This window comes from Falco biarmicus, chromosome 3, assembly GCF_023638135.1.
Source record: "Falco biarmicus isolate bFalBia1 chromosome 3, bFalBia1.pri, whole genome shotgun sequence".
Classification (NCBI taxonomy): Eukaryota; Metazoa; Chordata; class Aves; order Falconiformes; family Falconidae; genus Falco; species Falco biarmicus.
Genome location: NC_079290.1, coordinates 48,607,166 through 48,679,254, shown reverse-complemented (window position 1 = coordinate 48,679,254; position 72,089 = coordinate 48,607,166). Strand labels below are relative to the sequence as shown.

The 72,089-nt window shown below is 39.0% G+C and overlaps 1 protein-coding gene across 1 annotated transcript; it reads left to right on the top strand.

Moving 5' to 3' along the window:
• The first annotated feature begins 49,967 nt into the window (after window positions 1-49,967).
• Window positions 49,968-50,921, top strand: NPBWR1 (neuropeptides B and W receptor 1). The gene is given in 3 exon segments (XM_056331490.1): window positions 49,968-50,663; window positions 50,666-50,818; window positions 50,820-50,921. Coding segments are annotated over 3 exon segments (951 nt in total).
• Window positions 50,922-72,089: the final 21,168 nt, after the last annotated feature.

Genomic DNA, 72,089 nt, shown 5'->3' with positions numbered 1-72,089 from the left:
AGTACAAGATCTGTTTCAGCTCCACTAGGCCAGAGCATCTCCCCTTTTCCCCAGAAGTATCTTACAACTTGTATTGAGTAGTTATCCACATGCTTTAATGTTTGCTGAGAACACAGGATAAATAAATACTAGTAATTAATTTTCACAGTCCAGAAGGAGACAATAGAGTTAGAAAGGTTTTATGAATAGGTTCACAGAAATAAAAAATTCACAAGCTTTCATCAGCCTGTGTTACACCAGTCCCTTCTTGTCATCTAACTGCGAGTTCAGCTGTGTGTCTGCTCTTACATAAACCTTAGGTCTGATACACTAGAAGGGTGCTGCAGTCAGAGGAGACAGGTAAATTCTAGGCCTAAATCTATCCCTGGGTTTTTTTCAGGTTTTTCCCTTTTTCCAGCCTGTACTTCAAGATTTCTGAGAACAGGAACCAGTCAGGACTCTAAACTTAGCTTTCTCCTGAGAATAACTTTCTCACATATCCATAACTTTAGAAAACATTGTGACCTAAGCCATCTATAACCAGATACATGCGCTTCATCGACCTTCTGAGCCAAAATGTTCTTTCACTCCTGGCAAAGAGATTGAGAACTCAGGGCAAAGGCAGATTATACAATGTATTTATAAATAGTAAATCTATGCTACATACAAATAGCAGTATCACAGGATGGTCAGGGTTGGAAGATGCCTCTGGACATCATCCAGTCCAGCCCCTGCTAAAGCAGGTTCGCCTACAGCAGGTCACACAGGAGCGTGTCCAAGCAGGTTTTGAACGTCTCCAGAGAAGGAGACTCCACAGCCTCTCTGGGAAGCCTGTGCCAGGGCTCTGTCACCCTCAAAGTGAAGAAGTTCTTCCTTATATTCAGATGAAATATTCTGTGCTTCAGTTTGTGCCCGTTGCCCCTTGTTTTGTCATTGGGCACCACTGGAAAGAGCCTGGCTCTGTCCTCTTGACACCCGCCCTTAAAATATTTGTATGCATTGATAAGGTCCCCTCTCTGTCTTCTCCAGGCTACACAGACCCAGGTCTCTCAGCCTTTTTTCACAAGGGAGATGCTCCAGCCCCCTCATCATCTTTGTAGCCCTCTGCTGGGCCCTCTCCAGTAGTTCCCTGTCTCTCCTGAACTGGGGAGCCCAGAACTGAACATAGCACTCCAGATGTGGCCTTACCAGGATGGAGTGTGGGGGGGGGGGGAACCTTCCTTGACCTTCTGGCCACACTCTACTGATGCACACCAGGATCCTACTGGCCTCCTCGGTCACCAGGGCACACTGCTGGCTCATGGCCAGATTGCTGTCCACCAGGACTCCCAGGTCCTTCTCTGCAGAGCTGCCTTCCAGCAGGTCACCCCTAGCCTGTACTGGTGTGTGAGATTGTTCCTCCCCAGGTGCAGGACCTCACATTTGCCTTTGTTGAATTTCATGACGTTCCTCTCTGCCCAGCTCTTCAGCCTGTCCAGGTCTCGCTGAATGGCAGCACAGCCTGCTGGTATGTCAGCCTTCATCCAGGGAATTGATGAATAAATTGGACAGGACTGGACCCAGCACTGACCCCCTGGGACACACCGCCAGCTACAGGCCTCCAGCAAGGCTCTGTGCTGCTGATCACAGCCCTCTGAGCTCCGCCATCAGCCAGTTCTCAACCCACCTCACTGTCCACCCATCTAACCCACACTGCCTGAGTTCACCTATGAGGGTGTTATGGGAGACCATGTCAAAGGCCTTGCTGAGGTCAAGGCAGACAACATCCACCACTCTTGCCTCATCTGTCCAGCCAGTCATTCCATCATACGGAATAGTTTGCGTTTGCCTTGGGTTTTTATGAGTGCTTTTGCAGAAGATTCAGAAGCAGCAGTTCAGTATCTGCAATAGATGTCTTGTGTCTGGTGGGAGAAGCTTTATGTACATACTTTACCATAATTGTCAAGAGAAAAATTAAGCACCAGAGAAATATCTTGAGTTTAATTAAGCAATAATTCCATAGTAATAGTTTTATATATAATGTATAGATATTTATTTGTGAATAGATATGCATAAATAGTTCCACATATAAGCTCTGATTTATTATTCATAAAAAATAAAAAAACTTGACAATAAGTCAAATACAGAATAGTTTTTTTCAATATCCGTAACAGATGATTTTTAGCTTATGTGATATAAAATATTGAAACATGACTTTGATTTCTTGTACCTAACATACAGTTGCAGAGATTTAATGTTGCCAAACAGCTTGCTTGGATGCCTTTCCAATGATTTGCAAAGCCTTAAGGATTTCACAGTGATTAACTCTACCATATGCTTTTTTCAGAGGCCAGTTTTGCCAGGCCATCAGTTTATATGCAGATTGAACTGTCAGGTGAGAGCAAACTTTCAGAATCAAGTAAAGTAAATGTTAATTATTTGTTACTACTTTTGGTTATCTTCTTGTAAAAGGAAAGTTACTAAATAAGGAGGATAGACAGGTAATAAATGAAATTCCCATTTGAAATGACAGCTGGAGAAGCAGACAATTCTGTTGTCATGGGTTGTTGCTCACAGTTATTTTACATATAAATTGTTTCACTTGTCTCTGGTTGGCAAGTTTTTTTGGCACCACCAATATTTACAGTGGCTAATTCTTTAAGTGAATGCTGAGAAATATTTTCCTCTCTAACTTCTTATGAATGACGCACATTTGGCACCAGAAAGAAGGAAAATTTGTAAATACACATTAGAGGTTTTGGACCCTGGAAATGGACAGAACAAGCAGGAATGAATAAATACACAAATACTTAGGTAGTAAGGACGATGGTTAGAGAAACCCTCCTTCTGTGGCAGCTGATTATCCGACAAGATGGTAATAAAAGTCTTGCTGTACTGATCACAGTCAATGGAGTGAAGCAGAATAGACACTGGTTGTAGGAAAATGTGAAGTGTCTCTCATAGCAGACTTCAAACCAGGGTCACGAAGTTGTTAATCCAAAAATGTGTTTCATTCCTGTTGTGCACAGCCGAATTAAAACTAGCACACATAATCTCTTATATGTATTTGCTGGCCTGACAGGGAGTCACATGAGGTATGCTGCTTTCCAGGACCTAAGGTCCAAGAGGTAGCCAAGGCAAACTGTTGTCAGGTCTATAGTAATAATATTTTCAAGTTTGAAGTTTCTTCTAGGTTCCTTTTGCTGAGGATAATAGCAGATTCTTTACCCAACCCCTTGTTCTTTTTACTACTATCTAAGAAAGGGACAGTGAATGCTCTCAATTTAAGTAGTAATCATAAAAGCAGAAGGTACAGATATTACCAGTCTATTTTTTAAGGTGGGATAAATAGTTTTTGCAACTTCTTAAAGGACTGAGTTGCACATGATTGAACAACTCAGACTTCAGACCTACACATTCAGCTTTTTCAGTCATTCTTCTCAAGCTTCACTCCATCAGCTCACAACGACGGGATATGAAATCCATGTGCCATCTATATTTTTTCACCTTCTCACAAATCAAATGATCAGAGTGTGAAAACACAGCTACGAAGTTAACTTCCTCTGCGTAAGGAATTCTGTCCTGGCAACCGAAGTTGGAATTAAGTAAAAAAAAAAAAAAAATCTTAAACAGCATCCAAACCCCCAAAACTCATGTGGCAATAAGATAATCACTCTAAAATTTTTCAATTAGTTTTAGATTCTCTCTAGTGAAGGGAAACAGATATACTGAATTTGACCAGCTGTCTGACACAAATATATATATATATATATCCTTTTGCCCTCTAAGATAGCAAAAGTATTTCCATTTCCAGACTTCCAATGATCCTAATTTAATATTTTTTCTCTGACTAGTGAAAGTGAGGCCAGCACCCTGAGCACCAAAGGATTTTATGACCTTCTGATGCACAGGTAGGACATGCCTAGAGGTTCCCCCAAACTTTCCAGACAGGTCAAATAGTTACTTGCTAATTACTGCATAATGTTTAATTACTGCATAATGTTAATGACAGTTGTTGTTTCAGAGCCTGTTCCTAGCCTCCCCATTCCATGAGTAGATCAGCATGCCTAAAGAGACAGGCAGATTATCACAGTGCTCCCGCTGCAGGTCACATGGCAACAGCACACCACCACATTCTTCTCATCAGGTGCCTCTCTTTGTCCCTTCTCCATCGCTCAAGCGTTATTTGGGGATTGGTATTGAAACAAAAGAACATGTTCTGAATTAAAGACGCTGTGAAGAAAGTGAAATGAATCCACCCCATTCAGCTCCCTGCCAACAGAAACCCACTCCTGTCTTTCTGATGCTTGCTTCCAACCCTGCAGAGAATTTTGTATTCATTTTATCACAGAATGGGATTCAGAGAAGAGTTTTACTTCACCACACGAGGAGCTGTCCTCAGTCACATGCTGTACACTTTTAATAAGCTCAAGGGCTTTCACTTCACTAACAAGGAAAGATTATTCTTGTATTCGCAACATTCCTTTTACTTACTGTGAAGGAGAGTAGATCATGAATTAATATAATTTAAGCCACTGGAATTAAGACATGGTATGTTTCTCAGTGCACCATTGGCTATTTTCTCTGACACATGTACCATAATAGATCAGTTTCAATTTATGACTGTTTATATGTAGGAATCTGTGTTACAATTCTTTTATCCACTATGTCACTTTTGCAAGTTATTATTGTGTAGATTTTGGAGTCTCCAGAGTATAACCATTAATAATGATCTTGTACTATGGTAACAGCCAAAATCACATTCAGATCCAATGTTTCAAATGTAATTTCCAAACCTGTCGAGTCTCACACAACCATTGCAAAACAGCTGGTTCCTGCTCATCTGTGAGTTCTTCATTGACTTGCAGTGTGGTGCCATGGTTCTTCTCCTGGCTCACGATGCTGTGTGCCCTAGGAGGCTGCTGGGGCTGACCTCATCCATCTCTGGTCAGGTTACATGTGACCTGCACTGGGACATCTCGTGCAGCCGACGCTTTTACCATCACATAAGCTGCCATCAAGCTGTGTCTTATAGTAGAGGTACAGTACCTGAAAGAATAGTGCCTAATAAATTTTACAAAGAGGACTCATTAACAACATATGCATACACAGAACAGTACACAGCTAACTAATATTAATGCTTCCTAGGCCTCAGCCCAAGAGCAGCAGAATGCAGAAATCACTTCCTGATTTCTTTGCCTTCTTTTTGTTCTTGTTTTCAGAGAAACAGCGGTCTTATGGGCACCTAAAACCTAGGGCAACCTGTGAGGAAAGGCTGATAGAGTTGGCACTGTTTAGTCAGGAGAAGAGAAGGCCTGAGGGGGATCTTATTAATGTATAGAAATACCTGAAGTAAGGGTTCATAGAGGATAGAGCCAGGGTTTTTACAGTGGTGCCTAGTGACAGAACAAGATGCACAAACTGAAACACAAGAGGTTTCCTCTGAACATCAGGAAAGACTTTTTGACTGTGAGGATGACCAAGCACTGGCACAGGTTGCTGAGAGAGATTGAGGAGTCTCCACCCCTGGAGACAATCAAAAGCCGACTGGACACAATCCAGGGCAACTAGCTCTAGGTGACCCTGCTTGAGTTGGGGATTGGACAAGATGCCCCCAGAGGTCCCTTCCAGCCTCAGCCATTCTGTGATTCTGTGAATCGTTAGGGAATTAAGTACAACTTCGTTTAGCCTGTTTCAATTCTCCCACTTCCCACTTTAACATTTTCCTTGCTGTGAGTTGCAGCTTTCTCAACTCTGCGTGAAAGGTTTTAATTTAGATTTCTTCTGAAACGTCTGGACTCCCCTTTCTAAAGGGAACTGGAAAATGTTTACCTGTCACATATGCAGATTTATATTTTCCAGGTTACATATGTTTCCTTACACCTGCAACTCTGAATACAAAATATTGAGGCAGAAGGGAAGTTACTGCCCTAACCCGCAGCCTGGTTAACAAGATTTAAAAAGAAAAAAGAAAAATTATTCACATATTCTGAAAAGTCACTATCCAGCTTGCTATTTCAGAACAAGCTCCTAAAACATATTTCATTTTTTTTGTCCAGTCCAGTGTAATAACTGAAAGCTGCTTCCATTAATCAGTGAGCTATTATAGAGTTTGATAGATCTTACTATTAAGATTTTTTTCTAGCATTCAGCTTTGATTGTCTTTTGCTGCATTTATTTCCATCAGTTTTAATTATAAGCCTTTATAGCCACCAACTGTTTTTCTTCCTTACTGGTACACACAGTCAGTTAATAACTCTATACTGATTCTGGCTCATTTACATAATGTTCAGTAACTCTTTGCTCTACCAGAAATCCCACTGACTTCAACAGACTGTGGCTACTGAACAAAATCTTCCATCATGACATTCACTCTCAATGCCAAAAAATTAGGGAACTGCATTTAAATCATGGGTATTAACTCTGAATGGCTCATTTCGGGAGTAAATCTACAGAAATTTTACCTTATTGTAGTTGAATACAGATCTACCAAGCCGGGAAGAAGAGGAAAAGAAGGTGGAGACCTGCAGAATAGAACTGTGGTGCCCCATTTACCAACTCCTAAGTAGGGCGCTTGATGTTCAGAAGTCCCTGATAAACAGGCACCACATAAAAGACCTGGCTGGTCATGGATAGGCAAATTCTGCTGCAACATGCACTGTGTTTCTGTGACTTTCATCATATGATGTTTTTGCACTCTCTGGAGGGAGATTTCCAAACTCATCTCAACAATTTAGATCAAGGATACCTTACCCTCCTCATAGCTGCAATATACAGAAGTTTGTCAGAAGTTTCCTTGCAGCTCCATCGGGGCATTGCTGTACTGATGTGAGCCAGGCTCAATGACGTATTTAGGTAGGCGGTGCCACGACCTGCACCACCTAAGCTCCTTCAGCAAGTTCTAGAAGAGTCCATGCAGCCCTGAGTTACCTGTCAGAGTCCATACGATCTGTATGTGAGAAGGCACTAGCAAAAGGCTCAAGTTTCAGTTCAACTGTGTTTTAGAAATCTTTTTCCATGATACCATAAAAAAAAATTTCAAATGATAATATTGTAATTGTGACAGTAGACTAGGAATTTTTAACATGACCTTGGTTTTTATCTCAAAACTTACAAAATTCACTGCACCTTTGCCTTCATTTCTGTACTAATTTTCTGTTGCTTTCATTTATTTGTGTCACAAATTGGTGCATGTTGAGGGCTGCCACCTTATGTGTGCATGTGCACAGGCCTTACCACCATGTAGGCCCCAATCTTCAGCTGACACTGGTATTTAGTGAAGCATATATCGTCTATATTCTATACAACATTTTGACTATTAAACAGTTTTGTCTCAACACTTTCATTAGGTAGGAACACCATTCCCATTAAGAAGAAGTGACAGCATTGCAGGGAATAGGGTTTTTCTTCAGTAGATGTAAGATGTGTAAATAAGAGTGTAACTAAACACACATGAAAAAACCCTTGTATAAACCTGTAAGTTACCTGTGTAATTCAGCAGGAGAGCTAGTCAGGCCCATACAGACATTTCTTTCACTCTTTTGTTTCTTTTTAATTTTAAAAATTGTATTTAAAAAAAAATGTTTGAGCTTCAAGATGTTTTTCCTGATCAGAGTTAAACAGACTTCCACACACTTGTGGCTTTGCCTTTTATTCTTTTGCCTGATATTACACAAAGTGATACTCAAGTATCTTTTCTGTTAAGATGAATATACCTGGCCCATTCACTGTTGCAGCCCAATATTCCCATTAGGTTGATATTTTTTTTCTTATGACACAGAATCTCTGCTTCATGAGAATCACAGTAGCTTGCAAAATTGTACAAATAGCTACATATTTTCTTAGTTTAGTTCTCTGGTTATACTTAATCTAAAACCTGACCAGCTAAATAACTATAATTCTTTTTTCTGTCTGCTCTATTGATCTCTTTTGTAATCCTAATTTAAAGCCTGGTTTATTCTACTTATTTGATTTATCCTAATGAATTTTTACTGACATTCACTTGTAAACAGATCCTTATGTTTTCCTCTAATCACATTTCCACAGTTATGTACAAGTTAAGTCTCTCCTTCTCAAAAACAGTATGTAAAAATGAATGAAAAATACAACTTCACTACCAAAGACTGGACTGTTACATTTTTAGATGGTGTGTATTCACTTAACATCATGGAAGGTTATTTATTTTGCTTATGAATGAAGATAGAGCCTAGGGCACATTGAAACTACATAATTCATAGAAGAGCAATATAGAGGCTTGTTTACACATTTGTGGAAAGAAGACAAATGAAATAGTGCACCACAGTTAATATAAAATGGTGTTTAAAACAAAAAAATGCACAAACCTGAGTTCAAAGTTTGAGCTTTGAAAAAACATTTTCTGTGAATGAAGTCTTATTAGCAAGTCTACCTTCTAAAGCCAAATAGAAAACAAAAAGCACAAAACACTCTAAAATGATATATAATGTTGATCTAGTGGTACATTCCATTCATGGACTGTCATAGCTATGAGTTAACATGTCACTGGCCAAACCACAGAAGATTTGGTTGTCTTTTTTAATATAAAGGGTTTAAAAATCTCCACCTGTTGCTGCTTTTAAAGGTACAAATATGCTATGAGCAAAAATACCATCTACCTGCTTTGGATGAACAGCATTAGGAGTGGAAGGGTAGACACCCCATTGTGCTTGTTTCTGTTTTACAGTGACATTACTAAAGTCCAAACAGCAAAACCAGAAGTAACAGCAGCAGACACACACAGCTGAATTAATGTTACAGACCACCTGAATTTGTCACATTTGGAGGACTTTGGGGCAGCCCTTCCCTTTTCTAAGGTCTAGGGAATTGAGACTCATTTACAAGATGCATCGCCAGACCTGTGCATTGTGTTACTGCTTGTTTAGGGATATAAAAAAGCTGAGGTCACATAAAATCACACATTACAGGTAAAGCTGAGGATACACATCTCCCACTCAACTCCTAGCTATATTTCTCATAATATGGATGCTCATAAAGTATACTTTTGAACACATACTTCTGACATTTCAGGGAATGAAATCCTGCAGGAGCAGAAAAGTTAGATGCCCAGATCAGAATAGCAGCATTTTTTTCAACTCCTACAAATACCTTCAAAGTCAGAGCACCATACTAACGTTTCATTTGCAGAAATATCTCAGAAATACTGAAATGTCATTTTTGTCCAATATTCAGTTAAATGTTTTTTTATTTGTATACTGCCCTTGTACTCTTACTTTACTGAGACCATTAATATCCAGGCTTAAAATTCTGTTGGACTGAAAATCTGTTTGCCTTTTCTGAGGCAGTGTCATAAAATATATACAGGCTCTGCCTTGTTTTCTGTGTTTGGAGTTTTATTAGTAAAAACATTGTTTTCAGTCATGACTTTTTCTACTCCTGGTTTTCTGTGAGAGTTTTGCTGCTGCAAGGGGGAGAAGTATGGACTCCATTGTCCAATGATTCTCTCTTAGGCACACACTCACCTTTCCACCCTTGCTAGTTCCAGCTGATAAAGCTAAAAGGAAAAAGAAAATGCTTTGTTCCACTTCCATGTACAAATGCCACTTGAATATAGAATTCAGGTTTAATGCAGTCAGTGGACATCACAGTTGCAGCTTGCAGCAGTTTCACAATCAGACACTTGGTTCTGGCAATCTTAGAGCCAGTGTGCTTGTTCCTGAACCAAAAGCACACAGCCCAATTTAGGACCTCAAGGATCACAGACAGCATTAAGATTTTATTCCAGTCTTGTGCCCCCTGAGCCAGGACTTCAGAGTACCAAGAGTATTGTCAGTTACAGCCAGAAATTGGCATATGAGAAGAGACCCTGACAACAGGGGTCTGAAGAAATCATCAGTTCATCACCTTGGATGCCAAACTGAAGAGGTAAAAAATATTTTAAACAAAATTGCAAAATTAAAATTTCTTGTCTATGTTGTTTTGTAGAAAATTAAACACTTTACCTCCTCCATAACAAATTTGTCCTGGCAAAGACATTGGTTCCAGACACTCTCTGAACTGAAGGTTGAGATAGAGAACTAGAGTTTGAGCGGGGAGGGTCTCAAATCCCCCTCAGGCCAAGTCAGAGTAGGGGAACACAGATTTTCCACCAGGCAATAATCTAAAATAAAGAAGAGGGAGAAACCTGGGTTCTAATCTATGCTCTGAAATCAGGCAGAGAAGGTATTAACCTGCAGGAGAATAGGAAAGGGTAGTAGGGAACAGCTTCTGTCTGCAGTTCCATAAATCATATCCAAATTCCTTGCAAATCTTGCCCAAGAAGTCCATACTGCTTGCTTGGATTTCATTGCAAAGTAATTTTACTTTTCAAGTAAAACTAGAAATCATCTGTCTGACTGAAATTGTTTCTTCCAGTAAACTGACCTCTTCTAATCACATTGTAATGTGGATAAGCAGGCTGATAGTACCACCAGCAGCATTCTTGCTGCTCCAACAGCTCAACAAACGAGAACTTCACAGCCTAGCATCCAGCACTCTGGTACTTGGTGGCACACTGGAAAGCTGCCACATAGCAAGAAAGAAGCACATGATAGAAGGGAAATACAACTCAGAATCTCTCCCCAGGCAGAGGAGGGTTTTGGCTCAAAACAGTGTTGATAAAGCATCTGCTAAAATGAATCACTGTGACTTTTTCAAGGCTTCTAGTCTTTTTCTTATGACACATGTTGCAGTCAGTCAGGCCTGAAACTTGTAAACTTTTTGCTTTTCCAAGTATAGGCTACTCTGGGAGCAAACAACTTTTTTGCCTGTTAGGTTGAAATTGTTAATTTCTTTTCTTTTACTACAAATTACAGTACAGGAAAATAAAATCCACCAAGAAAGAAAAACAACTGTTCCACTGCTTGGTTTCATGAGCCTATGAAAATAGTTTTCAGACTCTCAACCACCTCAAACAAGATGAAAATTAGCTGCAGGGCTGTCTCGCTGGCAAGACCCCTACCTCAACTGTCAAAAGTGTTGCTGGCTAAACTTGAAACTGTAAAGCACTGTAATGGTTATTTTTCCAAAAGCAAAAAACCTCAGAAAGCAAAACAGAACAGTAACCAGCAACACATACATAAATAAATAACAAAGTAGTTTCCGTGTTCAGAAAATCTCTTCAGAAGTGTTGGAATGGGATATTCTGGAGGGCACTGTTTTGGAGGATCACTGTTCTGATGCTTCAGAATATTAATCCTGTACCTATAGCTGTAACAGTGCAGGAGGAACACCTGGCTCAGAATACAAACCCCAGCACATTTAAAATACAAGGAGATATAATATGAAAGTACAGGTGGAGCTGGAAAAAGAAAAAAGAACATGCTGAAAGATAAAACCTTTCCTTATGCAATATCGTCAGCATTCATCCACTCATTTCTAGACCATCCCATACCTGTGCCATCTTTTTCTTTGTTTTAGTCTGCAGAATTACTGATGAAGGAGCCAATGTGACACCCTTAAACCCGTGACCTTGTTGCAGGTTGTCCTGGTTTCACCTGGGATAGAGTTAATTTTCCTCCCAGTAGCTGGTGCAGTGCTGTTTTGAATTTGGTGTGAGAACAATGTTGATAATCACTGTGTTTTGGTTGTTACTACTTAATGTTTATACTAAGTCAAAGACTTTACAGTTTCTCGGGCCCTGCCAGAGGCAAGGCTGGAGAGGCTCAGCAAATTGAGAGGGGACACAGACAGGACAGGTGACCCAAACTGGCCAAAGGGATATTCCGTACCACGGGACATCATTCTGAAACAGCCCATGTGAAACAGCAGCAGTGGATAATAAGTAGTCAGTGCACTGTACAAGACCTGGTAGTTTCTTGGTGACATCCCTGATAGGAGCACCTGGTAAGCAGCGTTCTGTTCTGTTCTATTCTAATATTTCATGAACCCCAAATCTCACTTAAAAAGTGGAATGGTCAAGCTTATACCCCACATTTTTGTAAACAAAGCTAGGATTATTTTGCCCTCTGCATTTAACTTCATATTCATATATGTATAAATACAGGTAGTGTATAGAATAGATACTGAATAGAATAGATAGTATTTATATCATATAGTTCAAACTCATGACATATTTGTGCTTTTGAGTTCATATGCCCAATTGAAGTTAAAAACTATTACATGAAGTGTTATAAAAGACAACATATGATTTGTTGAAGTATTCACATTAAAAGCAATAAAGGAAAGCCATGAAATATCACAAGATTTTTGATCGCTTACGAAGAAAAAAATAGAAGACAAAAATCAAATAAAAAAGAAACTCCTTATACCCTATAGACAGACTTATGAGGAACTATGCTAGGTTTCACCAAGCACAGAGAAAGCTGAAATCTAATGACACATCTAAAATGCATCACTGAAAGGCAGCATGATAAATTAGTTTTTATCCCTGTTTCCTGAGAAAAGCCTAACAGGGTAATAAATGCCATCTATCTGGGATGAGGCTATGTGAATCAGGGGGGCAGTAAGCCTGTAGGCTGAAATTACCTTCAAGATAATATCAAGCGTGGTGTTTTCTGCACTAGAGAGATGATGTTTCCATCTAATAAGACAGGTATTTAGAAATTCAGAAAATCAAAACTTTGTCATTAATAATGTTAATGAATGCTGGATTGTTTTTCCTGAGCTGTAGGCCAAAGTCAAATTGAATTTCCAGACAAATCACTTCTAGCGAGTCAGGAGTCAGTATTTAAGGAACAACCATGCTACCAAGGCAGCAGAACACAATAGAGGTAATTGGCCTTCACAAGCAGGTATTCCAAAAACTGCATTAATCAGGGAGGCAAACAATTAGATGTGTATGACCTGATATGAGTACACTCACATCACAGCTCTCCATCTGAAGTGAAAGACACTCCTGTGATGAAGAAATTCCATCCATTGTGCAGAATACTCTTCCGAGTAATAGAATTCAGGCTGGATGGCTGGGTAATGGTCTTGGCCATAAGCATTGTTTCCTTATTTATAAAGGCTGCTATCTGTTCTGTAAGGGGAGGGAAAATGTCATCCTCCCCTTTCTCCCTCTACACACTTCTCAGACCCTGTTACCTAGCCTTTATTAAAAACAAAACCAAAAAACAAACTAACAAACAAACAAAAAACTATAACAACCAGGCTCCTCAGCAGAGATATTTATCTGCACTACACTCTGAAAGGAAGGCATTTTTTATAAGCTCCAAAGTCATATTTGCAGATGCCATACCAATGACATTGCAAGTTTGTCATTGCTGTCGACTTGTAGCATCAATGTAAAAAAGTGAAGCTAAAGAGCAGACTTTAAAGAAGGAAGCTAAGAGCTGTTTACTTGCTTTTAAAAACTGGAGAAGCTGGAGGTGTTAGAACTTGCTAAGAGAATCATGTTCTAGATGTCTTACCGAAATACTACATATAAAAAAAGCTTTCTCTAAGTTTGCTTCAAAACACAGTGCTGAAAATCAGCTTTCAGGTTGACAGCTGTTGTAATAGATGCCACCACACCACCTCTTTCAAAAAAAAAAGGTCCAAGTGATCAGTATTTGGGATCAAGCATGTTCAGAAGCTTGAGTCATAGGGAAGTTCAAGACCAACACAGAGTCACTGCAGTGTGCTATAGCTACAATAGGAATTGGATAGCTTCACAACCGACTTGGAAGACAAAAAAGCATTATATATGCAACTGAGAGAGTCAGATTGTCAGAAAAGATGTGGGTTGAAGTTAACAACTACAGCTGAACAAAGACATTCGAAACATACCTAGGGTTATGAAACAGCTCCAAAGAGTTTTGTTGTCAAATAGAAAGAATTTGGCACAAAATTTCCATTTAAAACTTCAAATCATGTAAATTTTTATCCTATTATGTGCTTATTTTCATATCTCAGACTACTTTCAGTAGCCAACCTGACTGTGTACTCTTTCATCAAACGTCTTAATTCCTCTGGTAACCAATGTCTGTAGAAATGAATTTGCATTTCAAAGCAGTATGTGGAAAAACATAAAATCTTCCCTCTGGCACTTTATTCAACAAATATTAAAGACTACCACAGCTTTTTCATGCCTTCTCAACTTTGTTCGGTAAAAGCAAGCTGTGCTAGACTGCCATATTATATGCCTATAAAAGTGATCTACAGTTCATACTGTAATATACATAAAAATACTATTAGGATAAAATACTTAAACACATCCTTGCACCTAAGAATGGCAAACTGCAATATCTCTCTTCTCTGTCTTGTAGACATCTATATCTCCCTCACAGCTGTATCTGAAAATCGTTTCCTTCAGGTTTGACATCCTTCAAAATCAAAACTTTAATCTTGATTAGAAGTATAAAATAGTGTCTGTCCCTTAGAAATTATTCAGATATTGAGACAGCAGTTTATCTATGAACAAATGCATCTTCCCATCATAGTTTCTGAACATTTTGTCTCCCATCAAGCAGGCCTTTTAACCACCTCTCCAGTTTTCTCTTGATTGTAGTGTTACACCACTGTTTCACAAGAATTTTTTTCCTCTGTCAATATTTACCTGGCTCACTATTCAGGTTTTCTAGTACTTTTTCAAGATCTTAGCTTTTCAAGAAACATAGACAGAATGTTTACTAGCTCAAAAACTTTGGCATAGGTTACTAATCAAAATAAATATATGTTAAAAAATTAAACAGTAATATTTCCCCTTAGTGCCAAAATGGATGCAAGACTTCTCTCATTTAAGCTCTTTCAAAGGGTTATGTGCATGTTCAGAGTTCCAACAAGGTGCAGTGACTTACTAGTAAGAACAAGAGACCACTGGAAAACCATGTTCTTCTTTTCAATGGAAAACATTTATTTTATTTGTTTTCTGAAGAAAACCCATATCTTGCATGAAGGACAGATTTCACAAAGGAAAAGGAAGATGGTATGTGGAAGAGATGTAAAATTTAGAGACAACCAGCAAAGGTATGGATTGACAGTGGCTGGTAATGATAAGTGTATTATTTGCTGGGAGAGAAGACAACACTGAAAGGGAAAACATTTGCATGAAGAGACTTCTTTACCAGAACCTCTGAGGCATGGAAGTTGGGATGAATCTTAGTATTTTCATCTATATTTTTTGTACAAAATGTGCACCAGGTTACTTGATATCAGTGGTATTTGCTGATAATCCTGTTCTAATACTGTCAATACAGAAGATATAGGAAAATAAAGGGCACTTGATATTTAATTACATTTTTGTTGCTGCTAGAAATGCTCACCAGTTTGAGATAACTGAGAAAGAGAATGACCTGAGTATAGCAAGTAATCTCCAATTGCAAGTCACTAATACGATGAACCTGTGAAAAAAGGCATTATCCCAAGTTGCTCCCACAGAATGTGAGAGACGTTAAGTCCCATATATGATGTACATTCAAATGACTATATACAATGAGATCATATAAATTCTAAAATGGTTAATTGAAATTAGGAGAGATGAAGTAGTGTAGTGGTACCTATTAAAAACCACAAAAAATCTCAGCACTTGTGCAGCCAGTTGATGACAACTAGGAACTAACCTTTCTGTACTACTGCTCCTTGTGGAGCACTTCAGTTTTAACTACTATTGCTCATCACTCCTATCAAAGAGGCATCAGGGTTTCAAATGGGTCTCTTCAACATACAGACTAAACTGCTGGGTAGCACTATTCACTTTATTACACTAAAGAAAGAGAGGACATGTAGAGTGAGGAGCTAATACATGTGAAAATACTATTTCCAAAACACAAGAAAATTAAGGTTTTCCTTCAAATATTCCCTCTGAAAATTATTACAAATTGACTTAAAGGATAACCAGCCTAAATCCTTCTATCTCCTTCCAGCAAAGTTTAAACAAAGTGGGTTTTGAGGAAAAAAAATGACAGTTACAGGTCAGGCCATCTCTGAGCAGGATCAAGCTGAAAAAGAAAAAAGCCACAAGCAATTAAAAGCTGTTTTTTTCTGGGGGTTATTGTTTGTGTTTGAAACCAGAGATTTTCTAGGGGAAATGAAGTAAAAAATTTAAGCAGGCAGAGTGAAGAAACTGTTTCCTAAGATCAGTCATACGGAACATTACATCCTGGAGTTTTATTGTTGCCTACAGTTTTGCAAGTTACATTCCCTGGGACATATTAACTTATTGTGAGTTGTATGAGAAAAGAAAAATAAGGTACCACATATTTTTTGAACAATGGCATTTTATAGAATTTTTTTGCCTACAGGAAACATTAAGTTTGTGTCAAGACATTTCTTCTAATATTCAATAGCATCAGGAATGGTATGGAACTTTTGAGGCAGGAACCAATCCAAGTTATTGCTTAGAGCTACACTGTGAAATAAATAAATAAAAAAACAGATTTCACTGAGCCATTGTAATAAAAAGCTTCCCAGATATCATCTATTCCAGTGTACACTGTACATTGGAATAGATGATATCTGTTAGATGATAAAGATTCTCCCCTTGAGCTAAATTTCTTTTTGAATTACCTACCTGTAAAAGCAACAATGTGCCTTTAGGTTCAGGGTCTACTACACTTATCTACATAATGCACCCATTTCTTCCTGACAATATGCCGATTTGAATAGACAATAGCTATTATCTCCTTGTGGACTGGAGCTTGATTAAACAAACAGTAATGAGCCATTGACTGTAATTTGGCCTGAGAGAATACAAATTTCATGACTGGCAATGTGATGGAAAGAGAAAGCAAAAACTAGCCAGTTTTACCAAATAAAAGCTTTTCAGGAGTTTGAAGCTGAACATTGTATTTGAAGTGACACTGGGTCTTTAGTCCCTTGTAACTTTCCATATAGAGGCACAAACAGAAATTATGACAATCGTGAAAATAAACACAGCAGTATTTCCTGAAATGAATCCTGTCTATTCCCACTTTAAAATAAGCAAAGAAAACCCATTAGGGCAAAATTAATTTGCTTTTACAGATTTTATTCTTCTACTTCAGAAAAATAATGTGGAACAATTTTTGCAACCGACTTGAACTTGGCGATTTGACCATTTCTGACATAAACGAAGTCTGGAGATCTAATGTCATCCCAGAATAGGTGGGGTGTCGGTGTCTTGGATATCAAAAAGGAGATGAGAAAATCCTTTCTCCAGTTGTTACACACTAATCTACTTTATATTCTTGGGCTGATTTTCTTTGCTCTCATTTCTCCATAATCACTTTAAAAACCCTGCATTTGTGATAAACATTAAGTGTCAGCTTAGTCAAAACCTAAGTTTTTAATGGTATGTCTGTAGTGCTTGCAGCCCCAGGTTTACCTCAGCCTTAAATATAGTCCTGTGGGATATCTGATCATGCACTGAAGGGGAAAAAAAGTATCAATAAAGGTTTAGAGGCAGACCTTAGCTTTGAAGTTCTGAAACTACAAATAATTACAAATAGTTCTATCAACAAATTCCTTATTGCTTTCTGTAATTTTTACGTGCAATTTTTCAGCCAGTTTGAGTGGATAAGCTTATTTCTGAAGAATCTGAACCTATATTCAAACTATGAGACTGAAAAAATAAATCTTATTCTTGCCTCACACATTTCTACTGTTTGTGTGGCTAGAAACAGACTTTCCAAAGATTTTTTTTTATCGTAGTCTGATCAACAGAATCCAAGCCAGTAAGTTAAGTTTGTGGTTTTTTGATGAGCTGAATCCCCTTCTAACTCGTTTTTCACCTGTATGAATCTAGAACAGTTGTTCAGACCTCAATCTGTAGTATATCACTGTAACCAAAGGAGCATTCAAGTGTAATTTTGTCATCTTCTGAGGATCTTCAGTCACCATTATGGGAGTTATGGGACAACACCTCACTGGAGGGGTTACAAAAGAAAGGGTATTTTCTATGGTGAGTTGGAGCAGGCAGTGAGGGACCATGGAATGGAGTAATGTCTCAAAGCCTATTGAGAAAAGAGCAAACTATCAAAGAATCTGGAAAACTTTACTAGTTTATGCTCAAAAATAGCAAAGTGTTAGAGAAGTATTTACACTCCTAGCTGTAATCTACTTTAGATTCAACTCACTGACCATTTAGTCCAACCTTGATCCAGAACCAGATACTTCAACAGAAAGTGTAACACACTACAACAGGGACACCATGTAATCTGAATGTTTTTAAAGTTCTATAAAATTTGTGTCAACACCTCGAAGTAAAGAAATTATTTAAACATGCTGCAGATTTGTTCATCTCAGTTTCCTACAGTAATGAATTCTGGAGAAAGCAATTCCTTTTAACAGCTGGAAATTGACTGTATTTCTAATGTCTCTTTTGTCCCTTTTACATCTATGCTACTGCTTTCTGAAAACAAATAAAATTGTTGTGTTGTAGCTTTCAACTTTAAATTGAGTCATTGCCATTATGCCATTACCACCATCACTAGGATGCTTTGACTAAGAACATTAGAAGAAAAACTAGAGCAGACAGCAAGAGAGACATGCAGTCCTAAACATTTGTAACACACTCATGTAAATAATTTGGAGAGTTATTATGGAAGAAAATGCTGTTGTGAGAAACTGGGACCTTCCAAAAGGGATGGCTGTTGTCTTGACAGCATTTCACTCTCTCTGCTGGAAAGGTTAAGGAGACAGAGAATTCTGAAAAGAAAAAGGCTTCCAAGAAAAGTCAACAATCAAGTTAAATAAGAAGGTTAAATAAGAAGGTTAAAAAGAAATTATGACTGATAGCATCAAGAAGTTATATTAGTTCTGTACACTAGTAGGAAAAATAGCCTTGCTTTTTGGTAATGACACATAGCAAAGATATACTGAAAGATGATAAATAGCTTAGTTGTCTGAGATCTACTCAAAACTGGATTATACCTTTTGCATTTTGCAGCTAGGTACCTCTGCCTAAGAAAAAGAACTGGTCCTTCAGATGACATATATCAAGTAACATGTAGCTGGGAGCTGAGGTAGAAGAATACATGATTATTTAATGAGGTGATAGGTAACATGGAATGGAAAATGAGCAAGCAGCAAGGTGAACAAGTGCAAGGCAACACTACAAGCAAACCTGGAAGTTTTAAATACAATTTACAGTCTGTGACATGGTTCATCTTATACTGAACACATTGCACTGTTAGACAATATTTACTCCTTCATGGAATCATTGCATTTTCTTATTTTTCCCTATACGTCAAAGATATTAAACTTTAACACACAGAGCTGAAATAAAGCATGTGTATGTTAATAACAGCTGTGAGCAACAATAAGACTACAAGACTAATGCAAATAAATAGTAAACAAAATTTTCACAGGATTCCTTTCAATTTTAGATTAAACTTTGAACTTCAGTTGCATATTAAAGCTTTAATGCAGAGGCGACATAAGGGCAAAGGTTCCTTCAAGTGACTTGCTGATGCCATAAATGAGAATATTTATGTTACACCTGTAAAAGAGCTCTGTGTGGCTTTAACAATGTATTTAAAACTACAATCCCTGTGTTAACTCCCAAGATATCTCATACAGAATGTTAGCTATAGAAGACTTGGGATTTTCAGTCAAAAGCTCCTCTACAGTGCAATGAGGAACTAATTGCACACAACACTGCAAACACTTCCATCGGTTTCAGTGCTGGTGCCATGATAGGGGACTACACAGTGGCACCATCATTGCTGCATCATATTATACAATACACACCACTGTGTGGTACTATGGGATGAATACTTGCACTAGTAGCCCTACCTTGACAAAATAACCCTGGAACCCTCAGAAACTGGAGCACAGATCACAAATGACAGTTAATCTTTTTCTTTCAAATTTTACTCTTCCCTGAACAATAAAGAGAAGAGCACAACAGTAAGCATACAGCAGGAATACCCCTTGCAACAGGGAAGCAGTTCTGTCAAGATATTCCGTTTGCCTTTTCCACATTGTCTGAATTACTGCCTAATGTCAGTCACATGAATTTATGGCAATGAACACAGCACGAAAGGAAGAAAAATTAATTTCTATTATTAAGATATTAAACTGAGAGTTTCTGACGTAATTTCTTATGGGAAACATACCATACCTTGAGTTCTTTTTGTGTCTTCTCTTTCCTTCTCTTGTCTCTCAGAAATGAAGAAAAGGTAGTTCTGACTAAATTGCTTATGCCTCAGGAACATGTCCCACTCATTGCATGTTTCCCTGCCAGGCACTCTTATCTGAGTTTGTAACCTGTAATATAGATCACTCTGCATGCTTTCTGGGGTGGCAACAGTCTTTACATTTGTACAGCACCTGGAAGAAACTGTCCCCTAGGTTATGCCTACTGACAAGTATAACAGAAAAGGGCCTTAATGTCATCTTGCTACCTCCCCTCGGATAAATCAATCTTGACACAAGGAAAAAATCAGCTGGAAACTTTAGATTTCTAGATTCAGCTGTGTAAAATATTTTAGAGACACTAATAAAGACTATGACTTTCTCTTTTGGTCATTTCTTAACTCTTGCTTGATTCACTTCTTTAAACCTGTTATTATGACTAAAACTACAATGTCCATCTACGATGTTTTGTGGTGTGGTTCTTCTTAACATTTCTGCCCATAAGCTGAAAAGTAACACTTGGAAAGTATTTTGCAACATAAACTGGCAAGCTGAATTCAACTTCTAATCCTGTTTCCTAATAATTTAAGTCACTTTCCACACAGAGAGTCCTAATTTTTGTTCCTGGATGCCACTACATGTTAACTGCATTTATTGAACACTGATATCGAGAACTGGGAAAAGGATGCAGAGAGTCATCTCACATAGCATGGTCCAAATGGGTGGAAAAGTGTAATCACAGTTTACCTTGGGATTGAGGAAGTAGGACTGTACTTATGCTACCAGTCTTGCAGTGAGCTTCAACCACTCTGAATTTGGTACAGACTTAGTAACTCAGTTCATTATGTTCATATCTCTGGCTTTATTGCCTTTTTTTCCAGCAGCTAATGTAGAAGGAAACTGTTCTGTAAAGTCTACCTTGACATTTCACTTGCCTCAGTTTGTAGCATGCCCCTGATCCATTCTATGAATATATAAAAATATTTCATAGAGCAGTGACAGCTCCTAGGTAGAAGTATCTATTCCATTTAAATTCTGAAAAACAGTAATCTTTAAAGTCCTAAGCAAAGACTAATGCATTATTGGAGTGGGGTTATATCACTGAGAGAAATCAATGTCACATCATATTAACACAGTACAATTTTCCTAATGGGAGAAAAAAAGCTGTATAGCTATGTTACTGAAGTAGATATTGTTTCCAGTAATAAAACCATTCAGAAGAAATACAATACCTCACAACTGAGGATATGGGTCACTTAAAATTATGTTTCCATTTTCAAAGAGGTACTCACAAAACCTGATTCATTGATACTTAAGCTAAGCAATAAACTTTCAGTGATTCACTTACATTTTTCTATCTATCATTTTCCTAAAATTGGTAAGCACCAAATACATTTGAAAACCTTGCAAGATTTTACTGAAATCGGTCACTACAGTAAAAACATATGAAAAAGGAAGCTGTGTTCTGACAGCTGAGGGTGGTCCTATGGATGATTATTTGCAGGTTTTTTCCAGTGAAGATGCAAGACCTTTGGGAACAGCAGGAGTCATTTGACACCCTCAGCATTTACAGGAAACTTCACATAGCTGAAGTAATTTTTCTTAATGTAATTTTACAGAACTGAAAATTCATGCCTTGGGTATAGGAACAACCTGGGATTACCCAATGTCTTTTAGCAACCTTTTCTTCCTCAGTCACATAATCTTCCTCTGCCTGGTCTCAGCAGAGTACTTGAGCAAGACTATTTTACAACTTACTTTTACTTAAGCCACTCCTAGCAGAACACTCCATGAAAAGCAAGTCCCTAACACATTTGCTGTAAAGGCTGAGCTTACTATAGGAGCTGCTTTTAAGATTTTTAATCTGAATTTCAATTCTTTGTAACCATATATCAAGACATTTGCGAACTCTAGCGAGTGTTATTCGCTTTTCTGTAGGAATGACCATAAAAAGACTTCCAGAACTCCGACATTGTTTGGTGAAGGGCAATGCAGAATATTGTCTATAGGGTTCTTGAAACCTGTGGACAAGAGAGAGAAGATCTAGCAGATTCTGTCATTGCAACACCTCCTCAAATGTAAAAAAAAGGCAGCTGGGATAAGAATAAAGCTCACAGATAAGGAAGGACTGAATAGCCTCATCCCGCCAAAGCTGCAAATAAGACAAATTAAAAACCTTTTATCTTTAGGTTATATTCTTCCCACAGAGTGAATCTCATGATTGTGCTATTTGCAGCTGCTCTGTGATCTTAAGGGGACTCTCACAAACAATGCTGGTTTGTGCACAAAGAATGTTGGTTTGTCTAAATGATAAATAAAAAAGAGAGCAATAAAAATCGAATATGGAGGATTAAGTTTTAAATTCATGTTTAAATAGGAAGTGTCAGACACGAGTCTCCAGTGCCCTAATGCTTGCTTCTTTAAAAAATTGATTAATTCTACTTCATATTTAAGTCAATTAGGAGACTTATGTTATGAGAACTGTATTGAAACTCGGAAGAAATGCAAAAAAATTAAACCCTGATATTGTTACTTTATGTGAAATAGCATTTTGTTACAAGTGCATTATACTAATTATGTTAATACTTGATGCTCTATTTGACATAAACAAAGTAAATTTAGAAGCATTTTACAAGAAAATATTTTCTTTCCATACTCAGATGAAATTGTTTTTAGTTGAAAGCACTCCTGAAATTCTGAATTATTTGTATCAAATATAAAGAATATGGATTAATAGGGTGATTATATCTTGCCACAAATCTTCTAAACCCATCTATGACACTTACCTAAAGTATAAGACTAAACTAATTTTCCTTATTAAAACTAAGTAAAAAATCTTTCAGGTGTAAGGATCAAATGCTGAATTCCAGATATTTCTAAAAAATAATTGTCAAGTCCTATTACAAGAAGCTATTACTATAAGCATCTTTGGCATGATTTGCTTCCAGTCCATTCCCACTACCTTTGCACCATTTAAGCACCAGAAGGATCTTAAAGCAGCCATAATGTAATAACACTAGACTAACTTAAAATCTGACAGCTTTCTGCAGATCTTCCGTATCTGTCTTCCCCCTTTTATTGTATTTTTCTCCTCTGCATGTGAAGAGAGAAATAAAATATGGTGGGAAAGAGTAAATCCAGCTTCTCCTGATCCCTGTTTCTGAGAGTCCTACTATTGATGTAACTGAGACCCGTCCTTAGTTTGCTATAATTGATTCTTTCAGGGATATCTAAGAGCTGAGTTAAGAGTTACCTTCCTCACATATGTTATTTTCAAGTGCCCAATGTACAATTTCATTGTAGAGGAGAACCTGGTCCCAACTCTTCAGAAATCCTCCCCAGAGTACATTCTCTCAATTGGTAGGCTTCTACTTTCCTTTATGTACTTGGTATCTCCATTAAAACTGCAGTGGTGAAAATACGCAGCATTTCAGTGAAGCAGGCACAGATCTGTCACTGATCTAATCACAACAAATTACAGCAGTAGCTTGTTTGCTGCAGTAGGCAGTGATTCCAAGGGGCATGTTTACATCTGAAATGATGGAAAGAGTTCTGAGAAAGCATTGTAACCAACTGAAGTAAGCTTGATAGCTAATAATAAAACATTTATTTCTTCCTAGTAATATGACAAAAAAATGCTATGCCATTCCACTGGTAAAAAACTTCATAATAAATGGCATGTGATTCAGGCAGCACAGAACCTGAAGCTCAGATACATGATGTGAATGTTAGCTTGAAGTCTTAGGTGACCTACTGCATTTGAATGGAGTATGGAAAGCCTGGCCATTCATAGTTAATAGTGGCCTGTACTTGCCATCCCTTCGTTCTGAATGCAAAACTTCCTTTCCCTCTTAGCAGAGAAAACAATATCAAAGTTACATTAATACTACCTCTGTTGCACACATTTTGGTGTTAAACCTCAACCTTTAGTTTGACCAAGCCACCTTGTGAATGACGAACATGCTGGCACTCACTTCCAGTCATGCTCTGAATGGTGGTTTAATTGCATTTCATTAGATTGAATATTCAATTCAAATCGAAGCCATTAGGATTTGAGAAAATTGATTGAATTACCTGGTTTCTGTGCAGGCATGCTGTAAGATAGGACTGATATCAGTTAGTATCTGGAATAAAGGCAAAAGTGTGAGTGAATAGACAAAGTTAGAAACACAACTATAAGAATATCTTCAAAATATTATTTTTTTTCTAGTAAATTCCTTGGACAAAGAAAATCTTTTGGGGGGTAAAGTTATTTTGAGGGGCTGAAACCATCTCTGCTTCTGGACACAGTACAGACAGAATAACAGCTTCATTGTTTTACTTAGGTGACATATTACAGTAACAAATGTAAAAAGTGTCTGAAAATGTCTGAAGATGACATAGGCTGATCAAGTTGTGGCATATGCCTTTTTTTCCTGTTTGTAACAAAGTGCATTAAATGTCAGTGAAGGAGAGAAAAGGTGGAGAGCATTGTTCAAAGTGGTGAAATACATCACCTTTCCTAAAAAATGGTGTGCATCTCTAAATCCTTCTGCATTTCTATTTCTGATAACTATATATGTCCTTATCTGGTTCTTTATCTGTAGGCTGTCACAGAAGTGCAGAATGCAATGGCTTATTTTCTGCCAAGTCTCACTTTAAACTATTTCTTCTGCTCACACTCCAAGAAAAACCTCTCAAAACCTCCCTTCACAAGGATTAGGTGCAGTCCTTTAGATACTCCAGATTTTTTCTTCCATTTCTCCCTCCTCAGAAAAAACTCTTCTGAACTCCCTCCCTTCAAATGTATTTGATTAAGTCTTCAAAAACATCATTACCCTTATTTTTGGAAATAATCCCTCTCACCTGATACAGTCCTTCCCTGAGGCTCAGACCCATGGCTGATTGCTCTAATGGCGGGCTTACACAACAGGAAAGTGAAAAGCTCACTTTTTCTTCTGAACTGGGTTCCTTCCTCTATGGGAGGGAAGAAAAAAAGAGAGGGGCAAAATCAATAATCAATAGTTTTGTAATTTGTTCAGATGTAGGGAAGTTCTCTCCCAGCAGCAGGACCATAACTCAGAAACCACCTTGTAATCAGCATAATAAAGTTGGGCCTCATTACCTCTATTCATTCATTGCTATTGGTATACTGACATTGTTGCTGTGGCACCTGCAGCTTAAGAGGTTGAATTATAAGACCAGCTATTTCAAAAGCAACCTTATGGGCCTGAGACTTTGTGAAAACTCAGGCTAAAATCCTGAGCTAACATCCTGGTGTTAACTTAGCCTGACTCTTCAAGGTTGCCTTTCTGTTTGTCTCCTCACGGGCCGGAGGTGGCCATACGTACAGTGGGATTGTGATGGCAGGAGGCACACGGTGTGCCTCTCTGCTCTCATGTTCCTCAATAAGGAGAAGCAGAAAAGGATCATAGCCTGATGCAAACAACTCTCCAAAGGGAATTCTCTGCAGCATCAAACTAACGCAACTTAGGCAAAGCCCCCTGCAACTGTAGCAACCAGACCTATCTAAAATCATTCCTAAGAAAATGTTGAAATGCCAGATATAAAACCAGTCGTCCTTCAAACAGATGGATTTTTTCCATTATAAAGAAGGAGAAAGCTCAGGAAATAGCAAATTATTGAACTGATTGTCCAGCACTTCAGAAGGATGGAAGATGTTATAGAGATTGTAATCTAAATACAGCACAAGGCTTTAATGGAAATGGTCTTCTTAAGCCTTATGCCTCACTCCGACATTTGAAGAGTAGGTATTTTGGAATCCCTTTTCTAAGCAAAAAACTGTTCTTGTATACTGTAGCTGCAGCATTTCTGAGCAGGTTTCTGATTACTGAGACAGGTGAAAAGTCTGAGGAGCTTTTGTATTGATAAAAGGATCACTTTTTTTCTAACCTTGTTAGAAACCTTGTCACTTCAACTGGAGAACTTTGTATAAGAACATCTAAAATGATGGAGCAAGCCACTGGAGAAGCAAGAGGAAAAAACTAGGACTGCAAAATCAAAACTAGCTTCCTATTCCTTATCACCCTCAGTCTTAAAATGCCGATTTAGGAATGATGTAAAGTGAAATGGTTTACATCATTTCATCACCAAAAAAAAATAAGGAAAGTCTCCAAAGCAGCATTAGCAAGCAAGCAAGCAGTTTTAAAATATTAATACCATGTAGTAGCAATGTTATTAATCAGCAAGCTTACTTGCAAATAAAGCTTGTCTACAAGAATAGTGAAGGGTATAGTTCCATAGCGAAAACCTTGCAGACCCTATGAAAACAGAACCAAAAAGCCCACAGGAAAAAAAAAAAAAAAACAAACCACCCTAAAGAATCTAGGACTTTACACTCCTTTAGAGTCTTCAGATAACAAGACACTATCAGCATCCTATCCTTCTCATTAGGGAAAGAGCTATACAAGCTACTGTTTGGTTCCCTTCTTTCTGCATTTCTTACAGACACTCAAAATGCCCAAGTCCTGCAGCTTCTTTGAAGCAAGTGTCAAACGGAGATTTAGAAGGTATTAACTGCCACCAACAAAAGGAGGATGCAAAAGTAGAGGAAATATCAAGCATGAAATCAGGACATGAAACAATTAATCAAGGCACCAAGATATAAACATGAGGGACAAACAGAGTTCATGCATAAGCACAGCCAGAGAAAGAGACTCCTGTTATTTCTAACAGTTGCCACCATTGCCTCTAACAGCAACTCTTCTGTAATGGAAAGAGGAACTGTCACTGACAGAGACGGGGAAAACTTCATTTTGATGCTTATATCTCCTCTCTGCAAACTGACTCTGCAACTAAGTTCTTACCTTCATAAAAAGCACAACATGAATAACAAAGTAATTGTAGCCAGTAAAATTTGAAGTTAATCAAAATGTTTCTCTTTTTCTGCTTATTCAAGTAAAGCTGTAGTTTTTCTTTTGTTTAACCCCTAGATTCTCCCAGAAGCTTCAAAAGTAAGATGAGCTTTTACCCCTGCTCTCCTGGAAATCATCTCCTGGATATTTTAAAAAGTGTTTTTTTATCCCTGTCCTTAATTCAGATGATAATCTCTTAAATATCTATACCCCATTATCCTCTTTGGGTATTAAACTGTCCTTCGGGGTTGTTAGATGAATCTCACAAAAACACCATCAATACAGACAAATAGTAACTCTTGGGAAGGAAAATCTAGCATGGGAATTTTAATTACAGCACCAATAAGATTAACCACGTATTTGTCAGTACAATTAAGCATATGCTAAGCCTGAATAGGATAAAACAACATTTTCTTCTACTTAATTATTAAATTAATTACAGAAGGATTATGAGTTAATCAGATGTCATTAATTATAAATTATGCCTAAGAAACAAAATCTTAAAAAAAAGATTTATTGAGGAAAGAAGTAATTTGTTAAATATATATACATTTTAGTACATGCAATAACTGAAGAGTTTGCCAGTCTTAGAACGAAAAACAGCTCTTATAATTACTACTGAAATTTCTCACGTGTATAAAAAATACTCTGGAAAGATATATTGAAACATGAAAAATTATTTAGTTAAACAATTCATGTGCCTAGCTTGTCTCCTGCATCAGTTCTCATTAAAGTAGTAGGAGCCTGTATTAAAAGGTGTAAAACTTTTGTGCTTTTCACACTCCGTTTTTCTGTTTAGAAGGAGCTGTTTTTCCACTAGTTGTGAGAAATGCAAAACAATTCAAGTAACAATTACATTAGCTCTAAAGTATTTACCAGACTGTCTCATTATGTTGCTACATGCTATTACAGTATTGTGAATCTACACAGATTCACAGACTTGGTCTGAGAATAGCACAGGGAGAAACATAATCAGATGGTGTTTAGTCTTTGTGAAATATACAGATAATTTCCAGCATTAGTAACAGGAGAAAAGGAGGGAGAAAAAATGTTGATGGTTTGAATGGATACAAACATAATCAGATGGTGTTTAGTTTTGTGAAATATACAGATAATTTCCAGCATTAGTAACAGGAGAAAAGGAGGGAGAAAAGATGTTAATGGTTTGAATGGATACACAAGATAACATACACAAGACAACATGATCTAAAAATATGCAACAATTTGGCTAGTAAGTGCATAGAGCTGGATTGTTCGGATGGCTAATGTGGAGAGCCATAACGTGCTATATTTTGATATTCAAGTCATGAATGACATTTTGATGCCTCAATTCAGCAAAAGTTCAATGGGGAAGGCTGATTTTCTTTAACATATTTATAGTAATTTTGTGTTGTTACTGCTTGTCACCTGAGTGATACTATTCCCTGTTGGAACACATGCTTTTGCTGACATAACTAAAAGAAAGGAAAAAAGGCAAGAAAAAGAAATAGAGCAGTGAAAGAAATAAGGAAGAATTAATGGTGCAACACTAAATTGGTTCTTTGGGCAAGAGAGGAACAGTGTAATGTCCATTCATTTCTCAGTCTGATTCTTGATCCAAATCGTATTGAAGGAGACCCTGCAAGATTATAGAATAATTTAAGTTGCAAAGGACTTATGGAAAATATCTAGTCTAACTCCCTGCTGAAAACCAGAATGACTTTAAAGATAAGCCAGACTTCCAACTTATATCAAGTTGCTCAGGGCTATGTCCAGGCAAGTTTGAACATCTCCAGGGATTGACCTCTCTCATTGCCAGGATGGGTTTCTTATGCACACCAGAAATTTCCTTTGCTGCGAATAGTGACTGAAGAGAAGAGATTGGAATTCCTGGATGTCCTAGCATCATAAATCCTTCAGGTCACTCTGCTCTGTGGGAGAGGAGGATAGAGAATGTCTGAAGAGAGATGTGTGAGAAGAGTACGGAGAATTTCTGACCACTACTGATGGGAGTTAAGAGAGCAGGATAGATAATGTCTGAAGAGAGATATATGAGAAGAGGATGGAGAGTGTCTGATCTGTCAGGAGATAAGAGAACAACTGGGTATTGAGAAGGAAAGTAAGAAAGTTAAACATGGTTATCTAGTAGCAAAAAGGTGTCTGCATGCTTGTAGTGATATACAGCCATGTAACTGCATGAAGGGTTCCTGCCCTGAGCCTGGTGGTACACGCAGCTGGAATTTGTATCCGGGCTCAGAGGTATAAATAGGAGCTTCTCTGTACAATAGTGTCTCTGGTTGCACCACAACCAGAGTCCATGCCTTCATACACCACACTGCTCTACTGCTGCTAAAGCTGTCATAATAGTTGACAGAGGTTTTGATAAAAATTGAGATAAAAGAGTCAGAGAACTGGTTTGAGGGCACAGGTTATAAATGCATTTTCCTCATTTGGTTCCTTTGGGACCATCCACATGCAATTGGGTAGCTACTAACAAAAGACATGTGAGAAGAAATGGTTTTTTATTATTGTGCATCATTCTGTTTGACTCCAGACAGTTTCTGTTACCTGTTTACCATGGCATTTTGTGACACCCAGCAGTGTGGAGCCCAGAAGCAGAACAAAGGTTCCAACATGCCCCTCTAAAACCCCTGAGTCTTTAGCATGGTCAAGTAATTCTCTGACATGCAGTAAAAGTGTTTTTTGCTGTGACACTGATTTCACAGCCTATTGTACAACCACCAATGCAGCACAGCACGGTAAAAATTAGGCCTCAGCTCCTGATGTCCACCAATAGAAATCAACATGTCCCAAGAAATGCAGGATATGCACCTAGCAAACATTTAAGTTAACACACATTCAAAACTTTAGATGTTAAGGCAACGATAGACAATACAGCTATATTTTAGCTGTAACATAGATCAAAGATCAAGAGATTATAAGTAATATACACTCTTAAACTATTTAGTGTATTACATATAACTATATTACATATACAGTTGGACATATCCCTGCACCTGCAAGAAAGTCCCTAAACTCATTGATGCTCGTGTTACATATCTACTTTTGTTACTTTTTTTTTCAAAACAAGAAAGACTTCAGAACTTTCCAAAAAACTGTGAAAAAAAATGCTACATTATTCACAAACACTTCTTTCCATCCATCTCAGTTTATACCAATTAATACCATATTGCACCTCCAAAACTGTGCAAGTCTCCCTCCAATGACACACAAGTACCAGAAGATGGGCACTGTATTCAATAAATTTGGCCTTAAACCAAAGGCAGATGGGAGGGGGAGAAAGGTGCAAAGTATAAATTTCTAAACTCTGAGCTGAGTTTCTGCTTCCCACAGAGAAGCAGAGTGCAGAGGTCAGAAAACAACATTAAACAGTTGCAACAGATTTCATCGCCTGTGAAAACATGACTGGATCTTTTGAATTACTGAAGAATGACAACGTGGCAAGTCACCACTTGCAGCCAGTAACTTTATTGACCCATGGAGCATGAGGTGGTGTGGCAGAGTGCCATGCATCACTGCAGTGAGTGGGTACTCTGGAGGAAATAATGAAGGTGATGGTTTGGTGCCTGCACTGAGTGCCAAGGTGGGAGCTTCACAGTCACTTCCACATCAGCTGAGGAGGGTGCAATAGATCTCAGCACTGCACTTGGTGATGCTTTTCACCAACAGCTTTAACTTCAGCCTATGAACTACTTTGGCTTCTATTCAAAGAATTTTTTTTTCCTCAAACCACACAGCACAACCTGTTCCTGCAAGTCATATTGAAAAATCTGTTTATAGTAGTTGTTCCACACCAAAGACAATGTCTGAGAAAGGCTGTGAAAGCCCCCAGTGACACTGAGGTGGTTTATTTCATAGGAAGTCCCTTTACACATAATTTTTGATACAAACAACAAAATGTTATTCTAAAGGTTGACTACTGAAGAATAAATAGAAAGACACATAAATGTAGTAATAGATTAATATGGATCATTATAGTAAGTAAAGATGTTATATTCATGCCATAGCTAAAAAAATTGCAGCTACTTTATCCTGAAAAGCTTAAATACAGAAAATGAGGTAACTCCTAGGAAACAGCACTGTTAACATTCAGAGGAAAGCCCGCTCTGTTGATGGGTACTTGGTGAGATAACTGAGAATTCAGGACCTCCAGGAAGATGTTGATGAAATATTTCACCTTAAAAACAGCAGCTGTGAAGGCTATTGACTGGTTCTAATGCATGAGGTCTCCCAACAGCAGGCTGACTGCAAGTCCTACCAAGCCAGCCAGACTTATTGACTTTACCTGCAGTTGCCGTGATAACTGTAGAAAATCCGGACCTCCAGTCTTTTCTACTGCCATACAAGTACCAGGGTTCTACTCTTGCCTAGCTACAGATATGATGCTTTTCCAACAAAGCACTCAGGCAATTAATGTTGAAGCTGAAGGAAAGATACATCATCTTCCTGCTAGCTTACACCTGCTACTGGCCTTCCCACAGGGCTCAGAGCAATTCTTCAGTGTCAATTCAGCGCCTAGATTAAAGAAAGAGACATATTTCCACACTCGTAAAGCTTTGACATTTCGTACGATAAACTAATACTCCTTTCTGGCAAGTGTTTTTCATTTTACAGACTTAATCATATAACAAACCAGTACTTTGTTTCAACAATAGGAAGGCTAGATCTGTCAAGCTGTTGTTCTATAAATGAGTCACTGTCTTATTATTCTGATTCTGAGGCCTGAGGACAAAAATATGCCATTCCCTCACTATAGGCATCTCAATGCCCTCCCCATCCTCCCAGATAAAAAGCTTCATACTTTTCTTTCATTGTCAGTATGCCCTGGGGAAAAGTCTTCCAGTGACTTATTACAACCCACATGTTGCAGGTGTTTGATTTTCCTCTAAGGCCATGAGGAGGGAAAGGAAGGATGAGTACACTGTTTAATGTGTCAACCAAAGCAACCTGTAGGAGCTCTGGCATCACTCAAATGCCAAGCCAGTGCATCAGTGTGCAAGTAAGGGTGTGGAAGGCAAATTTTCTCCAGCGACACCATCCATGAGTTCTGCTGTTTGGACTCTGGCTGTATTGCATGTATGGAACAGAGCAAACCAAACGGATATATTGACACCTTGTACAAAGGTGTCTGGCTTTAGTCCCCACCAAAGCACAACAGCCTGAAAGGAGAAGACAGCCTTCATTTTTATCTATAGAGCAGTTTGAGTTTCAACTCCTTTTTGTTCTCCAGTTTTCCATTTTAACTATTTATTATCCACTGTGTATTGCTGAGCAATTGTTCTCTGAGGGCATAAGTTAGGTAAGAAGGGGTTAGTTTCCCACGTGGTTCCATAATAGTATTGATAATTTACAGCCTGTGAAACAGCTATAGGCACTACAAAGAACTTTCAAGCAAAGCATTGCTTTCCTTGCTTTTCACCTACCTTGAGTAAAATCCAGCCATAAGTAATGCCCAGGAAACACAACTGTGACCAGTGATTTTTTGTAAAATAATTTGTAATGACACTAGAGAGTATCACTTTGAGAGGAAAAACTTGGAAGTCTGAAGAACCATTGTTACTAGGCTGCCTATCTGGGCATCTCCAGTATCACAAGACTGCAAGACCAACAGCACTCAAATGCACATTTCTATTTGTAGGTTCTCTCAAGGGCAGCTGTATTTGCTCCTCACTTTTTTCATTTTCAGTTTACAGAAAAATTTCTTTAAATCATAGATTCATAAATCAAATAAAAGGACACTTTAATTGCTATTGACAGGTGTTCTATTCTATTGTAGCATCTTCTGAAACGTTGGAAGAATAGAATAGCAAAAGATATATCCCATATCTTTATTTTCTCTGCATTCACTAATACAAAAGTGACAGATTCCAATCAACTGCTATCAACACAGGTCTCTTTTTTTTGTAAGAATACTAACAACAAAATGATCTGTTCAAAGTTCTCTTTTTTACAATTCTTTGAAGTTGTGGTATAAAATACTTTCTTCTACTCAAATTCCAAGCTATATCTTATTCTCAGTTGTATGCAGGAGTTAAAGTTATGCAGTAATTTATACAAAGAACTGTATTAAAATTGCTCCTTCAAGTAAGGGTAAGACAACCACAGAGATTTAAACCAATACTGGGAGTACAGAGTGGAAATACAATATGTTACAGATGACAGAAAGCAAATAAAATACTTTAAATGTCATGGAAGACCATTATATCTCTTAAAACCAAGTGTTTTTTCCAGTTGTTAAAGTACCACCTCTGTCCTCACCAAACCTCTTTTCCACATCCAATCTGCTAAATATCTTCTCTGTCTTTTAAAACCGTGTGTCAGTTAAAAATATAAATAAAAATTACAGTAAGAAAGTAAGAACTTGTGGTTCTCAAAGAAAATTAGACATGTAAAATATCCTTTGCATGAATATAATTTCAATAATATGACAATAGTAACGTGAATTTGAAAGAATTCAGCTCTGCCATCCACAGAATTTTCAACCACCTCTGTAGCAAAAGGGAGGAAGCTGCAGATGGTTGCATAGATATTTCTTGATCCTGTGCTGCTTGTAAGATTCAGCCTTGACTGATTTCAAAGAAAGATGCAAGGAACTTACTTCTCCCTATATAAAATCTTATAAAATCTTGGTTTTATTTAGAATGAAATGATATTATCAATAAGGTGGTTTGATTGAAGATGGTGGTTTGCCAGAGATGAGTTTAGCTAATACTTTTAGCAACTAAATTATAACTAATCTCTGACATTTTGCAGTTCATCTTCTCTTGCTAAAAAACTAGCCATTAGGTAAAACAGCAAATCATTATTTTACTTTCTTTGAAGTGAGAACTCAGAACAAAAGATGGTAAATTGCTGGTCACCATGGATACCTGCTCCTTTTATCATACAGATATTTTTATGAGAGTTACTTTGAGGCAAAAGTGTAAATTATCTGTTAAGATGCTGTTCTTTGGGGGAAAAAATAAAATCCTTACATTCCCTTACCCTCAAGAAATTAATAAATTATTTTTCATAATGAGGTCAATGGCAAAACTCTCAAGTATATGGGGCAGGTGTGCAGAATTTCAAGGTTTTTTTCAGTCATTTGGCAATTGTCTTTTAGATTAACAATTCCTGTTTACCAAAAATATCATTACTATTAGTTTGCAAGTGGTTACTACAAATACAAGTTGTGGCAGTGGGATTTGCAAAATCTCAGCATAAACCAGGTTACTTCCTAGTAAAAACCTGTAACATTAACAGGGAATCTAATAACATCCCTGTGATACCTGCTGTGCTCCAGAGGGCACTGCTGCTCTGCCTTTCAGGCTGCTGTACCGACATGTAAGTGGACACATTTTCTGTCCTGTGCTGCTCACAGATGACAGATGGAGAAAAGGAAGCATTAAAGGGAAGCAAGTGTCTAAAATGGAAGGGTATAGATCCTCTAGAGTACTTTGATATGACTGCACTTGCCATGCAAAACAAATCTCAAAGACAGCTTGGAACTGTTCATGACTGTCTTACAATTCATGAGCACATGTGCCCAAGGATCTTGAAAAATAGAGTAAATTAAGTCAAGTTAGCCAGGGGCAAAAGCCAGAAATCGCACAATGCCTATGACTGTGCAGCTGGCATAGACTCTGCAGACTGTTACTGTCCAGGCTGAGGATTTCCAGTGCGGAACCTTTCCAGAGGAAATGAATTGGCAAAAGAGAGGTATTCAACACATTTAAAACAGCAAGGTGAAGATCCAGTACAGAATAGTGAATGTCCTACATGGTGACCAGATGTTCCATTTGGATGCCAAAGTAGTTGATTGGACCCCTGCTCCGGATCAACCCCACTACACTACATGAATCCAGTGTCAAGTTTAGCACAGAACTTGCTTAGGAGCGTAGGTCCAAAGGCAAGAGAGGCAGGAGGACCTCCCACACAGGTGTAACAGATCTGTGGCTTGAATTTGGGGCAGGCTGGGCATCACCGAGAAGAGCATGTCATCTTCCCCAGTGGAGCTCTTCTCCACTCACAGTGAAGTTTCTGGAAGTAATTTGAAAACACACAGCCCAGCACATGATCCATCTTTGACCAAAAGCCTCTTTTGGTAGGGTGCCTGTTCACTCTCTTTCATACTGCGGTACAGTTTAGGCAGATAGCTTTCTCTCACCAAGCAGATCTGCTTTTGCAAGTGCACATCAAGGGAGAAATGCAAACTTTTCTCCTTTCTCAAGTAAATGTAATTCACCGGGGCAGGCCTGTAAGTTCAGTACTCATGGACTTGACTCTGAGCCAGACACTCAGTTCTTTGAGGTCAATACAGTTTTATAGCTTTAATATAAGCTATGAACTACATGTCCAGTGAGAAATCAAGTTTGAAACATTTATGTCGACAGGACCTTAGAATCTGTACAATTAATGTTTCTCTTTTGTAATATCTGAACAACTTGACATTTGAGGTCTTTATACTGATGGGAACAGGAATTTTTGCTTTCTGTTGATGCCAGCTGCAATTATTTTTGGTAATTTCAGTGCCAGGAGAGTCTCAGACTAAGTATCTAGAGTATCAGAATGACATTCCCTGAGTTGAAGCAGATGTACTTCAGAAAGAATTGGACCTCAAGCAAATATTTTAATATTACATTTTCATTGCTTTCTTACTAACCACTCCATACATTCACAGGCTGATCCCTCCCTAAAGATTATTCAGTACTTGCCAAAAGCTCTGTCCAGTTATCATACTAACGGAGCTAAGTGTTGCTTCTTTTGAGAAAAGTCAATCCGAATGTTCCAGAAACAGAAACACTTCACTTGAAGACAACATTATTTGGAAATGTTATTTGGAAAAGAGTTCTAGCATTTCCTAAACTATAAGATTTTATGCTGAACAAAAGACGGTTTTATGGAAAACAGTTGGATATGAGAGATGACAAATTTTTCAACAGGAAAAAAATATTTCCACAAACAAAACAAAAAATAAAACCACCAACTAACCGTGCCCCAATGAACATTAAGTAGTTATAACCATTTGCTTCCTGTTAAAGAATAATGTGGGTTTTAGCAGCTGACAGTTTCCCTGGTAATATTTTCAGTACAAGAGGGTTATTTATTTCTAGTATAAATTATCAAACTGAAAAAGTAGTAGAACCTCTTAGCAATGAGTAAACAGCACTGTGTTTGGGCATGAGCAATGCATGAATCCTTTCTTGTTTTACTCCCCAAAGGGCAAAAAACCCAGACGTGTGAAAGATAAGGGGGGCACAACATACTGTAAAATTAATTCTTAAAAGGTAAGTCTCATGTTGCCTTGTGCCAAAGACAAGATTTACAATGTGGTTTTACACAAACTCACTTATCTAATTCCAGGACTCTTGCGGTTTCCAACCCTGGAAATACCAGTGTGTATTGTGGTATGAATAGCTGCTTCATACAGATTTCCACAGAGCACTTTATCTGCTTTACCAGTTGTATACAGTCTTTTACATCACAGTTCATTCCAAGGCAGGCAAACTTCATTTCCATCATGTTTGGCATAGAAAAGAGACTGTATCTGTGCATGGCAAATGAGACATAAATGGGGTAAATCTCAAAGCCCTCAAAGTCTCTCTGATATTCAATATCTAAAGCTAGACCTCCTCAAAACTCACTGAAACCCTTAAGGTCTCCATTATTGTTTATTTTCCTCTGCAGAAGGCATACATCAAAGAGAAAACAAAAGTATTAATAAATCAGAGTGGAGGACATTAAAAAACCCACAGAAAATCAAACTGAAGAATATTAAAAAGTGCTTTGCAATATGGTAAACAAAACATCTGCAAGGGGATTAGCTCAATCTTCTTGTAGTTTGCTGTCCTCTTCTTCAAAGCATGAAAGGAGTTTGCTGTATGCTGTGTTTGATACACTTCGACTTTTCAGGCTACTTATGGACCGGAATATAAAAAGCTCTTTGAAGCATCTTCTCACTTTGATGCTTCTGGTTTTCACTTTCATTTATTTCAGCTGTCTCCCTGACGTCAAATGCTCTAATGTTTTTGGCAGAGATTGCTGCAAAAAAAGACATTTGGTAACTTCATTATGACAGTTTCTTTCAAGTTTATGTTCTGTTCCTTTTGTCTCATTTAGTAATTTTTACAGAGAATGCAAGGGCATTCCAGCCATGATAGTTTACTATCACTTTCTGTTTTCATCATTTCATGAAGTGCATACACCGCATTAGAGTGCTGCCATTTGAGAGAGCGCCTGAGGGCCTGGCTATCCCACATCACACACGTTAAGGCTGCAAGACTGCAGCAGCATCTGGCTTAGGGCGTTCTACAGGTAGAAAGAAATAAACTGCAGATCTGCACATTTGATGGTTTCAGACATCCAACTTCAATAAAACTGAGTCAAACTCTGAAGAGTTCAGAGAAAAACACCAGGAAGAGAAGGTCTGGAATACAGGACAGCACAAGGCTGAAAAGTGGCAAAAAATGTGGTCCAGAATATTTCAAACAGTGTGTATCCCAGAGTCTCTGGAACAGATCTAATGAAGTGATTAATAGCCCTAGATGGCAAGTTTTAGAAATTTGATTAATAGTGTCTCTTTTTCCACCACTGACATCGCATAATACAACTTGGTGCATATAAGTGCATCTCTAAGTACTAGCAGGGAATACAAGTGAGTTTTGCTCCTTTGCCCTCAGCCTCCAAGAGGCCTCTAAATCTATAGTGAAACTTTTTATCTCCAGTCATTTTTTCCCCATTCATCTTTTCCTGTTTTATGTTGTATTTGTGTCTGTGGTTGTGATCAAAAATTATCAATGATTATTCTGGGATGCCTGAACTGACAGTCAGGGTGAGTGACATCTAATTTTACACATGGGCATACATGTTAGACGAAACTCCTCCAGATTTTCTAACAAATAACCCTTTAATTGGAAGTTTACCATCTTAGATTAGTTAACAGTGCCCTTGGGTATATTCTAAGACCATATTCATAAAATTTAAATTAATTCTTCTGTATTTCAGAATAATTCACAGTAGAAAACACACAATTACATATATTTTTTCATTTCCAAATGTGTAATTACATAGAAAGCATGAAGGAGTAAAACACCTTCAGAACCCTTGGACATTTGAACATGAACTGATAAACACAGTAAAGTGACTTAAGTCAGATGCACTTGCAAAGCACATCAGGAACAGGTTGAAAGGCTTTTCCAGGGAGAAATCCTGATTGTGTAAATTCTATGGCAGCTGCTTATCAAGTAGCGCATTAAGATCCCAGAAAACTTTTAATAATTAAAGAAAAGCTTTTAATAAATGAGAAAACTCTCCCTAACTTTAAAACATTTTTTTGTTGTTTATGTAGAGGGTACCATTGTCTTTACTTACCTCATGTACTTAAAAAGAAAAATCCACCCCAAAATCTCAGAAACAAGACAAAAGAAGAGTTAGCCTGAAGCTTACATTTGCTCTGTAAAAGGTACCATTCTGCATTTAAAAAAAAAAAAAAAGAAAAAAAAAAGAGTAGAACAGCAATAGAATCATTTAGCTTTCACCTGACAAAAATACTAGAAGACCGAAGCTTTCAGATGCCTTTATCAAAAGAAAAAAAAAATAAAAATCCAAGGGCCTTGCTTTTCATCCAAGGCAGAAAATGCATAAATGAAAATGAGCTGGTCAATGAGACCCAGCGTCCTACAGCAGGCAAGAGAAGGTCTCTAAGGAAGATTTAAAAAGCAGAGCAAGTATATTGCAGCACTTCCCTGGAATGGCCGTTCTGCTTCCAACAAGTTGCATTAAGGAACTTTGTGAGCTAAAGCAGGCAGTAAAAACCAGAAAAAAATGGGATTTTTTCCCTCCTTGCTTTAAGGTATCCAAAGTACATGAACTGCTTAACTGATAAGTAAAACCACTGCTTAACATACCTACTCTTAAACCTGTTTATTTTAAACCTACTTTTCCTCTATCTGTCAAGTATGAATGAATGTTTAAAGGATGAGATTCTCAAAGCAGCTACAGAAACAAAATTACCACCACCACCCCAGGAAAGTGTTATAAGGAAAACCACAAATATCACATCTAACACTGAAGATCTTTCTTCCTAAGAAGGGACTGAGAATAAAATAAAAACTGAGGACATACAAACAGGTTTTTAAGATCATGGTAGTTCCCTGGTAATTGCACAGAGTATTTCTTACATCTATTTATTCCAAACAAGGTCATTAAATTCCACAAGTATTGTGATTACCTATCTATAATATTTTGAAGTCATAAACAATTTGATTTGTTTCTCATCTGGGGACAATATGGATTTTCCACCCATAACACAGAATATAGCAGTTAATACTGGATTAGTATTGTAATAGACTCTAGCTCACCAGGTTGGGACCCCATGACTTTGAGATTACATACATACGGTGTCAGTTACTGCTCTGAAGATTTTCTACTGTAGTAGTCAAGCCAGGGAAAAAGATATCCAAATCTCTACAGTATAGGCAAAGAGCCAGCACTCAAATGACTTTCATATGGAAATTCATTACTGAATCAGAAAGCATTTGACCAGAAGGGATAATAAGTACTAGATAAATGTTTTCCTAAGGATCTTTCCTGAGCCAGTTCCTTGTTTTCAGAGAGATGGAGTAGAATACTTGTTCCCCACTGTTTAACAGGGGCGGGGATGGTGGAGGTGCCTTAATGGGGGCAGGGGGTTGCTGCAAGAATGATCACCATCAGAAATTAGGAAAAAGGTAACATAGCATTATTTTTTTCCTGTTATTTGAAATAACAGAATTGTTTACCTCCATCTGTCATTTGTTGTTTTGCAAAGTCTGGTGCCCAAGAAGGGCTGTTCAAATCTGTGCCATTCACACCTACAAGCATTTTTGTAGCCCTTTCATCAAATTGACTTGGTCCTCAGCTCCTTCAGTATAGAAGTTTCTTTTACAGCAAATGAAGAGAATGGAGACAAGTCGTTCACCTCCAGAGAAATCACAGCGTTAACAGTTCCATCTCAAATGACATGGTATTGTATTATAAGCAGAGATGAATATATCTTTGTGAATTTACTTCTCAGACACGGTCTTGCTGCATTTCATAGCATCATTTCATTAAAATCATAGGGCAGGAAAACATTTAGGTTTAGCAAAGTATCCTGCAAGTATTAAAGACCACTCCCTTATTTCCCTTGCCTGAGGATTGTATAAATCCATTCTAGTACTTATTTCTGAAGACAAGCAAGCATAAGGACGGATTCTTGAGAAAGGAATTAATAGATTTAGGTTAAGCTTGTTAAAAAGCTTTGAATTACTGCAGTTTATTAGGACTAAGCTTCAAAAGGCGTATTATTAATAATTTTCTGTCCAGTGCTCATTAATATTTTTTCATGGCTTTATGTTTCTCATGTATATGCTAATTTATTACGAAGAAGTCCTCTAAAAGAGTCTATGTTGGCCTTAAAGTCACTACCAGCCTATGCTGGAGACTCTGCTTTAGTTGATAGGTGAAAAAATTGTGTACTTGCCCAGCTGGTGATGCTCGGGGAGAATATTTTTACTTGCTCATCTATGCCCCATTGAAGCCACAGACATTAGTAATTGTTTTTGCATGAAGCCAAATTAAACCACAACCTTTTGTCTCCCTACCGTCCCACACTCCCAAAGGAGCTACAATTTACAGATGCAGTGGACACTCCGACAACAAAATGATTATTCATTGGTATTCTCATCCTGCAGCTGGCAAATTTGAACATGTGAAATGTGTAGTAGCTGATAATGCTTATGGAACAGATGTCTTTTCACAGTGTATCTGGCAAAAAATTAAAAAAAAAAATGGATTTTTTTCATCTGCTTCTGTGTGATACCTTTGATGCCCCAGTGGACATGTTAAGTAGCAATTCTATTTGAAGATTCCTTGAGAACTGGCATCCTGACCATAGAAAAAGACACAATCTTGGAATGAAGTAAACTCTTGACATTTACCGCCTTTGCTTAATTTTACCCTTCAAGAGCTGATTTATTTTAAATGTAACTCCCCAGCTTCACCCGAAGTGAACATCTCCCCCATTTTCCCTCCAGGTCTCAACCCAAGTCCCTGACTGTCTTCCTTCACTTCCTCAAGTTCACAAGGTGTCATTTAATCTGTAGCTGTGTCAGGCAGGCACTTGGTCATCAGCACCTGTGCGAAGCCGCAGGTAGTGTGTGCCATAACCAATTGCATCAGATGACATTCTATAGTATCAGAGCACTGATACTCGCTGTATAGGGCACCAGCCAAGGCAGCAAACAAAGGTGTCTGCACAGTGTACTGCTTCCACCTCTCAAAAGCTACATAGTGCAGAAGGGCTTCTCTATGAAACTTGGGATCAGGTTCCTTCACTGAGGACACCTGGACAGCTCTGGATCATTGGAAACATTGCTGAAAAGTGGCAGAAATGAAGCGATGATTTCTTATATATTTATAATGGTATGACATATACTTTCACCAATGGTGAGACAGATCTCAGAGGCCTGCCCAGTCTCCAGGGTTCTCTTATGGTCCTGATTAAGTTTCAGAGACCACAAGTATATTTTACTGGTTAGAATTAGCAACAGGAGAAAATAAGGAGTTTCTTATGGCGATGCTGTAGGAGCGGAATAGGGAATATCCTCTCTAGGATCACTTGGAGGGGGCTGCAGCAAAGTTTTAGAACTTACATAAAAACTTGAGACTTAGAAACATAGAACATCTTAACACATGAAAAAAAGTGCTAAAAAGAAAACCAGGAAAGGAAGATAAGCAGATGCCCAGGACTGACAGAGTGAAGGGAACATTTCCAACAAGCCTCAGGCAAATTCAGCTTGCTGCTCCCATGGATTCTTAATCTGTTTCATAAAGAAGGTTAAGAAGGTGAGACCCAGAACACTCATGCACTGTTTGGGGAACAGGACCTGGAATGAATGTCACTGCCTGCCCAGCCATGCTCTGCCCTGGCCCGTGTCCCTGCCTCCCACTCGGAGCCTCTTTGCAATTCTCCTGCCTTCTGATCAGCAACTTGCTTCACTTTCAGCAAAAAAACTGCAAACAGATGCTTTTGGCATGAGAAAGCTTCCAAAGCACCCCTTCTACAATCCCAACTGCTTCCCACACCATGACCAGCCTGGTTCTTCAGTGCTTAAGCTGCCCTTGTTAAATACTTGCTATACCATTTTCAAGCTGCTCACCCAAGCATCCTCCTCAAGTAACCTCAACAAAATTTTTGCTATTGCAGTTGTTTTAACAATGCACCATTAATGACATCTAGATTAGTATAATTATTATACTGTACATTATAGAAAATAAAAAGTAAATGCTACCTATTTTGCAGCATTAAAATGTGGCATGGATATATTCCAGGCATACAAGAATCCCACTTTCTGTGGCTGAAATAAATGGCACACCAGTATTTGCAAGGAAAAGTCAATAGTTCTTCTGGCAAAAAACCAGGATTTTCAGTGTTAGATTTCTCACTTGGGTTCATTCCTGACAGACTTTGAGTCCACACACTGTGGTTCCACACACATGCACACATATAAGCTAAACAGTGCCCAGGAAAACAATCATTCACCAAAATTAATTATCACTTTTGGAAGGCAAAATAGTTCCACCAGTAACATTTCTTTTCTCACTCTGAAGGTTCCCTGATGTGATGTCTTATTGCAAACTTTCCCTGGTGTGATGTCCACATGGGCCAGCCACTTTTCCCAAGCAATTCCCTGGCACGGCTCAGGAGAGGCCAGGTACCGTTCCTGGTGGGCAGTACTCCTCAAGCCACCATGATTTGGAGGCAGGATTTAGCACTCTGGGGTGCAGACTGTTTATGCCTACCAGCCTCAGTGCTGAAAAGTAATTAAGAAATCCAGATAACATTTAGTTTTCCTCACACAGACACAGAAACTACGCACTGCCTATCCCAAATTAGTTTTGTTTGCACACCATTTGCTGCACTTTGCAAATCAAAGAATTATGTTTTAGTGCTTAGGTGGAAAAAAAGTGGGGCAAGTAGGAATTAGGTATCTGCTTAGAGAACCCTCACTTCCATTAGAACCATTCAATGCTTGTGGACTGGGGAAGGGACTGCAGTGTTGAAAAGCCCCAAGCAGCACTTCTAGCTGGTAGAAAGCATATGTGCTGCAGGAATCAAGATCCTTAAGGTTTTTTTCTGGAAACTCCCTCTAAAACATCACCATAAAATCCTCATGGACTGCGGATCAGAAAAGGCAGCATCTCAACAAGCAGGAATAACACATGAAGCTGTCAGTCTGCCCATCTGCCCCTTCCTACCTTAGCCGAGATTGCCCGCATCTGGTGCTGAGTCAACACCTCTCGCAGCAGCTGCAGTTCCCTCCACAGCATCACTGCTGCTACTGACCAGCTCCCTACAGGGAGCAAAACCTTTTGTATGGGGCACAGTTCTACCTTAAGATCAGGCTAAAGTTCACTTGAGGTACATATCCTTGGGTGAAACCAGCAAAATACAAAATGGTTTCAAGCATTGGCTTCTTGACAGCATCTGAGGCTCAGTCCTGTCCTACTGTTGAGCAAAAAGCTGCTGAAAAGAAACAGTCCGCTGAAAAGCAACAGTTCAGAGCAACCAGCCGGTGGTTTTAGGTGAAAGGTAGGTTACCGTGAGGGTATCAAGGAGTGGAAAACCAAAGTAAAAACCTTAAAAATAGAAAAGTCACAGCATACCTGAGTATTCACGTTGAGGAAGAAAAGGCTGGATGCTTGGTTCTGCTGCAAATCAGAACAGTTAATTACATACCAATTTTTCAAAATCTTGGCCAGAGGCCTGACTTTTTTTTTCCTCCTTATACTGCCTGGCAGCATTACAGGTCCCAAGAACAAATCTAAATCAATTCTTTGCTTGTTAGCACTGAGCTAGTCTTTCCAGGAGAATTCTCTGCCTGGTGCTATCCAGATTGAGTTGAAGATGTAATGAATTTCTCATATTTATTTTTTTTCTGAGAAAGAAAAAAAGCCCTCTTTTGGGAACCTCTATCTGTGTTAGCGCTGCTGTGATTAGAAATTGCTTGAACAGTCTCCTTCCTCGTCCTATAGAAGGGGCTATCAGCAAAAAGGGCAACACACAGGCTGTCAGACTCCTGTTTCTGTGCCATCCAGGTTGACTGATTTTTTTCCTGGGGCACTGAGGCAGGTCTTCTTGAACAAGCTGCCTATGAGACAGTGCTAATGATCCAAGTCTACTCTGCTGGCTCTCTAATATTATTTCAGTTTTCACAACTAATAGCAAGCCTCTCCTCTGTACCTTGAGGATTGTTAAGTTTCATCTAAGCATTAAAACAAACAACACAAGAAGCAACACAAGGGAAAACGAAAGGACAGGTTATGTCACATCACAGGACACAGGAGATGATAGAACTATTCCCAGGCTGGGGTAGTCCAGCTGGTAATTTAGGCAATATTAGTCCATCAGTAAGCACATTGCTCTGCGTTTACCTTTGGTGGGAACAACAGCATGCTGGAATAATGCATACTACAGTTTACACACATGCACACAAAGTTGCATTAGTCTAGTCTCCAGCAGCTGAGAATGCAAGTTCTCTTGAACATATGGTAAAATGAAAAGGAACAGTCAAGTTCCAGCATTGGCATAGACCTAGAACTGGTCAAAATGGTGAAAACTGACCTAGACCTAGCTACAGAGTGGCCAGAGGCCACAAATGTATGAGTCACTTACTATAGCAATCAAACTTACTCCTGCCTGGCTGGAGCTACAGACAAACAGAAGCAATTGGACTAGAAAGCAATGACAAGTTTTTATTCAAGAGCATTCATCACAAAATAGGTAACAGTGTCCCAAAACTTCAGAAACAATCTTGGGAACATAGGCCATAAACAGCACATGCAGAAACAAAGCACGAAAAAACAAGTATTGTTCCTGCTATTTGTGTTGCACACAGCTCAAAGTTAACGTGAAGTATTTAGAAGAAAGGATTTAAGTTTTCTGTGTAAAATGGCGGTAAGTCTTTGTGTTCCATCTCACATACAGAAATCTTTTGTTAGCCAGCACCTAAGCAGTAAGCTAGAGAGAAAATAAAGACTGTATCTATGTATAAGTCCCCCTATATATATGTATAAAAGCAACATGGTTTCCTTCCTTGTTTATCCTCCCATTTTATGTTTGTGGAAGTTATAGTTGCTCCTTCATTTATTTCATTTTTCTAAAGACTTTTTAATAGATGTCCATTACAACATCTAGCTTCTCCCTTTCCCACCCCAAAAAAATCAGACTGTGTATACTAATTTATTTTCATAGTCCTCTTTGCTCCTAGCCCTTTCCATTCCTCTCTGCCTATGCATCGCTTTTGTCAAAAAATAAATCACTGGACTTCTTTCAAGTCACATATTGAAGATGAACTCCTGAAGTAAAGAGAGAAGGTGGTCCTGGCTTGTAATATGAATCCTTTTTTTCTTAGTTTCTATGTCACACACACTGGCAACTCCTTTATTATATACTGTATAAAAGAGCATTTTTATTATATCTTAAATTAGTGCAGAAGTATGCTATCTCCCTGTAAAATGTGATACGCATCACTATGACAGTTTTAATGCTGGTTAGATTTGTTGAGATGTTTGGGGTTTTTTTTGTTGTTGCTAGGGGTTTTTTAATGCCACATAGTAAACATCTCTCATTTGTTTAGAGTAACCAAAGAAGTGGCAAGATTCAGCATACTGATAAAGACTGACTATCCTATAGGTTTATAATCTCCTTTTGAATTGCCAAAATACATAACAAGCAGTACTAGTAAATAAAGAAATAATCCTGACAGCTTTTGGATGTAGGATATAAATTATTTTGGAATATATGTTCTAGGACACTAAATCTAATTTTTCATGCATTGCTATTCAGCCTCTGTACTCCATCAGTCCAATTAAACACTAGGGATAAAATGTGAGTTTTAAAATGTAATTAATTGTTAGACTTCTCTTTAGCTTTATATAATACTTAAAAGGAACTTTTTTTCTACTACACTCTTAAAGATTTCCTTCCCACATAGTTAACCCTTGAAGCTATTTCCACCAAAAGGAACCAGTTAGAAGAGAGGAAAATAATGAGAATAAGTAAATCACCACAAGGACTCTATCAGCCAGATTGGAAACCCACAGCATTTTAAGCATAACTGCATTCATAATGATCACATTATGCATGTAATCTTGCTGTATTCATCACCTTTCAGCTCTGTTGAAGGGTTTCTTGTTCAGCCATGGATTACTCACCAGATGTTCTGTGCTTTCTCAAAGGATATTCTTCTTTACAGAGTGTTGTTAGATAGTATCATTTTCGGTCAAGGTTTGATATTATGCAATTGCATCAAAAACATGTAGGTTCCTCTAAAAAGTTAATTTTTTATTAATGTATAATTTGCTGGGATCATTCTGGTTTCAAAGGCTTAAAATAAGAATTCAACATGGTTGAATCACAGAATAATTTGGGTTAGAGGGACTTCTGAACGTCACATAACCCAATTCCCTGCTCAAAGCAGTGCCAACTTCAAACTTAGACCAGGCTATTCAGTACCGTGTCCAGTCAAATTCTGATTATCTTCAGGGATGGAGCAGTGTTCAGAAGCTCAATCACCCTCACTGTGAATACATGTATTCCTTACATCTAGTCAGAATTTACCTTGCTGTAATTTGCAACTGCTGTCAGTCATCCTGTTGTTTTGCAACTGCAAGATTTTGACTCTGTCTTCTCCATAACCCACATTTAGATGGCTGGAGACAGCAATTAGTTTCCCCCAGCCCCCATACCTTCTCTTCTCCATGCAGAAGAAATCCAGTTCCCTCAACATCTACCATCCCAATGGGCCTCCACTGCACTTAGCTGCGGTTTCTCAATGTCTTTCTTCTGCAGGAGAGCCCAAATTGTGTGGTATCACGATCACCAAATCACAAAAACTGCTTCCCTTGACCTGTTGACTACATGCTTGCTGACACAACACAGAATGTGGTTAGCCTTCACTGTTACAAGGGGTCTCTACTCACTGACAACCATCTTGTTCTCTACCAGGTACTCTATGTTCTTTCCTGCAAAATTGCTCCCTAGTGAGGCAGCGTCTAACCTCTACTCTTGGGGGGGTGGGAGTGGGGGGTGTCCATCTTGGCCAAAGGAAATTTTTACCTTTTAGAACTTAACTTGGTTTCTGTCAGACCATTTCTGAACAGCTTCCCTGCCCTCCAGCATACTGACCACGCTCCCCAGTTTGGTAACACCTGTGAACTTCTCCAGAGGTGTATCCCATCCCATCGTTGAGGTCCCTAAAGAAGACGCTAAAAAAGTATCAGCCCCAGTACTAACTCCTGAAAAAAACCTACCATTAGGGGTTTTCTGACACTGACCACCAATTAGATGTTCAACTGCTGACGGCTACTCTTTGACCCATCTATTCAACACAGCTGTGCTGAAGGCTTTGTTAAAAGTTGAGGCAAGAAACACCTGTTGTTGTTGCCTCACCCACCGAGTCAATCACCTTATTACAGAGAGCAACTAGGTTAGTCAGGCGTGATTTGCACTTGGGGAATCTAAGCTGGTTGTTCTAAAACATTTTCTTGTTCTTTGTGTTCCTGGAAATGGCTTCCAGCAGATTTTCCCCCATGGTCTTCCCAGAGACTGAGGTGTAGCAGAGAACTTTGTAGTTCCCTGGATTGTCTTCCTTGCTGTTTCTGCACGTGAGTATGACATGCCTTTTGCAGTCACCAGAGGCCTTCCCTAGTGACTATGAGTAGAGGGTCACAAATTTTATTTATTTAGGTTATCTGCTATATTACTGCAATGATATAACTCAGCCATATGCTATGGCTGAGGTTCTCCAATAACATCTCTACATAAAAACATTTGTTTAGAATACCAGAAAGCAAATCACAGTCAATTTTTTTTACTATGTTGGTGCTATTATGGCGTTACTCAGCATTTGTGTTCTGTTTGAGCTGTGCCATGGCTATCTTAAAACAAAGGTGAAATATTATGAAAGGTTTCAGTAGGCATCGGTAGAAATTCCTACTTCAGTAGGAATCCTGAGGGAACAAAACAATTCTAAAACAAGAGGAATGCCACAAAGCTTCTCCAGAGAAATATATGTGGAAAAAAAGGGAAAACAGCTGAATTAGTTTAATCATTATTAAATTAGCATTTTCTAATTGGAATTATTTGGGCAGAGGTAGATAAAAAGGGGAAGAGGGATCTCATCTTAATAGAGATACTTAATAGAGGTACTATCTGCATGAGATCAATTGAAAGAAAAGAGTGAATGAAAATATGGTCACTGGGAGTTTTCATTGCATCTAAAATGGGAAATATACTTCCTAGAGAAACTTTACAAAGCTATATTCCCTTTGGGGTAACTGTACCTGTCTTTGGGTCAGAAAACCTGACTCAAGTGCTAATTTCTAATAAACTTCATAGCAAAGGTGACACTTTCATTGCTTGTCTTGTGAAACTATAAAGTACACAGAAAAGGGATCGAAACTCCGTAATAAGCCTTGCAGCACAGTACTTCCATCATTCTCATGGGAGCACAGAAATATGCAAACACCTTTTCTTCTCAAATCTTTCCATAAAGGAAGTCAAGCAACAGAGCAGACAGTGTGCTTTGTATGGTGAAGTATCATTTGCTATATTATGTACTTAGTAGTATAAAATAAAATAAGCCAGAGCACTAGAAAGCATAACCACAATGAAACAAAGCTACTTTTCTTTGCTTGTACATTTTTATCTATTTACTCATTAATCTAGTTGCTTGTATTTTCACATTTGTGATATCCTGCTAATCTAGGTAATTATACATCAGAATATGGGACAATCAGAGCCAGGCTGTATTTGTCTCTCACTCCATAGTGTTAGCTTAGTGATATTAAACAATTTTGCCAAATTATTTACCCAAAGATGTATGTATTATATTATTAGTAAATTTATTAATAATTAGTTTTGATGTATGTGGTTAGTACTGCTGGTAACAACACAAAAGAAGCTGTTTACACTTATGATTTAAGAGATGTAAACCATTATCCAAATAAAAATGAAGTGAAATAGTTTTTACACCACGTACTTCTTGAAAAATCAGGATAATCAGGAAATCTGAATTGCCCTCTAAAAAGCATTGCCTCCCTGGGGTTATATTGAAGTCTATCCTTATCACAGTGTGAAGGTGTGAAAGTGTCAGGCAGAGATACAGGAACTCCTGTGCATCCCTCCTGCTTCAGTTTGATACCCACACCCCATGACAAACACCTTTTCGGGGCAAGACGTAGAGCATCACCTGACAGCCAGGGCAGCCCCTGGCCCAGGCAGGTGGTGGATGCTGCCCCAGCACGACGGGCAGATGCTACCTACAGCTGGGATTTCTCTCGCCACCATCGGGAGGAGATGTGACTGCAGGTAATGGCACAAATCTCTTGCCAGTGGTCCAGCTCCCGACTTTTAAACCACTCTCTCTATGGTTCGTGTTACCTATCTGTTGCTGCCTAGATGCAGGGAAGCACGCATTTAACTCTCAGAATCAAGCTCAGGATCCTGCCTGCACAGAGCCAGGACACACATCTCCCCACTGACCCACTCCCACGTCCCCCCGGGAGCCCCACCGCTGCAGACAGCCTGGCAGAGTTCAGTGCATCCTTCCTCCCCTTCCAAAGTGCTCAGCCCCGTCGGGAAGTGGGGGTGTTTTTGGGTTTTGAGGAGAATCCCAAAGATACCAGCTCCTCCCGAGGGCAGGAGTTCTGTGGTCTGACCCAGCACCCGGAGGCACCTTGGAGGGGTGGGGGGTGGCTGTCAGGTTGGACAGCTGGGCTCCCAAGTGAGTGTTGTCACCTTGGGGTGGTCACTTTGGGGGAGTCCGAGGCTGGGTGCTGACCCTGCATGGCATCCATTGGTGCAGGAGGTGGGAATAGGCAACTGTTGGGGGACCACCCCTGCTCTGGGGGGATGGTGGGACCCTCCACTGCTGGCTGAGCCCTTGGTGACCTTCCCTTGCTCCCGGCAGGGCAGCAGTGAGCAGCGTGTGTGAGACCTCGGTGGCTGGATGCACCAGAGGAGACAGGCTTGAGAAAAGCAGGGATCTCACCTTTTTTCCTCCACTTCCAATCTGTCCCCATTACCAGTGGGCCTGGCCACACTCTTCTATGGCCATGGAGAATTGAGATCGATTCCTCATGAGGAGACTGTACCAGGTAGGGAATAGAGGTCTGAATATGTCCACTCCTTCACTGAGCTCCAGCTTTTATGTCACAGTGCCTGTCATGTACTCAGTCATCTGTGCCATGGGGCTGACAGGCCACGCTGCCATCATCTTTGTAATCCTCAAAGCCCCAAAGATGGAAACAGCCACCAACATCTTCATCCTTAACCTGGCCATTGCTGATGAGCTCTTTAACCTGGTGCTACCCATCAATATTGCTGACTACCTGCTCCTGGAGTGGTCCTTTAGAGAGTTCATGTGCAAACTCGTCATCTCCGTAGACCAGTACGACCCCTTCTCCAGCATCTGCTTCCTCACTGTCACAAGCACTGACCACTACCAGGTTGTGGCGGCCACCACAATGTCCAGGAAGATGTCCTACCATGCCTATTGAGCAGCCAAGGTTGTGAGCCTTTGCGTCTGGTCCTTAATCACAGTCATCATCCTGCCCTTCACTGTCTTTGCTAGGATTCACAAGGAGCAGGGGCACTCCCAGTGTGCCTTTGTATTCCCCTACCCTGAAAGCAAGTGGCAGAAAGGCAGTCGGATCTACATCTTTATTTTAGGCTTTGTCATCCCCATGTCCACCACCTGCATCCTCTACAGCACCCTGCTGTGCATATTGAAACACGTACACTTCACTTGCAATGCAAAAGCCCTGGACAAAGCCCAAAAAAAGAGGTGACACTGATGGTGGTTTTCATCCTGGCTGTGTGCCTGTTCTTCTGGATGCCATGTCACCTTAGCATAGTGGTGGCCCTCACCACAGATATCCCATAAACCCCACACACCATTGGGATATCCTACTTCGTCACTAGCTTGAGTTAGTTATACCAACAGCTGCTTCAATCCTTTTCTGTATGCCTTTCTGGATGACAGTTTCCAGAGAAGTTTTCACAAACAGAAAGATTGTAGAACCGCTTCATAAAGTCAGTCTTCTGCCCCCTCCTGTGTCCCTCTCACAGTCATCTGCTCTTCCTGGGTGGCCAGCCCAGTGAGTGCTTTCTCTGCAGTCTCCTTGTGACAGTCAGATCCAGATTCAGGGCTTCAGACCGTCTCACTGCACAAGACACAAACTGGGGACAGGTGGATCTTTCTCAACTGTCCTGCACTCATTTCCTCAGCAGAGCTCTCCATCCCTTACCCTTCCCCAACACCCCCACCCACCCGCTTTTTTTTTTTTTGTTGGTTTTTTTTTCAAATTCCTTCTCTCTAACATGCTTTCTGTCTTAGGTTTGTAGCTCACAGAGCTGCCGCAGTTTCCCTTTTCCCTTTTTAAAAGTATCGCTCTGTGAACTCAAGCCACGTGACTGCCTCTGTTAGTGATGGTTCACAAGGCACTATAAAGGTGTGCTAATGAGTGTCTTGCTTAATGATTCCTCAGCCTCCTTCATATCCACAGGACCTGCTTACCCAATGTCTTGCAGACCTGGCAATACTGAAAAGGATAAGCAATAGACCAGGGTACTGAGCTCATTTCGGTTTACAGGGGACTGAGATAAGGTAGTCAAAATTCATGATATCAGGCAAAGCAGACCTCAGCCTGGCTTTAAGGAAGAAAGAGCAAGCCCTCACTAGTGACTAAAATACACAGATATGGGTTTGGGGCCACTTGCTGTGGAAAACAGCTTAACAGTGTACTTGGTAGCTGTAATTTTTAAAATTTGCAGTTCTTGTTTGCATCAGAAGTGGTGTTTACTTTTTTGTTTGTCACATGTTTATCGGCAATCTCCTTCCTGCACATACAAATCTTTGTTTGTTGGTTTGTGGTTGGGGTTTTTTTCATCCTAGAAAACAGAATTGGAAGGTATCTTCACAACAACTAAGTCTCTAAGGGTTTGAAAAGGAGTTGCTGAAGTGTGGGAAATATTCTGACTTCTTCCCTACACAGCATAAATAACATATGCAGTGATTAGGTTACTTTTAACAGTCTCTCACACACCTGTACTCTGCTTGCTGGTGAGATTTAATATTTCTCTTAATGAGGACAAAGGACGTAAAACAAGAAAATATTAGGTTAATTTTATGTGGAGGAGGGGGGAGAGGGTCAGTGAAAGTTTCACCAGAACTCACATGTCCCATAACTGCATGAGGAAGGTTTTTTTCCTCTTCTCTCCTCTTTCAACCCTCTAGGGAAAAACTGGAAAATGTGGAAAACTGGGAAAATATTTGTAGTCATTTGACTTCTCATCTTATTGGTGTTGCTTGTTCTTCCCTGCAGCAGATGCTAAATCAGTGTAACGATTTTTGTTACATTATTTCCCCCCTCCACTGAATACAGGGATATAGGGAAATGTGGCTAAGGAATTGCATTTCCACCCACAGAGGAAGGGATGATGAGTTTCAGAAGGTGCATAAGGATTCTTGTGACACGTGCTCAGGTTTGTAGGTGCCTCCTGAGAACCCTTGCACCAGGTCCCTTCCCACTGCTGCAATCTAAAGTTCTGACATGGGCATGTGGAAAGTTTATTTTGCTAAATCCTTCTGAGAAACTCCAAATAAAAATTTTACTTGCAGATTTTAGCAATTACGCAAACCCTGGAACATTATTATGCCATATAACTGGGTTGATATTTAAATCATTTCTCCTTATAAGCCATCAATGTTCTTTGAGGCAGTCAGTGCTAATTTCAGCACCCAGTCTAGGTGTCATGGAAATGAAAGGATGCCTTTGGGTGACAACAGTGTCTAATTCTGCTTCATTGGAGGCTGACTGAGTGACTTCCATCAGACGCAGAAGTCAGCCTTTGAAAAAGCAAGCCTGAAAGATGCTGAGGGTCCATTTACACACCACACACAAAAGCATGCTGCAGGAATGGAACAGTTGTCCCTCACCTCATCTTTCTGCCTGAAACAAAAGGTAATTAACTTTTCCCACCAGCTACTTGCTGTTTCAGCTGGGCTTGTTAATTGTAATGATGCTTCTCTGTGGTCAGTTAAGTGCTGTGGAGAAAGATGTTACTCTGTATGGGTCAACTAGCAAAGTCTGTGCTTGTTTAGACTGCTAATCTGTATACCCACACCACCTCTCGTGTCATTTAAGCCATCATGTCTACAACAATGTTACTTGTGCAAAGACTGCATACAGTTTTAAAAGTAAACAGTATTATTCCCCAAAAAAAGACATTTTCAAGATTGCTGTGCTCTTGTTGGTTGCTGATCCTTCCCTGAAGACTGAAGAATGCAGGTAAAATACAGTTCTCTGACAAACAACCACCTTATAGAGTCGCACAGATCTGAGCACTGCTTCTGACAGTGACCAACTGAATATTTTGATCAAGCTGCTATGCAGTCACATTTGTCTTATCACCTGTTGGGGCTTCTATTTACCCAGAAATGTTATTGACGCTTAGGTAGCTTTACTGTGCTTCTGCAGTACCTAGCCTGTACCAATACATCAAATGCATTTCTGAGATACTTGACTGATATTAACAGTAGGTTATAAGAACAGTCTGACTTGTATTTCATTTTTATCTAATTTAAAATAACAAAATTTAGTCTGGTTCAAGATTTAAGCAAACAAGCAAGCAGTCTACTTTCTAATCTAGATCAGTGTAAAGAGATTTCTTTAAAATCTCCATATTTCTTAGGAAATAGGAAAGCATTTAAAGCATGCCTTTCCTCACACTCAGTATCTCATCCCTTTCTCTTTCCCATACTCAATTCCTGTTGTCCATAGGGGAAAATATGATAAGTGCTATACATTAGCAGATTTCACTTCAAAATATTTTGTGATGCTTGTCTTCTTTTGTATTAGAAACATAAAAATACAAACAGAACATCACCTGTGGTAAACACAATCCTTCTCTAAATTCTTTCTCATTCTGAAGCCACAGCTCTTCATAGCAGGATGAACATCTGAGAAGAATTCAGTGTTTCCCAAAGTGCCTGGAGTTTTCCCATGGTTGTTAGTCACAGAACAGGCTAAGATTTGAGCAACAGCCCAGCTCTGACATGGGCTGTTGTGAGCTCAGCTTAAATTCATGCATTGGGCAGGACTCCCCTTGCATGGCTGTGTTGTCTGCAGTGTCCGTGACGTGCCTGGGAAGTGGGACTGGAGTCTGTCCTGCCGCAGGCATTGCAAATGGGTGTCTATGTGGAGGAGGAGGTTGAGCCTGGACAGCCTGGGAAGAGTGCTGTACGATAAGGCCCCCTCTGATCTTGCAGACCTTCAGCATTAAAATAGACAATATATACTTCGCCTTCCACCATATGCTCTTTTTGTTTGGGAAACAGAACATTCTGGGAGAGTCCAAATGTGACCACAACAAGCATTCAGCAGGAGAGGGAGAAGTCTGATCTTCAGCACTGCTGGTGAGCAAGGACAATCTGGTACAAAGCTAAACTTCAGCTCCCAGCGCAGCAATAGAGGATATTATCTCAAAAAATTTGCTCCCCTTAAACTTTTCTACTTCTCTTCCAGAGGAAGGATTTATGCTCAGCTCAAGCAAGGTATTGATCTTCACATGGGCTTTTGCAGCACCTCTAGCCCTGAAAGCTGGCTTAATGGAAGGGATACATCACACCATGCTATTTTTCATGTTGCACATTTTTCTGCAGCACTGGGTGGTCAAAGCAGCCCTCAAAACACACACCTCTCTGTCATCTCTAAATCATTTACCCACTACGTTTTGCACCTCTATCAGTTGTACTTTAGTGGCTTCCAAGTATCCCTCCAAATATTTGTTCCACAGCATAAAGCTGCCCTGAAGTCAGGAGCAGCACATTGGTGGGGAGCAGGCAGACATATGAGGGAGTACACAGCATCAGAGGAAAATCATATGCTGTCAGGCTAGAATGATCCCTGCATTTGGGTACGGGAAGGAGATCTTGGACTCTATCTATATTAGCGCTAAGTGCAGTAAGAACAGATCTGTCCTCATGACTGGTGTCAAGTGCCCATGTCAATGCTGATTGTATTTCAGGAGTTTCTACCCTGGACTAGCTGAGGTCTGACTGCACAGATGCATTAGCAGTTGCAACACATTAGCTGTGCTCCTGGATTGCGTGTGCTGCTTTAATTTCATCCAAAGGGACTTTGGCTGGCACATTTATAGGCTCCTCTGCAGAATGGAGCAGAAGTTGGTAAGGGGGAATGATCAGAAAATTTACTTCAAAAGCACTTTCCTGGCCTGAGGTGCTGACACAGACACATCCCCACAGCATCACCAAATTGCACAATCCAGGTTTAAGAAGTTCTCACTCTGAGCAGTACTGGGAAGTCCAGGACCTGCCCCCTAATTCCTAGTTCTGAATAGTTGATAACAGGCCAAATACAAAGGCTTAGAGCATATATGTTGATTCTATTACAGAACTATATGGTACTCAATGAGACATGAAACATTATGCGATGCTTTCCTGACTTGCTGTTTGGGCTGCCTGTCACTGGCATAACAAGCTGAGGTCTTAAAAACACTCCTCATGCACACAACTGTGACATGGGCAGATTTGTGATCCCTGTAGTACATCTGGATGGTTCCCTGCAGGTGTCTCTTGTTGGGCACATCTGGCAAGGAAAAGTGTGTCCTCAGAAAGGAGCATTTTATTCCGCAAAATAATATTTTGTTTAGATTGATGTTGCAAACTAAACTAAACCCACTTAAAATATTTTCTTAATTCTTGGAAGTTTCTAAGAATCACTTTATCTTATTTCTCTCCTAAGAATTTTTTCACTTTCTGCTCTTTTTAATCAACTAAAAGGTAATTTTTTCCTAATAAAACTTTTTAGAGCAAAGTCTTCCACAGTTTTTTTGTACTTAGTCGAACTAGGTATTCCCATTTCTATAAGCAGATTGTTACCTTATTTTTGGTCCAATATTTTTAGAAACACTTTTGCCATAAACACTCCTTCAATGAAGAATGTGCTGAGTTTTATCTAGTTATATTTGAGCGGATGGAGTTTTCCTCAATGAGTTCTGAAATTTTGGAATTTCCACAGCCTGGAAATACAGAAAAATAACATTTCCAGAGAACATTGCTATGGGGTCCCAGCAATTTCAACTATATAAATAATTCAACAAATAACATCCAAAGGCTTAGAAATAAAACATACTTAATTAATTGCTAATTAATCAAAGAGCAAAAGGATCTGGTATTCACCAAGGTCAGGCAGCATATGAAGCAGAAGTTTACAGACTTGAATTTAACACGCCAACATTTGGTCTAATATTGATATTGTTGTCTAACATATGTAGCTCAACATGCAACTGGCAACCCCCACGTATGTTCACATGTGCAATGTAGACATTTTCATTTAAAAAAAAAAAAGCAGAAAATTGTTTCTTTTGCTCATTCTGCTAAGCAGCTGCTTACATGAGCAATCCCATCATGCCAAGGAAATGATTCCTTAATTAATCCTGTCTGAGTAAGGATCTTGCAGACCACCCCATTCCAATTACAGTGGTCCTGGCCCCCTGGGCTTGGCTGGCCTCTTTCTGTTTCCAGGTGGTTCCATTGTAGACAATAGAGAAAGTTTTATAATTGTACTGTTTTACCAACATAAAGTACGATTGCAGCTGAAGGTAACTCTACACATTTGTATCTCAAGTGAAAGAAAACCACCTTCCGTTCCTGCATTACAAAATAAAAACAGTTAAAGTCTGCATAAATTTTACATATCGTTACCATTTTCCCCATCTTCTTCCACATCCATTTTTAGGAAGTGTGAAGAAAAATCACAATCAACTCTTTGCTAAAACTATGGAATTTGAAGCTCCACAAGTGCTTCCAAAACCTTTTTCTACTTACAAAACCTTTATACCACCAGATGGAGTTCGAAGACAACTTACTCAGCAAATGTCGGGTGTGGAAACGAGTTCCTGCTGTCACACCGGACATGGAGCATGCATTTGCTATGTAAGGTGTCTTCTCAAATTTTGCTCCACGAAAGTATGATAAATAGAAGATATTAAACTAGTTTTAAGAAAGGATTTTTATATGTACACACACATATATATAAAACAGAGTTTAGGTCAGTATTTTCTAAAGGTGCAATCAATCCCAAAGCTGTTTGGTGTTTCTGTATTTACAAGCACCCTCTTCAAATGTATAGTACTCTTAAATACCAAGAGTCCTGCTGTCTGGATACAGCTGAGGACCCACCTCCCGCACATTCCCACTCCCAGTCACTGGTTTGGGGGAGCACTGGGCCGGTGCCAGTGATGGGAAGCAGAGGCAGCGCCAGCAGGCAGAGCCCACCTTTCCTCCCCACCGTTCCCCAAGCCAAGGCAGCCCTGGGGAGCTCAGGCTGTATGTGGGAGAGGAGTTGGGTGTCTCTGTACTCTGCTTCCCAACATTTTCATTAGCTGGATTTTGCTTCCATTATTTCCCTTTTTCCTGTCTAGTTCCTATTATCCCCAGGCTGTATTTAGTGGTTTGGACACTTCACCGCCTCTCAGCTTTCAGCCCCTGGGTGGCACTGGTTCTTCACTAACAAGCCATCACTGCTTCCAGAACTAATACCAATTAGCCAGGGGAAACAAGAAAGTACTGGGATCTTTATTGTAAACTCTGTGTAAAATGGCATGAATCCATATGCATTTAAAAATTTTGAAGTACTTTTAAACAGATATTGGTTGAACAAAGTCCTCTGAAATTGCAGTAGTTTAGTTTAAACCTGGATTAAAAATCCTTTTTGCTCCCAGATTTAAATTCTCAGTTCAGACAGTAGGCAGATCAGTAAGGCAAGAGATTCTCAACCAAAACTCTGAAGTCCTTAAAGAAAAATGGTGATTTTCTTTAGAAGAAATGTGTTCCAAATGCTTTTTTAATTCTTTTTTAAGGTGTATATTAAGGAAAAAAATCTATATGTTTCTAATAAGGAGCATGGGTTATAATCATTTAAATACCTGGGAAAATTCTGGGGAGCTGTAAACAGTACAATGGGCTTGGATACCATTAGTTTAATTTTTATATATGAATAGCCAACAGTGTAATCTGCCTCTATAAATTCTTACAGGCTCAGATGTTACTATAGTCTCCTTAAATACTGTAATGTATATTTATGTTTCTTATTGGATGAAATTTCTACAACATGCCTGTGTTGTCACAGTTCCCTTTTCTACAGAGAGAAATCTAGACTATGCTACCTGGCACCTGTGGAGTAAGGACTTCTCGGCTCTGGCTCTGAGGAGCATTACTTCTGCGTTACATCACTGTCTACTGAGGCATAGACAAATAAGTAGAAAAATTCTAACATAGTGGAACCATTGTTTCATTGTTGTTATTTACTGCTGATACTGTGGGTGCACTGAGATGCTAACCAGCCTGGGTTATTGTGATAGGCACTTAACCACCTACAGAAAATTAAAAGCTGCACAAGAGGATTTGCAATTTAAAAGAGACAAATGCTGTCTTGCTTTCCTAGGGACGCTGGTGTTCTGAAAGCCTGAGAGAAGTGTGAGCCTGTTCCTCTCCATGCCTCAAAAAAGCCCTGTATTTTCCAAGGTCTACATTTTACTTCTGCATTAAATTCACCTTAAAACTGAATGTGAGAAATTCACATGGGCTTTTATGCCTCAGCCACTGAGTCGTTATAAAATGGATCTTCAGCTAAGAAAATAACAAGGCTAATTTCTGGTTGGCATAGTGACAGAGCAGCAATATACTATATAAAACTTTCATGTGCTCTGCATTAGGTACCTATAGAAGCTATTGTCTTCATATTTGATGGGCCTTACAGATGACATTTGTTCTCTGCAACGAGCTAAAGCTACCCAAGTATCAGCTAGAGCTGGTGTGATAGGTCTTTTTTGGTTTCTGATGCTGCAAAATGCAATGGGAAGTTTGGACAACTAAATATGAACATCTCAAATAATGGGAGAAGGTAGCTAGCTGTCATCTTTTGGGGATACCTTGACCTGTTTGGGAAAAAAAAAAAAAAAAAAACCACAACCAAAAAAACCAACAAATCTATCTTCTAAGCAGCACTGCAGGATTAAAAGGAAAAGGTTCAAAAGAGTACGGTGGTCTTTCCCTTCTTGTAAGGCTTTGATACTCATCTGATATATTTGTTCATTCACATAGGCAATGGCTGGTAAAAAAAATACCAAAATGTTAGAAGTCTTCTCAAAAACAGCAGTTCTCAAAAAGCTCAGAACAAGCTTCAACCCTGATGACAACTTTTTTTAGTGTGATGAAGCTTTCTGCTGACTCTTAATCTCCACTAAAATAAAAAAAGGCCTCAAGAAATATTATCCAGAGAAACTAATCTTGCTATAGATAACTTAGAACACAGTTAAATAAACCAGGACAAGCCAGAATATAAGACAGAAGGGTCAATGCAGAAATCACTAACAGGCCCTGTTGCTGCTAGTGATGATCCTTTGAATTTTTGCTGTATTGGTTACTGGACTGTCGTTCAAGGCTGGTTAAATCTGGGGTGGCCGATTTCCATCCCTCTGTGACTAGGTAAGAAATGAAGTGGCACTCAGTGGGTATGCCACATAGTTAGATTTTTTGTGTTTTGAAGAACCGCTACCATTGAGTCACATTAACTAAAGGTATTAAAGAAAAAATAACAATCCATTGTAAAATGCTGGATTACCAGAACAAATTAACTATTTCAGAATTACCATTCTGGACCAAACCAACAACCTGTTTAGCCAAGTAGTCTGTTTCCAACAGGTTTTACATTATATTGCTTGATATGGTGACATATAACCGTTTCCAAGGACATTATTATACCTTCCTTGTGTGTGGGCTGGTTGCATACATCACTACCTGTCAGAATTAAATCTGGCAAGGCAGAAATGGAAACCTTTTACAATTGTTTTTATTATTTGTATGATTACAGCATACAGTGGCCTAAATAGGGTTCTGCTGAGCTGGCCATTCTGCAAAACACTGACTAAAAAAGTTTGACCATTAATAAAATTAAATCTAGTCTCTTTAAGATGAAGTAATATGTGGAGAAAAGAAGTTTTAAAGCATCATAAGGGTAGGAAAAGTAAATACAGGAATTGCAAAGCTTGATCATCCCTGAAACTGTGGATGAACCTAGATTTCTTTCCAAATGATGGTCTGAACATTCAGAAGGAAGTTTACAGAAGAGAACAGAAGCAGCTCTCTAGCATGCTAGAACAGGTGACAGTATTACCCTACCTGCTGCATGTCAAGAGAGCCCCATCCCATTCACCAGGCAGAGCTGCCAGCAAAGGCGATGTTTTCCATCCATTCACCAGCTGATTCAAGGGAGATGGGCAAGGAAATCCCTACAGCAAGGGTGAATACCTATTCTGGTTTACCATAACACTGGAAAGATAAGTAAGAGTGATATACAATGCCATTAGACACCCAATATGTGATTTTATTATCAGCACCTACATGCTACATTAAATTAACTCTACATCTGCCACAAATAAGCAATTAAGTCTACATCTGCCACAAATAAGCAATACTACAGTTAAGTACATTTCACATACTGCTGTGGGGGAGTCCACATTCTGGTGCTGTTTATCAGGTCCAGACATCGTTCATTGAAGATGTTGGGTCAGGACCTTCTTTTCCTTGTGTCCTTATCTCTGCCCCATCAGCCATACCCTATCAATTTCTCTTCACAAGCTCACATATGCTCTGCAAAACTGATTTCTTCCACCTTTCAGGGTCATTACGATGTCCACATTAGACAGTCAGACTTCACTGTGCATTCCTTCCAATGTCCTCTTCTCTTCTGAGCTCCCTCAATCAAGTTTATGCTACCACTAAAATGGGATCAAGGAAAGCAACGTGTTCTTTATTGTAGTGTCAGCTGTTCTGTTCCTCCATTGTCTGCTGTTAGGAGACTCCAACACTATCTGCATAATGATGCCTCCCACTGATTCTGCAAGGGGAATTTGTCATTTATGATGTGCTGCAAAAGCTTTTAGGAATTGTCATCTACCTAGTAAGAAGCACATGTCAGGGGCCATGAAGAAAAGCAAAGCAAGGCAGCAGAAATGCTAATTCTTCAAGGATGGAAAAAGAAAATGTGGCATAAATTAAGAAGTTCTGCTTCCTTTACTGTTAAAATGTTTTTATACTCAGAAAAAAATCTTGCAACTGTCAAAAAAGAAACTGACCCAAAGTTTGCAGAAGTTAACAGGAATGGGGAGAAGAATTTTTCTCAGATGCTCCCATGCTGGCAATGATGCACACAGTTTAAGGGACCCATCGCAACTCTTGGGCAAGGGATATAAGCCTTAACATGCAATAATAAAATTACCAGATGCTATACTTGCAAATATATGTGGCTCAAAATGCATATTATGTTACCTTTAGCAATTTCATGAACAATTAAGTGCTGGTAAAAGGCATCTGCCTAATAAAATGAGAAGTGTTTCTACGTATTTTACAAGCATAACTATGTGCTACCAACTCTTGCCTTCCTTGTCCTTAAAAAAATCACTACCAAAAACTTAAATAAAGCAATTTAAACATTAGATAGGAAATTATGGACTTAATCATATTGTTTCTTTTTTTTACAAAATTGTAGAGAAGAATCCGATGAACAGAAAAATGTGGCTAAGTGCTAAATGTTATAACACTAATTTGTACACGTAATCAACCAACTTTAGTTTCCTGAACTAATGAAAATCATCCAAATCTTATATAAAATTTTCAATCACTTTCTATCCAACTTTATTGCAATGAATGGGTACAACAACTGTGCTTCCAGCACTGTTCATACTACAGTTAATTAAATTGTTCCTGAGTTAAACTGAGGAGTTTGTACTCCATTTTTATTCACCATCTAACCAAAACTTTAACCACAAAATACTTTGCAGCTACTATTGTTTATAAACAAAAAATATGATTGTAGGTTTTGTGTTTGTATTGCATGTTATGTGTTTTTAAACTGTAGCTGTAACATGCTAGGTAGAAAACCACGGATAAGAATGAATCTTTTGTATATTTAGAAATCTGCTTACCAAAAGTAAAAGTAATTGCAGGTGCCTGAGAAATTTATGCACTGTGTAATTACAAAGTGCTAGAAATACAATTATAGACTTTTTAATAAGAGGAAAGCTTTTCATTTTCTTCCCCTTTATTTTTAATATTGCTTTCTCTTAAATGATTTATTTCATGTTTCATAACAAGTTAGTAGGAAAAATACAAGGTGAGGATTTTTCTAGAGCTTTACTATTTGTTTTGCAAGCAAATAAATTTCCAGGATCTGTTTATATGTGCTTGTTATACTCAGCAGTAAGCATATGGAGTGATTTAAAACAAAAAACTCCATGATTCAGAAAATTCACTGGGGTCATCAGTAAAGATCTACACAGCTCATAAAAGCTTTCAGATGCGAAAATAATAGTCAATCAATCACAAAACTTTTAATGTAATAAATTTTTAAACAAAGTAAGTTTCTGAAAGCTTCCTAGAGTGCCTCAGTCCTATAAAAATTAAATCAACCCTGTTCAGTACATTTCATCCTTTAAAATGAAATGTAGCATGGAAGAAATTAACCAGGATTTTGAAATCATTTTGAAGTCCCTAAAAAGAAAAAAACATTGCCATCTGAAAGCAACCTTACACACCTTTCTATTTCCCAGAGAAATCCTAGTCAAGGAGAGTATTGATTTTTTCCTCCACTTTTAAAATATGCTACACTGGAGATATAACACAAAGGAATAGTTCTGAGAATGTGATCTAACAGGTGACTTTTATTACACCTCTTACAAGAAATACCTGCTCAAAAATCAATGAGCTGAGAATGGAGATATACGTGCCAAAAATCTAATGCAGCATGTTGTAAAATTATATCTACAGTGGAGTATATTTCAAAGAACTGTTGTTCAGGGTTGACAGAGTGGGAATAAATAAATAAAAAGGACTGGTAACTTGCTTTGATCGAGGTATGTCCAATTTTTTGAGCCTGTTTTTGCTATCTTCTGCCAACTAGTTCCTCAGGAGGGAACTCTGCCTGACTGAAAATACAGTGATCTGAGCAGATTCTGGCAACCTTCTTTAGCTGAGCTGAAGATGGAAAGATCTTTGACTGTACTTTTCTAAAGTAAAACCCAAGTAGCCATCTAGTGTTCAAAAACCCTAAGTAGGAAAAATGGTCTTTGCACTGTCAGAAAGTCATTTAAGGTAACATTATGGCTGTTACAAGTAGATTACTCACCATTTGTGTCAGTATGTTCACCTTCAAAAGGAACTATCTTTTCATTGAAGCTTCCAAGAGAGCATTTTATCCCAGCAGCTGAGTGCTGGAAACAGTTTTTCTTTATGGAAAAACTAATGATGCCTTGTTCAAAGTAAATACCACTGACATTTTAATAGTTCCTACTGTTTTGTAGGATACAGGCAATATACATATTTTCATCCAGCTTATATCATCCCACAGTTAGTAGGCCTATAGATTAGACCAGTAGTCCAATCAATAATCCTGTGTAATAACACACTATCTTAATGAAAGAGACTACTTTCACACACAAAAAAGACCTGCAAAATAATGCCTTATTTTAAATGGAATGGCATTGACTTCTGTGGGAGTTTTTCCAGTAGTTCAAAAATAGAGTTTTTATATTTATTACATTGATCTATAACTTTTTAGCAACTGAATTTCATATACAGTAATCTATAAGCTCTCGTTATATGCTATCTTCTATTTCACGTTCTTTGCTGTTCCACACTTCAGGATGATTCTGGTGTCTCTTTTCCTTCCACAGACCTGACCGTCCTTCAAAGCCCTGTTTATTGTCACTACTATAAGCTAGAGGGCTACTTCTGCCTATAAAATAGACATATTTATTTTTGATGATGCTTTTTCATGCAGGATCAAAAAATCCTGCATGAAAAGAAAAAGATCAATTTCCATAAGGATTAATTCATCTAAAACATGGTACTTATTTCTGTTATTGGATTTAGTTCAAATAAAAAGCTATAATGACGCAGAAATAACAGTGTAAGCACAGGAAATTTTTGCCTGTGCGCATATAGGGTGCTGCTTCATCTCTCTAACGTTCAGTACTAATGGGAATTGAAATTGTAGGAAGTGCAATCTCAGATAGTCTCACTCCATTAATTACAGAAGAATTGCCAAGACGATAAATGAAGCAGCCCAGAGTGCAGCATTGTAATGAATGCCTCTAACCCACAGAGAACCCTATTCTTTACCAGTGTACCAGAAATAGCACTACTGAGAGGGGATTGCACTCTCAAAGCAATAACAAGCAGCGCTGAGAGGCAGAGCCCAGTGACACGGATGATGGGAGAGAGATGAATAAACATGTGAGTGGGCCCTGCAAGCAGCCGGCGGCTGCCAGCAGTGCTACGCTGGGGTGAGCTAAAAGCAGGATCCCTCACGTAGCAGAGAAGGATGCTCTGCTCTGGCACAAGGATGGTGCAGCAGAAGCACAGCAAGCACACTTGCTAGAGCCAATGGAGGTGGTCAAGAGACTGCTGGAGCCTTGGTGCCTGGAAGGAACAAATGTGAATGTCATTTTGGGGTTTTCTAAAGTACAATGACACTTCTGTTCCTCCCACTTCTACACACAAATGATCTCAGGTATTTAAGATCCCAGACATATGTTTGGCTGTACTTTTATAATGGGAATACTCTGTTTAGAAAGAGTTTCTAACCCAGAAGATTAAAAAAAAAAAAAAATGCTTGAAAACAAATTAGTAGTATATTCTTTGTCAGGCAACAAATGTCAGTGACCAAGAACAAAGGCACCAAAGGGAGCTTTTAGTCTAATGGCACCAATTACCAGGGGTGGTGTCTGGAAGCACAGCTCTGTTTGTGGGATCAGGTAAGAGTGTGGGATTTGCACTTCAGAGCAAACACAAATGCATGCTGAGTTTTACCCAAGCCCTGGCAGCAGGGTGCTGCTGCCCTCTTCAGCCATACTTGTCCATGTGTCCTGCGAGACTCTTTGCCAGCTTCAGCACTTCATCCATTTCCCAATAAGAATTACTGTGTCACCAATGGCCTTGGGTTTTTTTCACTGGTTTCTCCACTTCTGTACACATGAAGACCTTCATATCGATATAGTGGTAAAGAGAATACAGGCAAAATAAATTTTACATGGTGACTTGTTATGCAGAATACATAAAGTGTCACCGGGGTAAAAATTTAAAAAACAAGTCAGTGTATCTGCAAGTTACTGGGAGTTTTATCGCCATCTTCAGTGGGCAGTTTCACCTCTCCCACTGATTTCTAGACACAAGAACTGGCCAAAAGGCAGATGAAGAAACGTGGTGTCCCTCAAAAGAAGGAAAACCGGAGGTGATAGTATGAAGAGTTCCTCTAGTTCTGCACAGCGTGTCGTCTGAAACTCTTCTTCCTCATGTAATAACATGGAACCACCTTTGGCCATGGACTGCAAGCAGCAGGTGGATGAGATCACAGCTCCAAGAAAAATATGAGGGAGAGAAAGAAATTAACTCTTCCTTTTAAAACCTTGTCAATTAAAAAAAAAAATGCCAACAGCATCAATCCCAAACTGAATTATTGGAAGACTAACCATTTCAGCAAACTGACAAGACAGCAAACAGAATCCCCACCAGGTCCAGATTGATTCAACTGCTTTGTTTTAATAATACTGTGATGCCAAAATTAAAGTCAATATGTGTAAGCTAGAATTTCTGATACTTCACTGTAATTAAGAACCCATCACATTGTCAGGTGCAGCTGAAAAGTAGAAAGCTATCTTAAGATTTCAGTCACTTAGTGAAGATGAAGACTTTGTCCTATATTAACTCAGGCACAGAAATGGTTGATGAGAGCTTTGTCAGGCTGACGTCCAGGTGAACTAAACCTTCACAGTACAGGTCCTTGCCCTTCAGAGAGGAGGGGAGCTGAGCTAATGAGCTATTCGGAATACAGAATTCAGATTTTCTTGCAACAGCATTTGTGAGAATCTCTACCAGCCAGCCTAAAGTTTATAAAGTTGAAGTATTTTTCACTTTGTAACCTGGTTGTTACAGGGATAGAAAAGGAACAGGAATCAATAGTGTTAAGATATAGAAATAAGATTTTTAATGCAGCATGGATGTTGACAGCTCGGGGAGGCTTTAGCTGTCTTGATTGCGTTAATGAAAAGACATCTTCTGGGAAAAGGTTTGAGTGTCTCATTCTGGTGCAAGCTTCATTATGGAGCAAAACAGCTCAATAAAGCAATGTTTCTTTAAGTGTGAGGCTAAAAGAATTAATTACACCTCTGAAAATTTTCTGATAGACACAGCCATTTGGGGTCAGTCATCAAGGTCTGTTTTCCTAAGACACATCTCCTTCAGATCATCAGCACTGTTCTGGTTCATGTGCAAACTTGAGCTGCAACTTTTCTGCTTTGAGTCAGAACTGAACTGTTCAAAGCTCAGAAAGCCAAAACCTAAAAAGGAAAGATTACCGACTTTGAAAGACAACCAATATTTGGCTTGATCTGAAATACTCATCAACTGACTTCAGCAATTGAATTCAAAAGCTGCTTCAGCGTGGATGAAGATGAATAAACATAAGATCAGGAGATGGGAATACTGTTAGCTGAAATATCTTCAAAATACCTTTCTGCAGCAGATAACTTTCTACTATCTTTCTATACCTTGATAAAACAGATCTGCATATTCACTATTAATTTGAATTATACAAATTTGTAAGTATGCTTTATCTGAGGTACTGATAGGTAATTTTACTCCTTCCATTTTGGTTTCTATAAGATTTGACTTCCTTGGAAGCATTCCTACTACGTCCACATTTGATTGCCTTCTTACTTCGAAGTCTGACCCTCTAGAATTTAGGGTGGATTTTCACAATCCAATTTTAATATCAAAATAGGATTAAAAGAAAATAAACTATCTTCTCTTGAGCTGCTGTGCTACCTTTTAGAGTCTTTACTTCATGATCCTACCAGAGTCCTTTGCAACATCTCATATAGCGTAAGTGTAAAATAATCACTCCACGCAGGTATCTTGGCTTCAGGTTCCGAGAGTGAATTTGTTAGACAATATACACACTGAACAATCAATGAGAAATGCCATTTTCCCAGTTCCTTAATAGTGTAATTACATGTCAGTATGAGGACACGTAGTATTTTCAAAGGACCTTGGCATATCACATTCAAACGATACCCTTGGCTATGAGCACATTTATTGCACTGTGGAGACCATAGCTGGTATTAAGCTTTCCCTTGTAGCACAGCCAGCACTAGTGATGCTTTTTGAGACTGAGATACAATAATTAGTCTCTATTTAGAGCTTCTTACCTCACCAAGGTACAGGCTACGTTCTATTATATTGCCCACCCTGAAATATCAGTCCTGCAAACAAGGCAAATGAACAAAATTACATTCACTCTCTCCACTCAGAAGAGTATTTTCAGCTTATTAATTGCATTGTGCAGATCCTGTTCTACAAGACAGATCTAACATTCTAAAGCTCTTAATTTCTCTATTTTTTAAAAAGTACTAGGTCATTTGTAACCTCATGACAATCAGCAACTGCTTCTTCATGACGAAGAGAAACTTGGCTTTTTCAGTTAACTCCAGGGAGGATTTTCTGTTCTCTTTTTTCTAGCTTGGTTTTCCCAGTTAGGAAACCTACCCTTTTTAAAAGCTTCAGTAGTGCATTTGGTCAATAGTTTCCACCTAAAATCTTGAAACAAAGCCCATGAGGTCTAAGTTCAAAATGAACAGCACTGAAACCCAGCTAGTATGAGTAGGAGTGGGAAAAAAGCCCTCATAACCAAAATTTATACAGAGCGGAAAGGGTTGTATATCACAAATGCCAAGCAATCACTGTTTGGAATTGGGTTTTTTTCATAAATAAGGGTGGAGACTACAGTGGAGGAGTAAGTTACCTAGTTGCTCCTAGCAGCATTGTCTCCTCTTCAAGGGGCTATGGTTTTGAATTCCTGCATTTAAAATATATTTTTTCTTTCAGTGACTAATCAGTGTGGATAAAGTTGGACAGCAGAATTAACATCGTACTGTTCTCCGGCAAATATCTTCTGCCATCTCAGCTGTGTAAACTCACAGTTCTTCTCAGACCTTGCCCTCTGGGCTTGCACTCCAGAGCACCTCGCACCGCCACTCTGCTATTCATCCATGCCTTGCTCTACCCAACCTTTTTGACAAAGGAGACAACTACCATGAAGTACAGCCGAACAGTTGTGTCAGCAGTTGCTTAAATCATTTGGACATTCTGTTGGCTGGAGTGCCACCTCTCGAGAACCCTCAAAGCTTGTTCAGGAAGAGGAGAAGAAGGGTCACCAGGACACCCCAGGACCTGGAGGTGGAGCGGCAGCCCCCGGAACCTGAGCAACAGTGAAAGGGGATGAGAAGTCTTCCTGCACTGCAGACTAGAGGGAAAAGGGGGAAATTAAAAGCCTAAGAAAAGTAAGGAGTATTTTCAAAAGATCTTGGCATATCACATTTAAACCATACCCTTGGCTTCATGCTCTGTGTTTCACATAACAGAGATGACTATGACAGTAAAAAAATAAAATAAAATATGTATATATACTTTAAAAAAAAAAAAAGATGTGCTGAGAGTTCCTGCTAGCATTGAAGCCATATTCATGCTAAGAAGCCCCATCACCTTTCTGCCTTCTCCCTCCCGCAGGCAGTGTGCCTCCTTCCAAACTCTAGGCAAGTTGCTATGGAAACCATCAGCATGGCTACAGAAATGGAGAGGAATTACTGAGTTCATCCATATATACATAATTTACTTTCACCAAAAAAAGAAATTACACAAAATGGCAGGAGGCCCTGTTGCTGAGACTCTCACCCTGAGGGAGAAAGGACCCTCAGCAGAAGGGACCTCAGCTTATTGTCAGCCCTTCAAGCCAAGGTCACCCCGAGGCAAAGGGCATCAGCAAACACTGTCCCACTTCAGCTGAGAACGCTCAGTGCAAGATGCCCGTCAATGAATTCCATTTGTTTCTGTTCTGTTGAACTGGTGTAATCTGCCAATAGAAGAGTCACATCATTCCTTTACTCTAGTTCTGCATTGTGTTCTCACACACTGACACAGCATTTGGAGTTTACTCCTGTTTGTAAGCTAAGATGTTTGGGGATCATTTCAACACTGGTAGCTCTCTAAGAAGACACCAGACATATATGTCTCTGTCTCAAAACAGCCATCTGAAAAGAAAGTGTCAATGCAGAATAAGGAAATGAGATTGTATAAAGAGCAATGTATAACAATGGACTTTCATATAACAAAGTACATGGCTAGCTCCAGCCTTTAAATTTTCTCACATCCCTTTGTGAGATTAAAATATGCCTATATGGTTTTGCAAATTTGGAGAAAAGTTGAAAATAGCATTGTGTGTATATAAAGAGAAAGCTGTAGGAGAGAAAGAGGAGGTAGGGGACTTTAGAATTGTTCCTGGGTTTTATTTTACCTGTTTAAAATTAAAATACACTTAACACATGCTGAACAATGACTTCTTCAGAAATCATCTTGCAGCTAAGAGCTTTCTAATGGCTGCTTATAGAAGGATGAAGTAAACTGGAAGATTCAAACTACGTTACTCTGCAATTCATGTTGCATTAAATGAGTTCTATATAGGGAAGTTGAGAGAACCTGACCACTTTTGCCTTTTTCTTTTCCTTTTCTTTTTTTCTTCAAACTGACAAAAAAGCCTTCTAACTAGCTGAACTGTATTTTTCATAACTAATTTAGCTTGATCTTAACTCTTTATACCATGTTCTTTTTACCACTCTCTCTGTCCTGCTCCATTGGGAAAAAAAGAAAGGAATAAGAAGGTAAATTGCATTTCATGGCACAACTTGCAGAGCTATAAAAGCTAGGCAAACATTACATACAAGTTTAGGATCGGGGAAAAAAAGGCTTCCCTTTCTAGGCCCCAATACATTGAACACTTATCCAGTCATAAGCACATGAGTAACTTAAGTGAGCTCTTGGATTCAAGCCAATAGATAAATGTTAAATATGTGCCTGGCCCAGCCAATGCACACAATCTGTTGCTAAATGTGACATTTACATATATAAATCTCTTTTGCATTTTGGGAGATTAGAAAAACTGTTTATAAACCAGAACATAAGGCTAAAATCGTGATTAAAATTGTCCTGAAAGTCTCTTGTGATATTGTGAAGCAGTGTATAATTTTGTTTGCAAAGGGCTTAGAAAAAACACAGATTGAAACAACTTACATTTAGCTCATTTTCAACCAAATATGGCATGTAGACCAGCTATGCAGAGTAAAATAAACAGGTTCTACACAATTCAAAATTTCAAGACAACTAAACTCCATGGAGTGTTTTTGATATTACCTAGTTCAGTGGCATTGAAAGACAGCTGTGAGTTAAAATTACAACTTAATTGGCATTAATGCATTTTCCCAAAAATCACAGGAGAACAGCATCTTGTCTTTTTTTAAAAAAACTGAGAGTCAAGAGTGAAAAAAAAAATGTTTGACTCTCCAAGGAAAATAATTGCTTCAGTGTGACAGGAAAATTGAACTAACTGTATTGAAGGATAAGTGAGTTTAATGTTTCCAGACTCAAGTTTTTGCAGACTTAACTGTCAGATAATAAAATAAAGTTCAACTTTTTGTGGCTTAGAGAACATATTTATATGTTAATAAGTACAGTTTATGAAAGCCAGGCAAAACTGGAGATAAATAAACAGAGATGCCTCAACACTACCACAACACTTGAAGAGCCAACCCTGTCTCCTCATATACTGGTAGCCTGATCCTGTGATATATTTGCCTCAGTGGGACTATTGATTTAATCCACCACGCTCTCATGAATTCGAAGAGGCACGCCTGAAGCTTTTGATCAAATCTTACTGACGCCAATGGTCTTTGAACAGGCCTTATGTTGGGTCTTTAAGGGACTCATTATTGCTACAGTTGGCCTTTACATATTGCAGCCTACAGGAAATGCACTGGGGCTCCCTATGCATTCAGTCAGATCAAGCAATATGCAGCTGATGGGAGGGAGACACTAGCATAAGCCTTTGAAGAGAAGGCAGTGCTTATTCTGGTCCAGACACTTTCTTCCAAAGACGACTAACGCTCTGTCACCACCAATCCATCAGCCCAGCAGTGAGTTTCCCCCTCACCCCATCAACAAGAGATGCAGCATCCAATTCCCCATGTTCCTTGTAAAATTTCAGATGTGCCTTTCCTCCTGTCCAAGGTTTTTCACTGCTTGTGAACCTAACAATCCTTCCTTGTGCCAAAGGGAATAACCATTGATTTAGGGTAACTTTAGTTTCTTACAGCTTCTCCACACAGAGCTTCATAGCCTTGTACAGCCGGAGATTGGAGGCAGAAAGGTCCTAAAAGTGTCACTGAAAGAGAGACTGGGACATCCATTTCCCCTGTAGGTGAAACCTCTGATAACCAGCCTGGAAAATTATGTCCCTTGTCTCGCTGGGACTTTAAGTATTCTAGGAAAATAAGACTGCCTGACTGGTAGGGACCAACACCAACCTAACCTCACAGAATGATGTGTAGCCCAAGTAACATACAGCTTATTGGTTATAGCACTTACCCTGATGTTATACATTTGCATCTCCTGAGGCAGAGAAAGTCTTAAAGTCAGGTCTCACATACCGTATGTAAGTTTTACGCTGTAATGCAGCATTTTACTGGAGGAAGCTGATAATATTGCTTGCTCTTTCAATATAGGATCATTACTTTTTGGACAACCAAATGGATCATTTAGACATGCCTCCTGGATCAAGACCTTCCTTAAAGAAGTATATATGCTGAAGCACTTTGTCAGTACACCCCGTCAATCCATGGGCGACAAAGCAGATACTGAGGAGTTGAACCTTTAGGTAGCCCTGGGCCTACTCAGAAGCTGAAACTGAAACTGGGGAGTTCAAGGAACATAGGTTTCCTACAATTAGTCAACAACTGAAATTCTTTTTTCTTTTCTACATCATGATAGCTTTGCACGTAGATGGTAAAGGAGAAATTCAAGAGGACATGGATACTTAAGTAATTTCTGTGAGATTAATCTTTATCTTACAGTTATTAATAGGATGAGTCTTTCATTAATTCATTGAACATTCTTCTCAGTATGGACATCCAAGATCTTATTTTCATAGTATCAAGGCTGCTATATCTCACGATGTTCTGAACAAAACAAGCAACTCATTTCAGAAGCTCAGAAAAGTCTAACTTTCCACACC